Source organism: Brassica napus, chromosome C8 (genome assembly GCF_020379485.1).
Source record: "Brassica napus cultivar Da-Ae chromosome C8, Da-Ae, whole genome shotgun sequence".
In the NCBI taxonomy this organism is placed as follows: domain Eukaryota; kingdom Viridiplantae; phylum Streptophyta; class Magnoliopsida; order Brassicales; family Brassicaceae; genus Brassica; species Brassica napus.
Genome location: NC_063451.1, coordinates 12,993,738 through 13,057,094, shown reverse-complemented (window position 1 = coordinate 13,057,094; position 63,357 = coordinate 12,993,738). Strand labels below are relative to the sequence as shown.

The window sequence follows — 63,357 nt, the reverse complement described above, 5'->3', positions numbered from 1 at the left end:
TATTTGAATGCTTCATTTTAAATCGGATGTTTCAAGCTAAATTTTTATTATTGATGTGTTAACAACAAATTTGTCATAAATATAAAGAGATATTTTATACATAATATTGCTTCAGTTGTTTCGTAACTGATGTAAGTTTCTTTAAAGCTATTTATCCATTTGATTCCAATTTTATAATATCTTTATATTTGATTTTATTTTGTAATGGAAACTGAATGTATTTGTTCGTAATAATCTGAGTCATTTCTTAAAAATGATTTAATATAAACTTGTATCCGATTTTATTTTCTACAGTCAGAAATATTCAAATATATTAAAATTTTCTTTGTGTTTAAAATGATATAATATGGCTCTATGTTTTGAATGCTCAAAAAATGTAAAATGTTTGAACGATTCATTTTAAATCATATATTTCAAGTTAATTTTTATTATTGAATTTTTTTTTTGTCAACAGTTTTATCAAGTAGGTAAATCATCCCCAATACATATTCAGCTCGTCCGATGCCCAACAAGATAAAATTAAAAGGATATAAACACGTGTATTTTTAATAACATAACAATGAAAGCATGGAAGACACGTGCCCTATAACGTGGCCATCGAAATTTCTGGAATCAGAGAGAGCACCGCTGGTTGCTCGTCGGAAACCTACCGGACTATGAATTTTCAGCCTCCTTCTTCGACTGATTTAGCCCACTTGACCGTTTCTTCTTTCCTTGCCCGCCGCCAATCTTGAAAGCTTCTTCGTCTACATGCTAGAGATGAAATCCAGTGAAAAGTTTCAAGGAAAGAGACACGGAAAACTCGCCAGAACGCTCCCAAGATGAAAGCTCCGGCTAATCTGAAACTCTGCATCAACTCTCCACCACTTAATCAACCATCTCGATTTCATACCTTTAAGAATACTTCGCCTTTTATCTGAAGCGAAGATTGATTTCTTATTAGAGTAAGAAATTAAGCGTAACTAACAAGGAGACTAGAAACCTCCAAAATCAAGTGGAATTATCAGTTTATAAAGGAAAGCAGAGAACGGATTTTGATTTCACACAACAAAAAACGCCTAGCACAAAGAGACAATCCGATAAGTAGAAGATATAAAATCGCCTAGTGAAAGGGAATATCCGCAAACCGGAACAGAGAGATTCGATCATCAGATCGAAGTATTTACAGACCAAAAAACAAAAGGAGAAGGGTGGTAACCGGCGGCTAAGCCACCGGCCACCGAGCGTTGATTTTATTTAAGAGACTTCTAGAGAGAGGTTGGAGCAACTAGAGAGAAGATTTGCTGCATTATTATTGAATTTGTTCTGACAACAAATCTGTCATGAAGTTAAAGATATATTTTTATCTATAATATTGTTTCAATTATTTGACAAATGATGTCAATTGATTTATTGTTATTTACCTTGTAAATAAAATTAGAACAATCGATCTTTTTATCTTTGAGATTTTTGACAAATGTTTTTAAAATGATGACTAAGTGAAAATAATATTTAACAATTTATTCTAATTTTATAACATCTTATAATGTAATATATAAATTAACTTGAAAATTTGTTTCAAATATAACTCTTACAATTAATTTCACATAATTTTAGAATAATTATAAATAGTATCATACTCCCTCCGTTCCAATTTAATTATCGTTGTAGAGTAAAATTTTCGTTTCAAAATAAATATTATTTTACAATTTCAATGCAAAATTTATTAATAATATCCTCTAATATATTTTTTAGTTGGTTAAATCTTGTAAGTGCGCCAAAGCTCTTGAAGTAGAACCCTCTATACATGCTTCCAACCTTTCCTCAAAAGTCGCATGTGTGTTATTGATCACTGTACTTGGTTATCATTTGCACTTAGGGACAATCAAAGAATAAATGTTCATCGGTTATCATTAGTGATGTGTCACCTTTTGAGATTTCTCCCTGAAGCCAAATATTTTGAAATTAATCTTCGCAGAAAATGTTTTATTTTTGGTGGGGTCTTCATTTTCCAAATCTTATGCTTGGTTTATTCGTTACCATAGTGATATTACTCAAATTATTCTAATGAGTGATTTTTACTCTATCAAATAAGAGGTCAACTTGTAATACTTACGGATCGAATACACAGAGATTTAGGGCACACAAAAAAACTAATAGTTATATGATTAAGCTAGGCTAATAGTTTTAATGTAAATTTTAGTGGTGAGCACGGCAGTTGCTCGGTTGATTGATTGAGCTTTTAAACAGTTATGAAAGGTGTTAGACTTAGGGTTTCTATTCAGATAATCAGGATTATAATAGTATAGAGGTTGAGATTGCAATTTGGATATTCTAGAACTCAAACATAAGCAATAATCTATGAACTTCCGTTTGTTTAGATTATCTATTGTCTAGATCTAATACTTCAACTGTCGTTTGTTGGTCTTGAGAAAGTGTTGATCGATGCCATCAATGGATAGTCGATCGATACACCTTTTAGTCCATCGATCGATACAACTATCGAATTGTCGATCGACGTTTCTTCTAGCAAGCTTTAGCGAGCTGGTTTGAATGTGTTCGCTAGGGTTACTAAATCAACTTCCGTTTGTTTCTAGCAATCCTAGCACAATATGAATCAGTTCAGACAAAGGACCATGCTTCCGTTGGCGTCCAATTACCTAAGATCAGGGTTCTAGTTAGCTACTCTAGGACACAAACAGTAAGTTCTATTCAATTGATGGATATCAAGACAACTCAGGAGTTCTACATTTTGGGCTAATTCATCATGACTATCTAAACCCTAAATCTAACAAGGTGAATCTATTCAAGAATGATAGTTGTCAAAAAAATCATAGAAAGAATAAATGAAATAGCAACAGATATAAAAACCAAAGGAGTTCCAGGAGGACTCTGAAGGAGTTCCAGGAGGACTATGAACGAGTTCCAGGAGAACTCTGAAGGAGTTCCTCCCTTCTCTCCTAACCTAAGAGAAACAATAGAATAAAGCTTAGTCGTCAACAATTGTTTAGAAAACACATAAATAAGGTTTCAAGTCGTCCATGGGTATTCTAGTAATTTTTTGTATCTTCTGGGCTTAAGTCGGTCTTGAAATATACTTGGCCCAAATTCTGGCATCACCGTAGATCGACACCAAGGCTGTGTCATCGATCGACGTTCCTTCATCTCCTCGACAGCTCTCTCTCTCTCGCGAGACAGCATTACCACTCTTCAGTAAACGGGCATAACTTATGATCTAACCGTTGGATGGACCTCAAACCGGTGGCATTGAAAATCTAGTTCAAAGCTCTATCTTGGGTAAAAATATCAGCTCAATCTCACCGTGAGAAGTTCTCCATACATATCTAAACATCTGACACGTCTGTACAGTTCTGGACTCAAAAGGTTCCAAAAGGCCCTAAAACCATCAAAGTTCTCCAAAACATACCTGAACCTGAAAATATGTTAAAAAGACTCCAAAAAATAATAAATATATCCTAAAACACATATATACCATGGCTAAAAGTGGGTAAAATCTATGGTATATCACACCCCCAAACTTACCCTTTTGCTTGTCCTCAAGCAAAACAAAGAGTAGTCTTTGCAAAAGAGATTTGAAAACAGCAGAGACTCACACAATTTAACAACTCACTATCATCACCTCTACAATGTTACAAGCCACATCAAATCAATTCTAACTTTAGAGGTATATTATATACCATATCCTAGCTTAGCAACCAAATTCATCTAACCAGCAACATAACCAATACTGTCTGACTCGCCCCTCTACTGATCTCATTTAGTACATATATAAAAAGTGTAGGCTTTATCTTGGGAGTATCGATCAAAAGACACATGGACTCTTACTCAAGCAAGTTTCTGAATACACATGTAGTCTTATCTGATCTCTTTCTTCCATGTTTCTCTCTTCTCTGAATCTCAATTCCAATGAACAATGATGCTGATACAATCCATCTGTATTCATTTTCTTTTCGATTTTATCTTTTATTTTTCTCTCTCCCTATTTTTTTATTTTTATTTTTCTTGACAAAGTGTAGGCGAATAATGGGGTCTTAGGAGACACTCCTACCACCTCGCTTCAAACGATGTGTGATCATTCTATTAGAGTAAAATAATGGGGTCGCATGAGACACTGCCTCTAAACCGCATAAAATCATTTCAATCTTTTATACATATAGATGCTGAAGAGAGAGAGAGAGAGAGAGAGAGAGAGAGAGAGAGAGAGAGAGAGAATGGAATCAGAAATACACATACTTTTACCTTCCAAACTTGCAGGAAGAATCCGATCTAATGTATTCCAAGCCCCAAGACAAGCAGATTAAGCTCACTTAGGTTGGAGATCAGCTTTGGTTCCTTCAAATATTCTCAGCAAGTGTGGATAATTGGCAGGTGATCCACTTTAGTATCTCTAATACACTCTACAGTCAACAAGTCTAAGAGTGGCGCTAGAGAGTGGTTAGATAATAAGTGAAATTGTAAAGTTCATTATCCCCTTCTTGACTCAATAAATGTTTTGAATTTTTTTTTTTTAAACTCATACAATAAACTAGATATCAGTAAACCTCCCCCCAGACTTAAATAACGATGTCCCAAGTGTTTATCTAGTCGAAGTTTGGTGAGAACATAAATCATAAGTACACAATTTAACAAAGAAGAACGATATACATGCCTGCTGACGTCTGTGTCGATCGCCACAATAAAGTGGCAATCGATCTTTTCTGGTGTCGTACTGTCTATCGATATCGACCAGGTCTCATCGGTTGATTCTTAGAGTAATCATCTCCTGGGATCTTTTTATTTAACTCAAAGTAAAACTTAATTTTAGTAGAACCTCCCCCGGACTTAAACAACATTGTTCCCAGTGTTTTACAGTCTAAGATTTGTGGGAAAATAAACCATAAGGATGAAATTAACAACGAAAAACGGTATACCTGATTTTGAAATGAGCATCGATCAACACAGTTAGGTGGCGATCAATACTCTTGATGCTCTGTCGATCGATGCTAGCTAGTCATCGTCGATTCTTGTGCAAACTCGTCTTCCTCGGGTCTTTTTTTTATACCTAAAATTAATAAAACACAAAAAGTCAACAATAAATGAAAGTAAAACCAAATTAAAAATTATCTTTTTATTTTCTTTTCGACGAACAACATAGTGCTATAGTATCGCAGCTACAGTAACACTTGATTTTTTGCTACAGTGTCGGTCGGTGTTCTTGCTATAGTGTCGCTCGCGCTGCTGCTACAGTGTCGCTCGCGCTGCTGCTACAGTGTCGTCTGCACTGTTTATCTTTTTTTACCTGCAATAAATAAAAACAAAAATCAGTAATAGATGAAATTAAAACCAAATTTAAAACAAAACAGTGGGTTGCCTTATACTCAGCGCTTATTTTTAGTCATTAGTTTGACTTCTGGAGATCTGATTTAGCCCAAATCAAAATGAGAACTTTTTCCAAACCAAGTCTCAATGTCTATTCTCTGAAACTTCATCCTTTTTTGGGAAAGCCTCCATAGACTCTTCTCCTTTGTCTATCATCTCAGCAATAAGGAGTGCTCGAAGCTTTGCAAACTGCTGTGAGAAATATCTGATGCGCACTCTGGATTTTCTGACACCATCTGAGAACTGAGGAATCAGTGATAACTAAGAACTACCCTTAGTCCTTTTCTGTTTTTCCGATTCATCATCTTCTTTCCCCCACACTTGTCTGATCTCGTGGTGGTGCCCCCTTCAAAATGATTTCCACACACATCGAACCCATTCTGCTCTGATCGGGTGTCGATCGATGGTATCTGGTCGGTGTCGATCGATGCTGCTTTTGCTGGGCCCTTATCGGCTTTACCTCTACATCTCAACCCTCTTCTCTGAGAAGCTACTGCATACATATGATCATCAAATACCCCATTGTAGGAACCAAGTTGTGCACTTCTATCAGGTGGGATAGGAAACTCTTATTTCAAATACATCGCATGGGACAATAATCTTCACAGCGTCATGTATCCTCTTCACTCTTTTGTAAAACCAAGCAACTTCTTATGCGAAGATATGTGGTCTCAGATGTTAATGGACAGCAGCATGTGAGACCTCGGACTTGTGAATTCTATCCTCAGCTGGTTCCAACTCAACTGTGTATCCTGGTATCTCGTCCAACGAGTCAAGCCATTCCTCCAGCTCTAAAAAGTCTTCCATAGTGATCTCTTTATCAGTATCCATATATTCAAGTTTTTCCCCATCTTCCAGCTCCAAGAATTCTTCTAACTCCAAGAAATCTTACATGGTGATTTCTTTGTCTACATATGAGGCAAGATAACAACTTGATTCATTTGTGCTCTCCAATGTCGAGTATGCAATATCCTGAGGATAACTCGAACTTCCAGGGATTTCAATAGGTGTCGATCGACGACATGAGTTCGTGTCGATCGATTCTGAGGTCGCAATGTCAATCGATGTTGAGGTAGTGGTGGTGATCGATGCTGAGGTCGGATTACTAGTCTCAGCTTCTTCTTCTCTGCTCAGCTCTTCAGATCCATGTTGTTTATCACTCTCTACCATGATGTAGTCGACCAACTGTCTCGGTATCTGATCTTTCCTCTTTATATGTCAACTTTCAACTTATCATTCTTCTCCTTTTCTCGGGTTGCTTTAGCATCATCAAGAAATTTGTAAAGGAAGACTCTTTCAATGTCCTCCCAGCTGGTTAGAGATCCTGGCTGTAATTGACTGAACCAGCTAAATGCATCTCCAGAGATAGAATAAGGAAAGATCTTGCAGAGCATGTGGTATTCAGACACATCATTCTGCTCGCTTCGATGTGGTTTCTGGGAACTTCATGAGGAAGACCTTGGAAGGGGTCTTGACCTACCCAATCATACCACTCTCGGCCCAGATCAAAGTCATTCACCTCAGCAACATCAATCACATCAGGGATCACAACACCCTAAGCATTAATCAATTGTTTTGCGCTGTTGCGAGTGTCACCTTCTTCGTCTCTTAAAATCAACTTTATCTATGCCACTTCGACCCTCTCTGTCTCCACGCAAGTAGTGTCGGGATGAACATTGCCCAGATGAACAGTGTTGGGATGAACAGTAATGCACTGAACAGTGTCATGGTGAACAATGTCACGATGAATAGTGTCGCGATGAACAGTGTCGCGATGAACAGTGTTCCTCGACGCGGACTGAATAGTGTTGATCGATGCAAGATGAACAGTGTCAATCAACGCGGGATGAACCGTATCGTACGACGGAGGATGAACAGTGTCGTTCGACGGAGGATGAACAGTACCATGATGAACATCACCGAGGTGAACAGCGCTGTGATGAACAGTATCACGATGAACAATATCGTTCGATGATATCTTGCATATTTACATTGTTTTAATCATCCATTCTTGTACATTTTGATCATGTAGATTAGCATTTAGACATGTTTAGGTCGCATTCCATTGCATATGTCTTTATCTGGTGATTGAGATACCATTTAGAAGAATTGGAGCAATTGGGGTTGATTATGAAGTAAAAGAGTGATTTTGTTCGAGAAACGAGTTTGTAGACAAAGTGTTGCAGCAGCCTGATGCTCGCAGCGGCCTGGAAACCATACCACCAAGCCGCTCTGAAGCCAAGACGACATCATCAGTTATACGTGTTCTCACTCGGGATGGTGCAGCGGTCTGCGAGGCTGCTACGTTGTAATCATCAAATCGTCTATAGTTGAAGTGTTGGTGCAGCCTAGGGGACAGCGGCATAAAGACGCGAACAAGGCTGCTGCGAGACATGAAGTCAACATTTTTAGTCTGGCCAGACATGTTTTTACCATTTTGCCCTTTATGTTTTAAGATACTATAAATACATTGTAGACCTAATTTTAACGGGGATCTTGTTATCTATCAAATCAAAAACCACTTTTGGGTGAAATATCTAATTTTTATCTATATCATTTTGTGTTTGCTTGATTGCTTTAATCACTAATCATGTTTAGTCTTAAATCAACCAATGATATAATGTCTATCGTGATAATGAGTGAGTAGTCATCTTTGGATTCATGGGTTATGATGATTAGGATGATTAAGTGATGATCTAGAGTGTTTAGAGTTAGATTAATCTATTTCTTTTCTTGATTGAGTGATCTTAATGCTAGTATAGAGTTGGCCTCTTTAGATTAGAACTCTAGACATTTCATTGCCCGGAAGGGGTTCGATGAAATGTCTGAGACAACTCAAACTTGTTATTTGCTAGCTTAACCAAAGACATTTGATGTTAGGAGAGCTTAGATAGTTGATAGACCCACTCTTAATGATTACTTGAATGACACAAACCAAAGACATTTGATGTTTTATCAATGAGAATAAATGAGCATTTATCTTGACAAAGAACTTGTTTAGTCTTGTTGTCTAGACTTAAGGGAATATGTTGATTAATACCTTACCATTCTAGATTGGAATTTAATCATCTGAAGTCAAATTTGTATACCCATGACTCCTTCTTTATCCTATTGCTTGAAAGTTTGTTAATTTATTGCCTTAGAGTCTTGTTAGTTAAATCAAATCACTTCATCACACTGATTGCACTTAGATTAAGTATGAACGTGTATTCTCTTTGCGTTGAAACCACTTAGAATTGGATTGACTCTTAAATACTACATTGATTTGACATAGGACATTAAAAAATCCTTATCATCTGACACATGGTGAACAGTGTCGTTCGACATCGGATGAACATTGTTGTTCGGTGCTTGGTTAAGGCTGTCGATCGCTACTGCTTTGAGGGTGTCGATCGGTACTTCCCTCGTAGACTTACATACCGTGCGTGAATCAGCAGGCTTCTTCTTTAAAGAACCCAAAAATCATCTCTTCATTGTTGTTACTGGTACTGAGATGTATGTACCTGAAATAGAAGAAATTTTTTTTATGATTTTTCTTGAACAGTAGAAAAACCTAGAATAAATCTAACTAGATAAAATCTAATGGCGATCAAAGCTCCCCGGCAATGGCGCCAAATTTGATATCACTCAAATTATACTAAGGAATGATTTTTACTCTCTCAGATAAGAGGTCGAGTTGTAGCACTTAGGATCCAATCCACAGAGAGTTAAGGCTCACAAAAGATCTAATAGTTATACGATTAAGATAGGCTAATATTTTTAATGTAAATTGCAGTTGTGAGCAAGGCAGTTGCTCGGTTGATTGATTGAGAATCTGAACAGTTATGAAAGGCGTTAGACTTAGGGTTTCTATTCAAACAATCAGGATTATAATAGTATAGGGACTGAGAATGCAATTTGGATATTCTAGAAATCAAACATAAGCAATAATCTATCAATTTCCGTTTGTTTAGATTATCTATTGTCTAGATCTAAGACCTCAACTATCGTTTGTGGGTCTTGAGAAAGTGTCGATCGATGCTATCAATGGATAGTCGATCGATACACCCTTTAGTCTGTCGGTTGGTACAACTATCGTGTTGTCGATCGACGTTCCTTCTAGCAAGCTTTAGCGAGAAGGGTTCCTAAATCAACTTCTGTTTGTTTCTACCAATCCTAGCACAATATGAATCAGTTCATACAAATGACCATGCTTCTGCTTGCACCCAATTACCTAAGATCAGTGTTATAGTTAGCTACTCTAGAACACAAACAGTAAATTTATGGATGTCCAGACAACCCAGCAGTTCTATATTTTGGGCTAATCTCTCATGACTATCTGAACCTTAAATCTAACAAGGTGAATCTATTCAAGCATGATAGTTGTCACAGAAAATCATAGAAAGAATAGATGAAATAACACTAGATATAAAAACCAAAAGAGTTCCAGGACTCTGAAGAAGTTCCTCCCTTCTCTCCTAACCTAAGAGAAACAATAGAATAAAGTTTAGCCGTCAACAATGGCTTAGAAAGCATATAAATAGGGTTTCAAGTCGTCAATGGGTATTCTAGTAATTGTGGTATCTTCTGGGCCTAAGTCCGTCTTGAAATATACTCGGCCCGAATTCTGGCATCAGCGTCGATCGACGTTCCTTCATCTCCTTGACAGCTCTCTCTCTCTCTCTCTCAAGACAGACTGACCACTCTTCAGTAAAACGGACATAACTTCTGATCTAACCGGTTGATTGACCTCAAACTGGTGGCATTGGAAATCTAACTCAAAGCTGTATCTTGTGTCAGACTATCAGCTCAATCACACCGTGAAAAGGCGTCCTTCCATATCTAAACACCTGACCCGTCTGTCCAGTTCTGCACCCAAAAAGCCCCAAAATCACCAAAGTTCTCCAAAACGTATGTGAACCTGAAAACATGCTAAAAAGACTCCAAAACATAATAAATATGTCCTAAAACGCCTATATACCATGGCTAAAAGTGGGTAAAATCCATGGAATATCACATAGATTGGTTGAATATCTTCATTATTTTGTAAATGTGTAGATAACTAGTAGCCTCATTTAACACTATAGGTCCCATTCGCATTATAACTCCATCCCAACAGATCGTTCCTTGCCTTAAATGTTATCTTCAGAGACAAAATCTTTTAAACATCTTCTGTAACAACATGATTTCTGTTCATTCCAAGAGCTACCATCCTCACTGAAATATTCTCTAACCTTTCCTTCTAGGACATGACCAGCAACTGAACGTGGTGGTCTTGACGGATGATCAATAATCCATGGATCAATCCACATATTAACTAAATTTCCATCTCCAATAACAAATCTCATACCTCTTTTAAGAAGGTTTCTTCCATATATGATCGATTTCCACGCATATGAAGATTTTTTCTTAACTGTGGCCGTCAGAATATTGTCATCAGGAAAATATCGTGCCTTCATAGTTCTTGACATGAGACAATCAGGATTTCATAAGATTCTCCAAGCTTGTTTTGCAAGCAACGCTTGATTGGAACATTCAAGGTCTCAAAAGGCTAACCCCCCCCCCCTAAACCCTAAACCCTAAACCCCCCCCCCCCCCCCCCCCTCTCTTTTTGGCCTACTTAACCTCTTCTATGAAAACCAATGAAAATCTTTTTTTCATTTTATTTGCTGCTTTTTCATAATGCAACTTAACTCCCAACAAAGATTGATCCTCCATAGTTATGTTCATCAAATGAGATAGAGTCTTCGCACAAAGAATGAAAAGATATGGTGATAATGGATCACCTTGTCTTATTCCTCTTGATGGTATGATATTGCCTTCAGAAGAGCCATTAATCAATACTGAATAACTCACCAAACTGATACAAGTCATGATTCAGTGTATCCATTTGACATCAAATCCCATTTGCTTCATTACCTCTTCCAAAAAACTCCACTCTAATCGATCATAAGCCTTCGTTATTTCAGTCTTTACCGCCATATAATATTTGGATTGCCTCTTTCTGATCTTTAAGGAATGAAGTATCTCATGCGCCACTATAATATTATATGTAATAATCCGGCCAGGGATGAATGCTTGCTGATTTTCAGAGATGATAGAACTTAGATGCTTCTTCAATCTGTTAACCAGTATTTTTGAGATGAATTTATAGGACACATTACAAAGAGCAATTGGTCTAAACTCAGCCATTCCTGTTGGAGGGTAGATATTCGGTATGAGGCATAAATTTGTATGATTGTGTTGTTTATTAAACTCGCCTCTGTCAAAGAAGTCTAATATCTCTTTCATGATCTCTCGTTTCAGAACCTCACAAAACCGTTGATCAAACTTAGCAGTAAAACCATCTGGTCCTGGTGCACGATGGGGGCATATCAAATACCGCATCTTGAAATTCCTCTTCAGTTATAGGTTTAGTGAGGCTGCAGATTTAGTGCGTGATTGGCAAATCGGAGCAGGGAGGAGCAGCTGAAGCAGGAGCGGAGAGCTGTGAGTTGTGGCCGTGAGCTGTGAGCTGTTAACTTGAGCTGTGAACGAGAGCTCAAAAATAAAATATATTTTTAATTTTATTAAAATAAAGTATTTACTCTAATTTAGTTATAATATAAATATTACAAGATATGAACTAGCATTAAAATTATTAAAAAAAAATAAAAAATTTATTAAAAAAATAAAAAAACTTTACTATAAAAAATAGATTTCCGTATAAAGTTATGTAATGCCATTGTCGGTCGCAACAACAATCTTACATTGTGTTTGAAGATTATAGCGCGCTGGATTTCTTATAATAGCAAACTTTCCTTTCCACACCCCCGAAAGTTCGCTCAATCACAGACCGTAACGAAGAATGATGTTTGTTAAACATTTCATTCTCATTTGTAGGTTGTCCTCCTCGCCATTGATGCGGATGATATTGAGTTCGACGGTACAGAGCAGGATATCCTCTCCTATTAGGGTATCCTGAATCAGCGAGAAAAATATTTTCCTTCAGGGTGAGTTGGAAAAAAAATCTCGTTATGTGCACAATATGTCAATATCTTCGAATCATGTGCTCTCCCTGGTGTCCCCACATATGTATATATAAACTCCATTCTGAAGTTACATATCGCAAGCACATTCATGGTAGGATGTTGCTTCCGTAAATTCTAATACTTTTCTTTTATGTCAGATCCAACGCGCACTGACACATGTGTACCATCAAGAGCTCCTATGCAACCGCTGAAGAAAGGATAGTACCTTGTATCAGAAGAGAGGGTGGTGTTTACTTGCCGAAGTTTATTTTCTCCAGGCTTTATAATATCTTGAGACATTCGAACGAGTGCATCCAAAACTTCATGAAACTTCCTATTCACTGTCTCTTGATTGCGTTGATAATGTGTTGCGATTGTTCGTTGGACTTCATCATGCGCAACAGTTTCAAGAAACATTGCAACAACATCTTCTAGACCACATTCTCGAGATTCTCGTAGTCCATAGTCAAAAAGTTTATTGATGCATTCGTCGAGTTTCATAGCATTCTTGATCATGTCCATTTATCAATTGCATTGTATGGCGCCATTGTCGACCTCGATCAATTCTCATTAGTACTCTGTCACGGTATGGATCCAAATATTCACTCTCAAGCAATAACATAAATACTTTAAAGAGATTCTTGTTGTAACAAATAACTAGTTCCTACAAAAAAAAAACAGAAACATAATTAATATTTATTTAAAGAGGAGTGAATATTTATGTAGTTTAAATAAGTTTTTAAACATGTGATACAAAAAAGTTTTAATAATGATAGTATTTCCATTACTTTTGGAAAAACATAAAATTTTTAAAACATAAAAAATAAACATCAGACACGGAGTTTATAATCTTTTATATATATATATATATATATATATATATATATTAGGCTTATGCTCTACGCACGGCCTTCCACGTCACCAAAGAGAATGGGGCGTTTTAAGCCACGTGGCAAGTCAAAAAGTCTTCGACGAACAACTTTTTTCGTTTCAAAAAACTTTCAGAATACCATTATGGGCTCTGTTACCGTTTATACCAAGACTTTTAATTGGGGTTATGCTGTATTGTTGGCCCACCAACGAAACCCTTTTGTCACTTCGTCTCTTTTGTCAAACTTTACTTGTGCGCAACTAATGGAGTTAATCACTTAATCTTAGTAACCTCCACTCCTCATCGATTAATTGTAAGAGATTAATGATGGCATTTATTCGCATCAATCCGCAGCTTTTTCATCCTTCCAGCTTCCTTCACTTTTTAACTATTTTCGTCCACTATATATATGGAGTTCAAGCAACGGCCCTGTGCATCAAATCGTCTCCCTGTCCTTTATTATACCTAAGAATCTGCAAGCTATACACTCATGGCGAATCTGAACTCTTTTTCTGAGTTGAAGGATGGTCTGTATAAGGAAACTGTATCGATCCGTCTCCTCCTTTTCGGGAAGCAAGGAAGTTCTTAAAAGAAAGGTTGAGAGCTTATGGGGATTGATATGGTTTTGGTAGATAAGCAGGTATGTTATGTTCACTGAATCTGTTTTTTTCAAAAGGTCATTATTCCAAAATAGATGCTAATGTGCGATTGTGTTTTATGGAATGCAATCTACTCTGATCCAGAGCTCTATTAGCGTCCACCGCCTGAACATCTTCCAAAACCTCCTCAAGAGAGGGAGGGATGTATGAGCTGAGTGGATTCGATGTGACAAGGACTAATTGATTCACTCAACATACCAACATGGTGGAGATTACAGAAACCATTCATCCCAACAGAGGCTTTCATGTTCCGCAATTATGATGAGATGATGTTACTAGCGAACACAAACACATACTTATCAGGCCAGTTTGTGAACTTGATTAAATGCATTGGCTCGACCAAAGGACCGTTTCTCTAGCACAAAATATATAATGTTAATTGTCTGTTTACTTTCTAAATAAATAGGTAAAATTAGCTTTAAAAGGTGACTGAACAAGTGAGGCTACTTGCGAAAGATGAAGACGAGAATCCCACTGAGCCTAGCGCTTATGATGTAATCCGTCCCTATGATCAAGCAAAGGCCCTTGGGAAGTCAAACATTGACGTTGGCCGGATTGCTGCTGGATTACCTTGTGGTAGTGAAGGATTACTTTTGATGTGTCCGGTGGCGAAAACTCGAAAAGGAACTCTACAACGAAAGAAAAGAGTAAGTGTCAATGCTTGTCAAGTTTTCATCCTTATTTTCTGCATCAGTTTTTTATGGCACTGATAGTTGGAATTAAATGCTATGTTCTGAATATCGTGCAACGTTTTGTCAATGCCAGGTACGACCTGTTACATAATTCTTATCTCAACTTGAAAGGACTACACGAACTCTTCAAAGTTGTTCATGTATGAACTGAATACAAAAACTGAAGTCTCTCTTCCATTTTCTGAAACTTCAATGGTACATGTACATCTCTGTTTTGCATTTTGATCATGAACTATGTTGATTAGCCAGTTATGTGGTGTGGTTGCAGTTACTTGCAGATGGTGTAATCCCAAATTAGTATGGGATCAATCCACAACAAAAGCCCCAAAATCGGTTCAAAGGTGAGATCCTCAACGTTGCATTCTAGCTCCCACAAAGGTTTGTAATGTTTTACGAATTCATGCTTTCATATTAGATATTTTTGGTGAAGTAATGATGTTCAAAACCACCTACAGTAATGAAACACGGACTATTCAGCGTATTATGGCCAACATGCGGTTAGAACGGTATGTTAAAGCTTCTGTGCTTGGAAAATTATGTTATAAGTAGTGGATCTCATGGTTGTTTTATGTATACTAAAATAACAACATTGAACCAATGTTCAGAGGCCCTACTGTTTGCATAAGTGTGTTCTACGGGATCGCAACTCTACTTTCCGAGATATTGGTGGTGTCCATGGAATACTCATTCTTTTACGGTGGCTTCAACGTAAACACCAAGCAGAGTTGCTATAGACCTACTTAGAAACAACCTTTTCAGGTGCATATAAGTTTACATTTGGATTATATATATATATATATATATATGCGGATCTGGATGGCTTTAAGCTTATGAAAAGAAAAAACATAAAAGTGGAATTTTGTTGTAGAAGCCTAATACAACTTTGGCATTACGTTGGAGTTTTGTCTGTAATCATCTGAAACAGTAGAGGCACACAGCAAACCAACACACACCTCATAAAGAATCACCCTTAGCTTGAGCTATCTTCTAATATCTAGCTAGAGTCTATGTAGGTATTCCACCAATATGTATAGGTCCAACACAAACGTCTTCCAAAATGTTTTTATAGATCAAATTCAACTAATTCTGACATGTTCTTACTTAACTGGTATCTATTCCTCAACATTACTTTTTCTAATAAGAATATATTTCTCAACATTACGAATTATCATCCATACAATTAGTATAAAAGAATTTCTGACAAATTGTTCATAAATAGATTAATGAAACTGAAATGGTTCAAGAGCAGCTGGCCGGGTGTCAAAGCTTGATGGTCAACGACTCCCCCTCAAAAGTCACATAATTGCAAACAGGATAGACGATAACATCAACAATAGATTCAACAAAAGTAGGAAACTCTACATCAAAAATAACACTCATAAAAGAATTACCAACATTACACTACTAACAATATTGTAAAAAAAATTAAAACTTAATATTCGATAAATTACCAACATAAAAAAATTAATAATTTTTTTTTGTTTATAAAATAACACTAATAAAAGAACTACCAACATTACACTACTAACAATATTGTAAAAACATTAAAACTTAATATTCGATAAATTACCAACATAAAAAAAATTAATTTTTTTTTTGGTTTAGAATTAGATCAGGGTAAAATATGACTAAATTCAGTAAAATAAATATATTTTTCGAAAAAAACTCTTATAAATATATGTTCACAATATAAACATAAATTAATAAATAATGTATACAAAATTTACATAAATATAAACAAAATATTTGATTATTTGTTTTCACAAAGTAGTTCATTTTTCGTTTTACTAAAAACCTCAACATATTTTGATGTTATTTTTTTACTTTCCATGTAAAACTGCATCTGCATTTAAGCTACATAATTTCAATACATCAAATGGTCGAATAAAATAACATGAAATTTGAATTTGTAAAATTTAATTAATAAACATACTTTTAAAAACTCTTTTTGCATAAAAATATAATTCAAAACATATAAAATCTATAAAATTCTAAAACTGATTTTTTATAAACTAATAGATATTATAATTTACTAGGGTAAACCCGCCCTACGGACGGGCGAATAAATAAATTAATAGTATAAAATTGTTTTAATGTTTAATTTATTATAATTATTTATTTTACTATATTTTTAAAAAAAATATAATTATAACTATAACAATAGGTGAATAGATTTTCATAAAATTATAATATTGGAATTAGTAGAATAAAATTATTTCCGCTCTCCATTATATATTTGTTTCATGATTATTTTTTTTCTTTCTTAAAACTAATGATATACATGACATAAAATAAATAACTTATTCGTTATAACTGTAAATATTTTGAAATAGATATATAGATACTATGAAACTATCATTTCTATTTATACATATACATATACATATACATATACATATCTGTAAACAATATGGGCTTGGAACATCATCATCTCGACAAAAAAAAAATAAGAAAAGGTTAATGTGTTTAATTGCATATAAACGGTTGGAGTTGTCCTTTGGTTAGGTGAGACTAAATTCAAAAAGAAACAAAAGAAAAAGGACCAAACTACAAATAGATGTAACTTAAGTTATTTATCAGATCGAGGGTCTTCTACACCTATATCGGCCGATCTCAAACTCTGGGATTAGGCTCGTCGCCTGTTGATGGCGGTTTGAGATCCTCTGCAATTCTAGGTGACATCGACGACTGTGCGAGCTGAGATGGCTGTTGGATGTGAGATTAGAAGGTCGCGGCGGTGAAAAGAGGAACACGACTCACGCCGCGGAGAAGCTTAAACACGACCATGGAGGGATGCAATCGCGGTTGGACCACCGGAGATCAATCTGACCTGCGATATAGATGACAGGAGAAGTCGTGGGGTGGCATGGCAAGGAGGTTGCTGAGACTAATAAGGTAAGAGAAGAACTTTGATATTAGCCATTTCTCTTAGAGCAAGTTTATTTCGTAAATCAAATTGAAAATATGATTTTGAGAAGAGGATGTCTAACTTTCTTTTATAGTTGCAGGTACACCATCTCACATAAGAGAAGTTCACATTAAATAAGATCGTAGTGGCTCGATTAAGAAGGGGTTTAAGGCTATGCGTCTCTTACCGTGAACGTTTCGATCAGTGAGGAAGAAGATCAAACGACGTGAGACAACTACCAACAGATTCATCACGTCAATGTCGGCGGCTCAATCTCTCGAGAATGTGGTGAATGCTAGAATCAAAATCGACGTTTAGGGATTCTCACTATCGAGATGGGTCCTTAGAGTAAACGTAAAGCCCACATAAAACCGTAACCCATTTTTTTTAAAATGAAACGCATCGTATAGTATAAATGGACAGGTGTCACGCTGAGAAGATCTGAATTAGTGAGTTGGAATCCTATGTGGATACCCCAGTAGTGAAGCAAACATATTTATGTGGACACTCTCAGATATGGAAACAACCCTTATCATATAGTTTACCACCTAACATATACCCCACACATTAAGTTATTTATCATTTTTATATGATAAGGAAAAATTATAATATATTAAAATAATAGAGATATTAAAATATATTTCTAAAATTGTAAGTGTTATTTATTTAAGAGAGATAAATTTGACGATTAAACATTATTATTCCAAATATATAGTAAAATAGTATTTTAACCCAACAAAAAAATATACAATAAACATTCCGCCGAGAGAGTTCTCAACCGGTAGAACCGCCGGTCAGTGATCCAGAGCTACTACTTGAAACGCAACTTCAAACTCATCGCAATGGACAACTTGACAGTCAGGGGCGGCTGCCTCAGAGTAACTTCGGGAACACCGGTTAGATCCGTGCATGGAAGCCGGAGATAGTTCACTGACGCTAAGAGCAATGCTAGACCATGATTAAGAATTGACTTACTAGATTTAATATCATTTTGATGACAAATTATTTAACTTATACGTCCACAATAAAACCCCTAACAGATGCTACATCCATGACATGGACAAAACACGCGAGGATTGTTAGTACTTTAATAGGATAAAAGAATTTTTTATTTTGTTCGAAAAAGATAATCACAAAACAAACATATGAATTTTACGTGTTTCTTTTTGGAACATCGACTTTATTTTATGTTTTAAGTTTAACTATATTTACTTTGGTGAAAATATCATCTATTTATTCTAATTTTATTACATTAGTCTATGAAAACCATTTCTATTATTCATCTTTGACTTAAACAACTTCAAAACAAGTAACACTACTCTCACGTACCCTTATCAAATGGATCAAAAAAAATAATCGTTAACTCATTAGAGAATAAAACATATGAATCCGGCGCGTAGAGCCGGAATACTACTAGATATTGGAATTCCTTAAAAAAATCCAAAGTGACCATAAAAATAATCATGCTATCTCTACACACGCAAAATGAAATATCAAACAAGGAAGAAAAAATGGTTTTGTAAAAAAAAAAAAGAAACTACATGAACGTTAAAGAGAAAAGTCAGATATGAGAATCACCTAAAAATGCAAAGTGACCATAAAAATAATCATCATGCTAATAATACAATAAAATATGGAATACTTGAGATGAAAATTAAACAATAGGGAAGAAAACTACGTTTTGTAAAAACAATAACATGTATGAACGATAAAAATTAAAGAAAAAAAGAGAATCACCTGAACAGTTGGTGTTTGCAAAGGAGTTCTTGTTTGATCAGCCATGATGTCTCGACATAAAATTATTTAATATATAGTAACATTAGTTTTGTATATGAATGAATGTATGTACGATTAATTATGTAGACTACTTTTACCTTTTTTTGTTTCAAGCTTTGGTGAATGGTTGTGTTCGAGACATGTTAGTATTTATAGAGTTTTCTTTCCATTATTAATGATTTTAATATAGATATTAGGGATAAAATAACGGGGTTTGTTAACAAAAGCTTATAAAATTCTGTTAGTTTCATTTTTAAAAGTTAATTTAAATATAAATCTTAGAATATTCGAAGAATATAAAAGATTATATTGTTCGTTTAGAAGACGCAGGAGATTGACGCTGACGCCGATGCAGGAAACAGATTTTTGGGTTATACGTTTGATAGACGTTGCGACCATTTTTATTTCTTCATATTTTATTTTAAATTTTTTGTAAAATTGTATTTTAAATAAAAAAATGTAATTTAAATATATTTACATCCATTAAAATATTATGTTTACTTGGTATATAAATTTTTGGTCAAATATACGAATATAAAAATATTTTTTTTATCATTATCATTAATTATAAGCTAAGTTAAAACAAAAATAATACTTCAAAATATTTATCACTAAACAAAAGCTAAATAATACATTAAGTTGATTATAAAAGAAAAAACATTAAGTCTTAAATAAATATCACATATAAATGATCATCAAAAAGTTATAAGCAAAAAAAAAAACATTTAAAACGGTAAACGACCTCTACCATATTCATTTGTGATGTTATCATGCAAAGCTTCCATCGCTCTATCACCGGCTGGCTCATATACAATATGTCCACCACCACCACCATCATCATCATCTTCTTCTTCTTCTTCTTCATCACCGTCACTATCAGCTTCTTCTCCTTCTCCACCATCACCACTTTGCCACTGTACAAAATCATGATCTTCCCGATGTGAATCACCTATGAAGTTGTGTAGCGCCATCGTCGCTGTCACCAGCTTAATCCACTTGACCAGACCATACTTTGGATGCTTACGATCCAAAATTCTCCATTTTGCTTTCCATACTCCAAATGTCCTCTCAATCACTGCCTCTGTATGCTTCTGCATTTTGACTTGGAGGGCGAACTGGGACATGCGTTCCATCAAGTGCTCCGATACAATCTCTGAAATGAGGCCAATACCGATCACATTCCTCAAAACAGGACTTACTCTTCCAAACTCGCCTTCCTGTGGTCTTAATGTATCCACTGCAAACTTGAGAATAGCACTCAAGACATCATCAAGCTTCCTTTGCACTGTATCCACTGACCTTTGATACCTTGCAGCAATATCCCGCTTCGTCTTATCTTGACCAACAGTCTCGAGAAACATCGCCACAGATTCTTCAAGGTAGACATGGTGAGTCTCTTTCAATCCATATCGCTCAGCTAGCATCTTGCACAAAGCTTCAAATGTCCTTTGATTCATGCGGAGAATGTCATAACATTGCTGATCAGATTCAAACATAAGTTGTTGAACATGACGCCATCCTGCTCCTCGATCTGTTCTATGACTCAATCTCTCAGTAATAGGCGCATCAAACAAACCAAGTTCATCATCATAATCTCCATCTTCATCTTTCAATATCCATCTTTCAAGCATCTACAAAACAATGTATAAGATTATTATCAGCACCAAAACAATATGTAGAGATCAATGAAAGCAATACAAGACACAACCTAATATAAATGACACAAGTAAATGACCAAGTAACAAGACACAATATAAATGACCAACCTGTTTCGTCAGAAACATGACCTGTAATAAAATCATCCTAAGACCAACCTGTTTTACACATTTATAAATGTGGATACAGCAAGTAAAGAAACATAAAAAGGCCATATATATAAAGCCACAAAAGGCAGAGTTCATACAAGGATCAAACCAACAAGATCACAAAAGACTCATACAAAGATCAGACCAGCAAGATCACAAAAGATGACTAATTCTAAACTCCATAGTAGTTCCAACAAGATCACAAATAAGACTAGTCCTAAGCTCCATACTAGTTCCATCAAGATCACAAAAGAAGACTAATCCTAGATTCCATACTAGTCATCATCGCGTTTTATCTTAGTCCTAAGCTCCAGAAACCTAATCTTAGCTTCATCTGTCTTCATTGTTACAAAGGCTCTTCGGTTCCCTTCATTATCTATGAGAATTTCCATTGCTGCTTCATATAGTGGAGACCACTCTCTCACTTCAGGCAAAGCATACAATATCTCCAACACATTCTCAATACTAAAAGCTTCTTGACGCTCCAACATCAGTTCCGCTATTTTGTTCTTCACCTCAAGAGCTTCAGTCCGTTTCACACAAGCTTCTACAACCATGTCTTTCTCCTTACGCCTTCTTTTTGCTCTTGAACTTCCAAAATGATTCTGAGTCGATGGCTGAGTTTGGCGTGGGGCTTGTGGCTGTGTTTCTGTCTCCAATGCTTGAGTTTCTGCTGCTGGCTGAGAATCAGCTTCATCATCACGATCATCTTCACCCACTCTAGAGTTCAAACTGGCTTCTCCATGTTGAGCGCTCCATCCTTCAGCTCCAGTTACTACTACACCACCAAATTCTGCTTCAAACATCCATGTTACTAATCTCTTTGCATACAGATCTTCTAATCCCTGGACACTCCTATACAGCAAAAAAGAAAGAGTAAGTTAGTGATAGCAATGTCATTAACAGAGAAAAAACATGTAATATAAGCTGCTTATCATCATTATGCTATATAATAAAATGTGAAACTGAAGAGAGAATAATGTGAAACTGACCATTTCGCGTTCACTCCACCAATCATCTGACATGTCAATCCTTCCCATGTCATCAAACCCAAGCCCTGTCCCGTTTTGAGTCAGCGTCTTAATCTTGATGTATTTCTTCCTACTGGTGTCGTACTTGCTCTTGTAGGGCTTCCAATCAGGTAAATTCTTCTTAAACCGTTGTTCAAACGCCTCCATAATGTTTGCTTTCCCCACTTTATTCATTGATATACCAGCCTTATTTCCTTTTCTTCTCTCTTCTGCATAGAGTTCGAAAAAATATCTAGTTTCCTCAGGTTTCCAAGTCTAAAGCAAAACACATACAGCAAGTTCCATTTATAAACTCATAAACTCAAGTTCCATACAACCTAAACACAGTTCTATACACATAAACTCAAGTTCCATACAACCTAAAGACATTTCTAAACACCAACTCAAGTTCCATACAACCTAAAGACATTTCTATACATAAATGCAAACAAGAAAGGGTCTGAGCTTACATCTATTGCCATCGAGAGAGTGAGCTTGCGAGCCTGAGACCTGCAAAAAAAAAGCAGAAAGAATAAGCAATGAACATGAAGTTATCATCTATGCTATCATCTTGTTTATGACTTATCATTTATGATTTAGCTAACTTAGACTGAAACAAAGCAATGGCAAAATAAGTATAGCAACAGCAACAAACCCATCAAAGCAAATTCAAAAACGAGACATATAGCAACAACAACAAACCCAACACTACGATTGATTGGCTGAGACTACAAAACCCATCAAACATCATACCTGAAGACTCGAGAGAGAGGGCTGAGACAAGAGAGATGGAGAGAGCCTGAGATCGATGAGTGAATCAAACTAAGGCTTTGATTGTAAAATCTGCTTCGGTTCTGTCCACTGTCGAGTGGTTTCACTAGGCAATGAAGCAGGCGAGTTGCGTCTATGATTGTTCGTTCACGTTAGCTAGTAGCTACCCTGGTAAACAAGTATCCAGTGACTGATGTTCAAAGACATTGGTTCAAAACGAGACATATAGCAACAGCAACAAACCCATCATGAATTATATCAAAGCCACTTGCGTTGTTGATAACTTACCAGAAACAGAGTGAGCTTGGGAGAGCTTGAGTGAGAGAAGCTTGGTGAATTGGTGATGAAGACTTGAAGCGACACAATAAGTTGATTAACGATGAGAGACGAAGCTTGAGACGAGGCTTACCTAGCAAAACCCAACAAAGGCATAAGCTTTGTGTAAGGGGAACTCAAGAACCCAGACATGAACAAAACCCAACACTACGATTGATTGGCTGAGACTACAAAACCCATCAAACATCATACCTGAAGACTCGAGACAGAGGCTGAGACAAGAGAGATGGAGAGAGCCTGAGATCGATGACGATAGAGAGAGAGCTCGAGTGAGAGAATCTTCGAGCCCGTGATTAGCGTCGTCGGAGAAGAGAGATCTCGAAAACAGGAAAGGGCTTGGGTTAACGATGAGACATAAGCTTACCTAGCAAAACCCAACAAAGACATAAGCTTTGTGTAAGAGGAACTCACGAACCCAGACATGAACAAAACCCAACACTACGATTGATTGGCTGAGACTACAAAACCCATCAAACATCATACCTGAAGACTCGAGACAGAGGCTGAGACAAGAGAGATGGAGAGAGCTTGAGATCGATGACGTTAGAGAGAGAGCTCGAGTGAGAGAATTTTCGAGCCCGTGATTAGCGTCGTCGGAGAAGAAAGATCTCGAGGTCTGCGTCGGAGATGGGGATGAGATGAGAGAGCTCAAAAATTGGAGATGGAGATGAGAGAGCTCCAAAGTCGTCGGAGATGGAGATGAGATGAGAGAGCTCAAAAGTCGTCGGAGATGGAGATGAGAGAGCTCAAAAGTCGTCGGAGATGGAGATGGAGATGAGATGGAGAAACACTGCGTCAATGGAGAAAGCTGCGTCTTTTGGAAAAATTAGGGTTAGGTTTTATTGTAAATAACGAAATATAGTAAGGGCAAATGCGTAAAATAAACATCAGCCGCCGAGTTTTAATCGCAGACGCAGATTTTTTCGGCGATCGACGCGAGGACGCAGCGTTTAGACGCAGACGCAGACGCAGTACCGGCGTCGATGAAACGAACAAGAGTTTATCAAAAAAATTGACGCCGACGCAGCCGTAGGTAGCTGCGTCAACCAAACGAACATCACTTATCTCAGTAACCTAAATACTAAATAGGATAGCATCAATTTAAAATTAACTAGCCATGAGTAAACAGTACACCAAAAATTAGTTTTGACGCGTCACATTGAAACCCAAAAACAAGTAGAGAAATAGCCTATTACAGTCGATGTATAATACAGTTAAAACTTGAAGCACTTGCTTAATTTTTTTCACTAGATGATCAAATGATTTGAGTTGTCCAAGTTCCCTGTAGAAAGTAATAAATAAACTGAAATGGTCAACAAATGAGAACCAAACAGTGATAGGAGCTGGTGGCAGAACACGAGAACAAAAAGACTTGTTAAAAAGTCTTTTGTGTCATAAAATACACATCAGTCAACGTCCTTCAAGTCTTCAACCCAATCAACACGCCACTGTAACAGTTTCCACACCATTTTCCCCCACACTTTTTTTTTTTCCTCAGTGTTCTGTTAATCTTTTCATCAACCTTTTCTATCTTTTTCCCGAAAAAGAATAGGATCACTGGCGTCAAAAAAGATGAAGAAGATACAAGTTCCACCAGAACCAGGCAAGTCCATGTTCTGTCTCTTCTTTTTCATCTTCCTGTCTTGTTTCCATGTATGTTTCCCGGAGCTTTCTTCAACCCAGACAAACACAATGATCGAACTCTCTAGATTCCTTAGTATCCCAGACTGGAATTTTCCTGGTTCTGAAAGGAATCCATGTTCATGGGAAGGTGTTGATTGCAGCCGACCAGACAGTAGCTCTGTGATAAGCTTGTCTCTCTCTGGCTTCGATCTCTCCAATTCTTCATTTCTACCACTTGTTTGCCAAATCCAGACACTGGAGTCTCTTGATGTCTCTAACAACAGCTTGAGCTCAATCCCGGACGGGTTCATGACAAATTGCCGAACACTAGTTGGGTTGAAGCAGCTGAACTTCAGCGGGAACCAAGTTTCTTCTTTTCGTGGTTTCCGCAACTTCTCCAAATTAGAGGTTCTTGATATCTCTCACAATAGGTTGAGTGGGAACATTGAAGACTATGGTTTTGATGCTTTGGTTCAGTTGAAAAATCTGTCCCTCAGCTTCAACAAGCTAGCTGGTTCAGTTCCGACCAATTTGGCCAAAAGTGTGGTGAATCTCGAGGTCTCAGATAATTTATTGAGCGGTAGTATCCCCGAGGGCATCGATGATTATCAAGAGCTAAGGTTGGTTGATCTCAGTGATAATCAGCTTGATGGGTCACTCCCTAGCTCGTTGGGAAACCTCTCCAAGTTAGAAACTTTGCTTCTTTCCAACAACAATCTTAAAGGGGCAATCCCAGAGTCACTTTCAAGAATCCAAACCTTGAGCAGATTCGCAGCCAATCGTAACGGATTCACAGGAGCAATTCCATCAGGGATCACGAAACACCTCGAGAACTTGGACCTGAGTTTCAACCTTCTAAACGGGTCCATTCCAGATGATCTTTTGTCGCAGCAGCCTAAACTCGTCTCTGTGGATTTGTCATCGAATCAGTTAGTTGGATGGTTACCGCAAAGCATTTCGCATAGCCTAGTTAGGCTGAGGCTAGGAAGCAATAAGCTAATAGGGTCAGTGTCTTCAGCTGCATTTGAATCGCTGCAGAACCTGACCTATCTGGAGATGGACAACAACGGATTAACTGGCCACATACCTCCTGCATTTGGAAACCTTGTGAGTTTGAATCTCCTTAACTTGGAAATGAACCAGTTCGTTGGGATCTTACCTCCTTCGCTTGGAAACATCACCTCGCTTCAAGTGTTGAAACTTGAGCAGAACAAGCTTACCGGAGAAATCCCAGATGAGATAGGATCGTTAAGTAAACTCTTGATTCTTGACCTCAGCTGGAATTCTCTGAGTGGATCTATACCGTCCTCTCTTTCGAACCTAACTGAGCTTACCAACATGAAGTTGCAAGGGAATAGTCTAAGTGGTACTATACCTGACAGCATTGGAGATCTGAGTAGTCTCTTAGAACTCCAGCTCGGTCAAAACCAGCTTAGAGGGAGGATTCCAATAATGCCGCCAAAGCTGCAGATTTGCTTAAATCTCAGCACTAACATGTTCCAAGGACCAATCCCTTCTACATTGTCTCAACTCGACCGCTTGGAAGTTCTTGATCTTTCAAATAACAAATTCTCAGGGGAGATCCCTGGTTTTCTGACCAGCTTAATATCCCTTAGACAGCTGGTACTATCCAACAACCAGCTTATTGGAAATATTCCAAAGTTCACCCATAATGTTTCAATCAGTGTCACTGGAAACCCCGAGATCACCACCGTTGACCATGGAGTCGTTATCCCAGGCAGGCCATCAGGGAAGAGCCAACTCGTTCTGATCGTGACCCTTGTCGCCATAGGAGTAACTGCTCTTGTGGCAGTGATTATAATTCTGAAACTTTATAGGCGCTTCAATGGGGTTAACAACATGCAAGTCGACCTCGACGAGGAAGAAGGATCAACTGTTCTTCCCGAGGTCATTCATGGCAAGCTCCTCACTTCAAACTCTCTACACAAATCAAACATCAACTTCGCCAAAGCTGTGGAGGCTGTTGCTCATCCAGAGAATGCTCTGTTCCAGACAATGTTCTGGAGTTACTACAGAGTGGTCATGCCCTCTGGTTCAAGTTACTTCATCAAAAAGCTCAACACAAGAGAAAGGCTTTTCCAGCAAGCCAGCAGCGAGCAACTAGAGCTAGACCTAGAGATGTTGGGCAAGCTGCACCACTCAAACGTAATGGTTCCACTGGCTTATGTCCTTTATTCACAGGGAGTCTTGCTCTTCTACGAATTTGCTCACACTCACTCCCTTTACGATGTTCTGCACAACCATCCCAGCGATGTGGTTGATTGGACGAGCAGGTACAGTATAGCAGTTGGCATAGCTCAGGGAATCTGCTACTTGCATGGATCCAACTCCAACGCGCGTGATCCAATCCTTGTACCAGATCTCTCTAGTAAAAAAATAATGCTCAAGTCGCTCACTGAGCCGCTAGTAGCGGACATTGAACTGTTCAAGGTAATCGACCCTTCCAGAAGCAATAGCAGCCTCTCCACAGTTGCAGGCACCATCGGCTACATTCCACCGGGTGAGCCATATAATTCTACAAAAAGCTTTGTCTGAGAGAAACAAATGAAGCTCTCTTAATCTTTTTTTTAACTTTTTGATCTTCATCATCATCAGAGTATGCTTACACGATGAGGGTGACAATGGCTGGGAATGTCTACAGCTTTGGGGTGATTCTTCTGGAGTTATTAACCGGAAAGCCAGCGGTCAGCGAAGGACGAGAGTTGTCCAAGTGGGTGCAGAGCCAACAAGAGCAGCGCAACAACATTCTTGACCTAAGAGTGAGCAAATCATCACCTGTAGCAACAAAGCAGATGATCCGTGCCCTCAGCATTGCACTTGCCTGCATAAACATCTCTCCTGGGGCAAGGCCAAAGATGAAGACTGTCCTACGGATGCTCACAAGACTCTAAATAAAAGTATTGGCTGACGTGTAAATTTTTGCTTCTTGCTTGCTTTGTATATAAAAGCAGCATAGGAAGGTATTATCTGCATCTCCATATTTGAGATGCTCAGGAAACAAGAAGGATCCAATGCATTCAAATTTTTAGTTTAAAATGAATATCAAATACCAGATGGTTAAATATGAACGAAATTCAAATATGGATACTTTTATGGAAAAGGAAGGCTTTTAATGTTGCAGGAGATATAGCTCAAACAAACAACTGATTCTGTTCAACGTTAACTCTAAAAAGTCGATTCTATCAAGAAGATGATTGGTCCGAGTTGCATAGGGAATTTTTTTACATTTTGTAATCATTTTATTAGTTTTGCTTTTGCTTAAAGGTTTGGTACTGAAGAGATGTGAAATGTGTCAAACAGATTTGATAACTGTTATATATACGCACAAGTTGTATCCTTGGCTACAGTCATATCATAAAAAAAAGAAAAAGAAATGTAATCTTACGCTTACAAGACAAAATCACTATTTAAGCCTATCGCCTATCTAACATGTGTGTGCTGGAACTTGTTTGCTTTGTATTTTAGTTTTATTAATTTGAATCCTAACAATTTTGTAAATTTGATCATCATCGGACAAGCCGTAACCAATCCTCTAGCATCTTTGAACGTGCATGGGATAAAGCAGAAAAGGAAGACTACAGCTCCGAACAGGAAGGTCAATATTATTATCTTTGAAAGTCGAGAGGAGGACATACAAGTAGAAAGCAGCAAAATTTCAAACCTAGTATCATTGAGCAGAACTAGTTACTGGGCCGAGTTAGATCATTAGATATGGCAGATGTTATGTTGTGACGTTTCAAGATAATAGAATCTGCCTTTTTAGCAGATTCATAGTTGAGGACTAAAACCTTGTCATCTTCCAAATCAATGCTCAAATTTTGAGTGCCATTTTCTTCTATGAGCTCAAATAGATGCCTTAGATTCTTTACCTTTACTTTGTTCACTTTCTCCACCTGCAAAAAAAAAAAAAACATTGTTAGATTTTATCAAAAACACTGCACAAGCCTTGAGAATATCAAGAATTGATAACCTGCAAATCTTTGAAACTTTCGTATCCTTGGTTGATGTCATCTTCCAGTATCTAAGTTATGAATAAAAGACATAATGTTTGTTAAAACTCGACATAATGTTTGTTAATAATACTAGTTAGCAAATAATATAACATTATCATTCTTTCTATTAAACTCAAAATTCAAAACAAACCTCAGAGATAATGACATGCTGCTCTTCAGATTCGCTCAAATTATGATTTGGAACAAAAACAAAACCACCGAATATGTAATAACTTGGACGTTTATAATACTGTTGCACTCTAACATGTGGTTTCACCTGCAGTGAAGAAAGTACCTCAAAACAACATGTAAACCAAAGAACCAATTAATAGTTTTAGAAAGAGACTTGTCTTACGGGCTTTAGATTGATGTTGTACTCATGTTCTTTTCCCCTTCGCAAAACTTTGATCATGCTAGTTTCGCCTGGTTTCTTCATCGAAATCAAATAATAAAAACTTATTCGCTCATTTTCCCAAAAAGGAACTGCATCAAACATAAACTCACTTGATAAGTAAACAAACATTAAACAATATATACAAAAAAAAGGAATTTGATATAATGACCTGTCGCATCATTTGCTATTGGAACCCATCTTCGAAACTACGCTAGGCGCTAGTCGGGCGGTGAGTCCGGGCCTAGCGAGTTACCAAAAAATCGGGGATTAAGCGGGATATACGCGGGGATTAGTTTTTTATTATTTTTAATTATAAAAAAAAAATATATATATAAATATATGTGAATTATGCATGTAAAAACATCGTAGTACAGTGGTTCGGTTGGAATTGTTAGGTGCTAGAGGTGATGGGTTTGAATAATATGCAGTGTGTGTTTTTTTTCCATTTAAATTAGCGCGATTTAGGAACAACGTTTTAAAAGATCATTTAACTTGTCCCACATCGGTAATATAGGAGTAGGAGAAGTCTTCAGGTCAGTTATAAATACATGTTAAGGTCTTAGTTTTAATTTGTTAAGTGGGCTTCTAACATGGACCAAACTTTAAAAAGAAAGTCCAAACTTTTCTTTAATAATAATCGGATTTCAAAACCGATTAATCGGATTTTAACCGATTAATTGACCGATTAGTCGGTTTTTGACCGATTAAATGGTAGTCCGATTTACTGCACCGGTTTGGTCATAGCCGGGGCGGTGGGGTTGCGCGGAGCGCCTAGTCGGCCGATTAATCGGCTAGGCGCCCGCATTTTTGAACAAGGATTGGAACACCATCAATGGCAAGAATGATGTCATTCTTTTTCAAAATTCCGTAGGCACCCGACCACAAGCTTATTTTGTTTATAAGACTTCCTGTCATTTCAGAGCTCATTTTAAAATGATTACGGATTTGAGCATTTTTAATAGACTGGTATGATAGACCCAATGAGCAGAAAACAGCCTGTTGATCGCTTTCTTCATCACCAGTCACTACAAGAAAACATAAGTTTAACGACAGCGGTTTTCTTCGTGAGTTCGTCGTAAAAGAAGGTTTACGAGGAATTAGCGAGGAAACGGGTTTCGTCGTTATACGTTCGTCATAACGCATATTTCCTCGCTAATTTATCGTAAAATAGCGAAGAAACCATTTCGTCGTAAAAACGAAGAAAACAAATCGTCGTAAAGACCACGTAGACAGTCCACGTAAGAATGTCGCTACCGTTCCTCGTAAATAAATACGCAAATATTTTATATATAAATAAGTTTTGAATTTATAATACAACCACGAAAAAAAGGAACTAAGAGTCGTGCATCGCCCGGAGGAATTCATCACTCCTGTCTACATCCTCCTCGGCATGTGTGTCGTCGGATGGTCCCTCGCCTGGAAAGGGATTTTGTCGTCGCATGTTCCTCAACATGGTCTCCCATTCCGAATTTGTGGCCGCTATAAAGTCCAAGAAACCCTCGAGTCCACCCACACGAGCTGTGAATGCAGATTTTATCGCGGCCAACTCGTTACGCAGCTCAGTGACTTCATCATTCCGTCGCTGACCAAAAGACGATGTCGCTCTTGGAACATCGTTGATGGAACCAATCCCCAACGTCCGTCTCTTTTTTTTAGGGACAACCTTAAAAACAAAAAATAAATATTGTTAGTAAAAATTTAAAGTTAAATTAAATGAATAATAAAAAAATAAAATTTTAGAAAATTTACCTCCACGTAAATCTTATCCACTTCAAGTGTGGATAAGGTGACGGGTAATCTGTCGGTAGACTGCTGGGTCAGCTGGGTCAGCTGGGTCTGGCGGTCTTCAACCCGAGCAACCACGTCGTTGTAGATTTGCTCGGACTTGCCATCTACAAATACGCCCGCCTTGTTCTTGTGGGTCCTCTCGTAAAGTTCCATAAGAGACGGGAGATGTCCCGTCTCTTTGGCCTAAAACACATTTAAGAAAGTTAGAATAAAAATATATATATTAAAAAAATTATTTAATAAAATATTTAATTACCATTTCCAAACGGACACCGGCGTGGGGTTTTTGGCCCGTAGTGTGAAGCATCGGCCCGTTTCCGTGCTTATCGACCGTGTTACGGGAGTTAGAGTAAAACTGGGCGATTCTAATGGAATCAGGAAGACGCCAATAACAGATGAGGCCATCCCACACATCAGTGGTGAGCTCAGCGGGTTTGCCACGCTCATACTCCTTCACGATCCAGTCACCCTTCCAGTTGGAGACCGTGTCCAACAAGCGAACTTTCGCCTTCGCGTTAAACTTCTTCCTCACCCTCTCAGTTATCCCCAAGGCCCAATTATATTTTTGTTGTTGGAAAAAATAAATTAACAATTAGTTTTTTAGAAAGTATATATCTAAATCATGAAAAAATTAAAGTATATATAATTAATTAATTGAAACTTACAGCGTAAATTTTGAACCATGTCTTTCTGACGTAGTGAGGCGTCTTACTCCAGTTCGGATGTGCCATGGAGAAGTAACCTTTGATCGTGTCGGTTACGTCCGATGGAAGACATCCGTCAACCCCCCACCTGGAAAATACAAATTTAAAACATAAATTATTTTTTAATGTTATAAAAGAATTTTAAACGAATTAAAAATAAATTAATGCAACATACCACAAAGTTCTGTCCGGTCGGTCGGGGTCGATGACTGGTAAACTTTCTCTGCCTGGCAGACGGAGAATGTCCTCTACAGTGTACTGCGAGTAAGGAGCACTCGGAGGCACCAACAAATAGCGAGGAATTACAAAGGCCCGCGTTTTTATATACGAGGTATTAACGAGCCGCGCTTTCCTATAAATAAACCCACAACTCTCCTTCTCAAACCACACACAAACTCCCAAATCACACTCCTCAGCAAAATGCTATTCAAATTATAAATATTTGAAAAAAAAAGGAAGAGAAGAAGATATTAGAATTCATTTGGGCGAGACTTACGTATTATAATTGCTGGAAGTCTTGCCACATGTGAATCTGATATTTTTCTTCTTTTTCTTTTTTTTCTAGTCTTTACATTACGAGGTATTTACGACGATTTCGTCCAACGTGGAATTAACGAGGCATGTGTTATTTATTTATTTTACGAGGTGTTTATGACGATTTCGTCCTACGTGGAATTAACGAGGCCCGTGTTCTTTATTTCTTTTACGAGGTGTTTACAACGATTTCGTCCTACGTGGATTTAACGGGGGTCGCTTTCTTTATTTTTTATTTCATCGTTATTTCCTCGTCTTCTTACAAGTCCTTTACGACAATTCTCTCTTACGTGGAATTAACGAGGCCTGTGTCGTAAGTTCGATGTCGCTTTATGAGGAATTGACGAGTTTTATGTTTAAATCCCTAAAATCCGAAACCCCAAACCCCATATTCCTTATTTTCTACTTCATATATTCAAAACCCCATATTTATTTCCATTCCAAACCACAATTCCCACATTTGCTTATTCATAAAACAAACTCCCACATTACCTTATTCATAAAACAAACTCCCACATCTTATTCATAAAACACCCTACACAAAATCAAATACATCTATCGGATACATCGACATTCTCGTCATCACTAGAAACATCATCATTTTCATTAAACTCGTCTTCAACAGCTTCGTCTGTGGCATCATCGGTAAGATCTTCGTACTCGTGATTATGCGGATCAATGAGAAGGACGTCATCAATTTCTTGTTCAGGTTCCACGACTTCATTTATCTGTTCTTCTTGCAATGGTGGTTCTTCTCCACTGATGATTCGTCCTCGATGTGTAACTTTGATCACTGCTAACCAATTTATACCCGAATCTCTCATCCGAGGGTATGGAAGGAAGCTAACTTGGTCTGCTTGTGAAGCTAAGATGAAAGGCTCGAATTTGTTGTACCTTCGTCCACCGTTGACATCAACTACACCGAATTTGTTAGACCGAACACCTCTGTTGACGACGGGGTTGAACCATTCACATTTGAAGAGGACGCATTTCAGCTTCAGTATCCCTGGAAATTCGACTTCAATAATCTCCGTCAAGATCCCGTAGAAATCTGTTTCCCCTTTCACACATATTCAATAGTTACTGGTCGCCCGCTGTCTACCATACTCATATGTGTGAAAAGTATAGCCTCGTGTGAAATACATAAGTGAAGTGGTGACCTTTACAAGTGGAGATTGAATTACTTCGTGTAACCACTTAGGATAATCTGCATCGTTGTCATAATCAACTTACAAAAATAAAGAGAATGTTGAAATACAGATCATGTATGAAAAAAAAGTTTGAATTAATACCTGATTCAACAACCACTTAATGAAGTGTTGACTTTCCTTTTGTCTACGTCACTTGTGGATATACCAGGAAATGTTTCTTCGACTTGAGAAACAAATAGGCTGTAAAATCACATTTTATAGGAATGAATCTCTCGCAATTATATAATTAATTATACTTATATGTGTTTCGAAGTGTCCATATATGTTACCTTTCAAAATAACGCATCAATGGATCCTCGCAATTGAGTAGAATATAGGTGTGTGCACTATGAGCGTCTTGTTCACTCAACCACCAAACCTCTTTAGACTTCCCACCGAGTCGCCCAATCTGGCTAAAGATGTCTGGAACACCAGCAACTGCATATGTTGGCGCAACACCACCATCATCATATCTTCTTGGAGCTCTTCTCCAGGTACGTACTTTTGACGCAAAGTAGTACGATGTGAAGTGAGAAACTTCTTCCGTCAAACTTCCAGCAATTATAGAACCTTCAACTTTGGCGAGGTTCTTTGCTTTTCCCTTCAAATATTTCATGGCTCGCTCATACTGATACATCCATCCGTAATGTACAGGTCCACGAAGCAATGCCTCATATGGGAGGTGGACAGCTAGATGCTCCATGACGTCAAAAAATCCGGGAGGAAATATCTTCTCCAAGTTGCACAACAAGATGAGAATGTTCTCCTGAAGCTGTTCCACAACTTCTTCTTTAAGAGTGTGTGTGTGCTCAGATCCCTGAAAAATGCTCCAATGCCTTTTATATTTCAAAAACAATTAAACACATTGTTAGTCATATATTATTTCGCAAATTAGACCATTATAAAATTATTATGATATAATACACTACGTATCTGCAAGTGCTTCATGTACGTTTGTTGGAAGTAGCTCCGCAAATGCAAAGGATAGTAGTCGTTGCATAAAGACATGACAATCATGACTCTTCATCCCAGAGAACTTTTGACCATTTTCAACACATCTAGAGAGATTCGAAACATAACCATCGGGGAACTTCACTTCTGATGCCACCCAGTTGAACAACACCGACTTTTTTTCTGAAGACAATCTGAATATCGGAACGGGAACTTGTCCATTGCTTTTAATATGTAACTCGCTTCTTGAGCAAATATCCGGCAAGTCCAACCTCGATTTTATGTTGTCTTTTGTCTTCCCTGGGACATTCAATATTGTATTCATGATGTTCTCAAAGAAATTCTTCTCTATATGCATCACATCGAGGTTGTGGCGCAGAAGAAGATCCTTCCAATATGGCAACGCCCAAATTATACTCTTCTTGTGCCAGTTGTGATGAACACCGTAAGAATCAGGCATATTACGAGGGACATGCCAATTACCACCCCAACGAATTGTTTCCATAGCTCCGTAGTAGTCGATTTGCCCTTCAATTTGTTCTCCAGTTAGATATGGAGGAGGAGTGTCTCTCACAACCCTTTTGTGCCTAAACAAATTCTTGTTTCTTCGGTTAGGATGGCCAATGGGAAGAAATCGACGGTGACAATCAAACCAAATTGTCTTCCTACCATTCTTCAGTTGAAACGCATATGTCGTTCCATTACAATATGGACAAGCTAATCTCTCATGTGTAGTCCATCCAGACAACATCCCATAGGCAGAAAAATCACTTATGGTCCACAAAAGCATCGCTCGCATCGTAAAATTCGTCTTCGTTGAACAGTCATACGTCCTCACCCCTGTTGACCACAAATCCTTCAACTCTTTTATCAGTGGTTGTAGGAAAACATCCAGGGACCTTTTTGGATGGTTCAGACCAGGTATTAATATGGTCAAGAATAGCAACTCCCGTTGCATGCACATCTCCGGTGGCAGGTTGTATGGTGTAAGAAACACTGGCCACAATGAATATTGTCTCCCTGACATTCCGAACTGACTAAATCCATCTGTGCATAGTCCGAGATACACATTCCGGCTATTGCTAGCGAAATCCGGATGTACTTTGTTGAAATGTTTCCAGGCTCTTGCATCTGATGGATGAGTCATCTCACCATCCGTCTGAGTATGCTCGGCATGCCATCTCATCTTTCCAGCAGTCTGCTCTGATTGATACAATCTTTTCAATCTGTCTGTAATTGGTAGGTACCACATCCTTTGGTACGGTACCCTATTACGTCCCCGTCCTTGCGGCTTGAATCGTGGCTTCTTACAGAATCGACATTCTTCTAGCTTCTCATCATCTCCCCAATAGATCATGCAGTTGTCGATGCAAACATTTATCATCTCCGAAGGCAACCCAAGACTATAAACCAGTTTCTGAATCTCATAATAAGAATCAGCAGACACATTGTCTTCCGGCAAATACTCTTTAAACAAGTCCGCCCATTCGTTCATGCAACTTTCAGGTAGGTTGTGATCAGTTTTAATATTCATCATTCTAGCAGCTAACGACAATTTAGAGAGACCTTCTCTACAACCACTGTAAAGTGGTTGATTCGCCGCGTTTAACATTTCGTAAAACTTTTTTGCATCCATATTAGGTTCTTCATCTTCATCATGAGCTATGAATGCATCAACTACCATATCATGAACCCTATCATAATCTACCATCTCCTCCTGATGGTAACCATGTTCATTATGCAAATGATGATCAACCGGTTCTTTTTCCTGAAAATTGCTATTACTACTACTAGCTTCATTCTGATCATAATTAAAACATTTTCCATGTTGAAACCAGATATAGTAACTTGGCGTGAAACCTCTATTTATTAAATGCTTCCAAACATTTTCACGGTTTGCCAGTTTCGAATTGTTGCATTTCCGACAAGGACAGAACATCTTACCACTTTCTTGGGCGAGCGGTGTTGAATCTGCTTGATGCATAAATGTCTCCAGACCCGCAAGGTATTCTTTCGTCACTCTCCCGTTAGCATCTCTATGCATATACATCCACTTCCGCAACTCGTAAATAGTCCCGGAGCCAGCCATTTTTTTTCTTTCACGTTTTTTGTTGTTGGTGTGTTTAAAATGATGTTCAAACATCCATATTTATAGGAAATTTCGAATCTGGTAGTTGTAATTTTTCTATGAATTTACGACGAAAATTAATTAGGTGGCAAAAAAAAACGTGTAACACCTACAAAGTTGGTGGATTCAAAATTTTCTCGCTAAATACACGTAAATTATTTCCTCGTAAATAACACGCGAAGTTTACGTCGTATTTACGAGGAAATAGTATTTCCTCGTAAAAGACACGTCAAATTACATCGACTTTACGACGAAACGCTTTTGTCGTTACTTTACGAGGAAATAACGATGACATTATTTTTCTACGTAAGTTTCTCGTAAAATCTACGTAAATTTACGAGAATTGTTTTTCCTCGTTAACTTTCCTCGTTAAGCATGTGTTTTCTTGCATTGAGTTATGAAACGCTTAACAATTGGCGTTGGGATAAGAGAACTGCACATCGAAACCGTCATTGTAACAATAAATCAAAAGTTATAGGTCCATTAAACATCATAACATTGTCTAGTTTAACGTACCTTTGTATCTGTGAACCTTCATATGCTACACCAACGACTTTATTCTCCAAGATTACTGGGCCACCACTGTTTCCATTTTTTATGGTTGCATCTATTTGTATTCTCAGTAGTTCGGTGTCACTATGAAGGTACTTTTTGGTTTCAAAGCTACTTACAAGACCTTTTGTAATCCAAATTCTGTTACCTGCATTTGAGCAAATAGTATTTAGTTTGTAACCCAAGCATAATAACTAATTAGTAAATGTGAATATGATGTTATTGAATAGTATGAAACTTGTCAAGAAAGGAATCCCACCAGAATAACTAGGCCTGGGCAAAATAACCGGAACCGAAGAACCGAACCGGAACCGAACCGAAATACCCGAAACCGGAACCGGACCAATACCCTCAAATACCCGAACGGTTCCTATATTTTTATATCCGAAATAACCGAACCGAACCGGAACCGAACCGAGAACCGAACGGGTACCCGAATATATAAAAATATTAATTATATATACATATAACATCACTAAATATATATTTTTAATTTAAAATTCTATTAAAAGTATTTGAAAATAGTTGAGGATAACTAAATTATTATAAAGTATCCAAACTAACCGAAAGTATCCGAAACTATCCGGATAGTTTTATCCGAAATATCCAAAGTAATCCGAAATATCCAATTTTTTTATCTAAATCATCCTAATTATTTGATATTTTACCTTAAATAACCAATATTTTGTCCAAATTATCCGAAGTTCCCGAACTATCCGAACCCGAACCGGATCCAAATGAGAACCGAACTTTTTCCGGATATTTTCCGGTTCCTACATTTACTATCCGAACCGAACCGAACCCGAAACTATCCGAACCGAACCGAACCGAAAATAAGTCAAGTACTAAATGGATCTTCTAGCTACTATCCGAACTACCCGAAACCCGAAATACCCGAACCGAACCGAACCGATACCCGAAATGCCCAGGCCTAAGAATAACCAAGAACGAAAACAGCTTTCTTAAGAGGCGGTATGCCTCCGAGCTCCAAAGGATTCATACCCTTCCAGAACTCTTGACTATCGATCTCCAAGATGGCCAAATCACATTCATGTGCAATCTTTTGAACTTTTGCTTTATATTTGATTGTAGAACCACGCTTTTTGACATGCACAGATGTGTGTTCATTCAGTACTTCCACCACATGAGCGTTTGTAAGAATTCTTTTTCCCGAGATTGCAAATCCTACATAAAGTAAACCTATAAGAAAAAGATAATAATCTTGATGATGAATAGAGTTTCCAAGTAAATATATATATAGACATACCACTGCCGGAGCATCGTTCGGTATGAGTCTCCCAAGGTCGAGTTCTGCTATAGTCTCTAGAGGCAAAGAAGACCTTCACTACCGAGTTCTTCAACAAACCAACCGGACAAGTTTCTTTTGTTTTCATTCTTCCGTTTTGTTTTTTCTTCACCGTGCTCCTATCATTGTTCCCAACATTCAAGATAGCAGACAAGTTTCTGACAACTCGGCCGGCCATTGTTACCGGATTGCTTCGGACATTATAGGAATGTGGAGAAGAGAGGAAACCGCGGGGAACAAGAGCTCTCAAGTTACGGACCAGCATATTGAGCTTAGTTAGTTTGAACTTACGACTTTCTTTCTTTTTTTTGTAGTTTTTATTGGTTTATGTTCCATGAGACACTTTTCTGTTTTTAAGTAGGACAAAACTTAAGGATGTATTTACATTTTTCAGTTTTCTTTTTCCATTCTTATGTGATTTCTATTTCTACCTACGTTGCACGGAAGCTTCATCGGACGTCCGCTTCCCACTTCGGAACTGGAATCGGAATCGGAACCTTGTGGAAGCTTACGGAATCTCGCTTCCAGAACGCTTCCAAAATATTCTTTTTAAAAACACGTTGGAAGCTTATGATTCCGTTTTGAAATCACGCTTCCGTTCTTTAAAAAAAATACAAGGTTGAATATCAATAAAAATATAATCGTAGTTATTAATTTCTGTAAAATCAAAATTTTAATAGTAATGAATAGAGAGGATATAAATATATAAATATTAAAATTAATACTATAAATTATCTTTATGTATTGAGGTTTTTACTAAACATATATCATATATTCAAATATATTGTGTCAATTATTTATGAAGCATTAACAATAATTAATATAATAATTTCTTTTAAACTTAATTTATGTCTATTTTCATAGTTTTAATATGAAATCATTACAAAATTATTACAAATGAATAAATAATTTATTTAAATTTATAACTTATAATTTTTAGTCCTAATTTTTTTAAAGAAAATCTTATATTTTAATATATATATATATATATACATATATATACATACATATGGATATACGCTTCCAATACGTATCCGCTTCCTAATTTTTTTTAAAATCTCGTTTCTGCGCTTCCATACGCTTCCGCGTACCCGCTTCCGCGTACCCGCTTCCGCGTACCCGCTTCCGTTTCCATGTAACATAGATTTCTACACACGACTGCCTTTTACCTAACAAGATATCGAAATGTAAGCATTCTTTATTATTTTCCCTGCTTCCTCTTATTTTTTATTAACTTTCCAGTTATAAAATAACTCATATTTCATGTAACAGAAAATTCACTTAAAACTTTAATTAGTCGTTTAATTAATACGTCTCTCCATCGATAAATAATATGGATATTTTCAAATATGAAATATCAGCATATCTAGTTGCCAAAAAGAAAAAAAAAATATCAGCATAAAATCTAATCAATGTATTTTTGTAAAGGGACCCTCCTCGAGAATGATGATAGTGACACAGACAAAAACAAAGCAATGAATTGAATTAAAATCGAGGACCCTCGAGAATCTTAATCAAAGCCTCTTCTTCTTTCCAAGTACTCACTCTTCTACATCTCTACAAATCACATCACACTGTTTTGGTATACCTCCTCTGGTTCTTGCCACAAGCAACAGACTCGATCCAACTTAACCAGTTTTAGAGTCATCGGAGCAAGGAGCTTTTCAAAACGAAACTGTAAAAGAGCATTTCTCCAAGTGACACTGTGAATATAGCAGTAGAGAGTAACCCCAACAAGTAATATATTAAAACGATAAAAAAAAGAAGCTCAGGTCATCTATTGTTGTAGTGCTGATTGTATAAGGTTTCGCTTCTCCTCTGATCTGTGACGGAACAATTTTGCAATCTTTCTTCTCTCGCAGTCCTGAAATCCAGATAAATAAAACAAAACAAAACACATATGAAAAACTTAGAAATCTAGTTCTGTATACTCTTTACTACTTAAAACTTATGATATAAGACACCTAATCCCCAATAGCTGATAGCATTTCAGTTAACATATCATGCAAGAGCACTTTCAACTTTACAACCCTATACACATGGAGTCAAGGGAACCAATTATTTTTTAAATGAGCATCAAACAGCTTATTGTTAGGCCAAGACAGAATTATAATCATAGACTTTTCAAACCGAAATCTTTACCTTGAACATGTGAAGATTAAATGGTTTGTCAGGATTCATCCTTCTTAGTTTTTGATAAGTATAAGCAAAGCTCAGCTGGTCACGGGGAGTAAAGCGTTCCACTTCGTTGAACCAAAGACATGAGAATAGGTTCGACATCGGAGTATGTGCCCGTACTATGAAAGACCCCTCTGGAACATCTGCGAACAAGAGAGACTGTAATTTATTGTTTTTCACATGACCAATGCAAACGCTCCCCAAGAACGGTTTTAATCTGGGTTTGTATCAGTTGTCTAGCAAAATCTTACTGCTAGGAAGAAGCTTGAACGGATCTGAAGCGTTGAATCTGGTCAGCCCATCAGCCTTGTAAAATTCAAACTGTTGATCAATAACAGTATGGTTGTACTTGTTCAGCTTCTTGTTTTGTGCAACCTCTTCCCATAAGCAATGGCGGTCATAGTGATTGGATATAGCATACTCGTGACCTTTACGCCATAGGAAGTACTCCAGAATGAGTAAGGGATCCAACTGAAGTCGTAACTTGCTGTCCAACCAGATTGAGTACCTGAAAAAATAAACAGTAGATGAGTTTAATTGGTTGTTTGTTGAGAAGCTGTTCGGTGGGTACTGCATATCGAATTCAGATGCATGTGTCCAGAGAAACCACTTTCATACTTAATCTGTTTTTTACTGCACGTGCTGGAAAATTATGTGCTAGTTAGACCAATAAAAGGGAAAGTTATCGCTATCACATAAGACTCACCTTGCTGATGGGAAAAGTCGGTGTGGCAACAGTTTTGGTATTTTGCCTACCCTCCTCATATCTGCGTAAGGCAGATTCGTTACCACAACCAACTTCCACAAACCAATGAATCCTGCTCTGTCTGGGGCATTGCCTTCCGCAGAAAGTGTTTGCATGGTAATCTCGTCCACGAACACAATGAAGCAAACATTTTTTCTTGACAACCGACTTATCTAAATGAAAATTGAAAAAAAAAAAAGAAACTCAGGTTAGTACAAGTAACCAAATAACATAACCAAATAAAGCAAAAGGAAATTACGAACAGAAAAGAGGAAACGTGTCTTTTGAGAATATTGGGGAAACATGAGGTTGCCTGTCAACTCTTATTCCACTACGATGAAGCTAGATATTTACGCAAGAGGACCTACTCACAGCTCCCCGTAAACTCTAGTAAGGCCTTAAGCAGAGTTCATACTAGATATCTATTTCAGATGCCAGCTATTCAAGCATTCATGACACCATTTGTGCACGTAACTTAAACCTACTAGTCACATGTTCCAAACAGTATAAATATACATCAATGATCATTACCATTTTATTGGCAGGAGGCCTCAAGCGATCAGAATTGCCAAATATGCATGAGATCACAGCGATGTGGCATCTACTGATATAATTAGTATCATCTTCTGTGAGATCAAACCCAGTGGTTGGAGATCCTTTGGGAGCTTTGACAAAACCACAATGAATTTTCTTGTCTGCAGCCAAGAAGGAATCTTCTCGCTCTTGTAAACTCTGATGACCTGCAAACCTAGGATCCCACAGTTGTTCTCCATCAGGTTTTTCCTCATTCTCTACGTAGTGCAAGGAGAATCTAGCAGATTTTCGAGTATTCAAGGGCTCCACTATTGGTTGACTAGAATTCAATAGCTTCATCTGACAAGCTCCACCTGAAAGTTTGAACAACAAAAAGAAAGATGAGGATCAAATACCGAGGTCCTCAACCCATATAATTACAAGTCATCACCTGAAGATCTGCGACCACGAGCTCTTCGTTTTGTAGCAGATCGTGATGTTTTCCCGGACTTACCAACCTTGGTAACAAGAGAAGACTCCCCAAGTGACCTCTTTGAAGTATCTCCATCATCATGTTCCTTACTCATGGAAAGAAGAAGCTCTGTAGGCTTCTCCTTGCGCGGCTCTTCGTTGTCATTGTCATCCTCATCATGGCCAACGTATTCATCATCCGCTTGACTATCATGAGAATCAATAGCATCATCATCATCAGGGTCCATATGAACCGCCTCGTGATCCCCAGGACCACGTTTGAAAAGGGAAGCTTGATACTCTGCTTCATACTTGTTTAACTCGTTCCGTCCAGCTTCATTGTACAAACCAATCCCCTTCAAATCTAAACCCTTCTTCACTTGAATTACATCAACAGGTTTATGCTCTACTTCATCCTCATTATAATCATCATCCCGTCGTCTATCATCCTTATCCCAATACCTCGAGTCTCGTCCGTGAACCACTGAGCCCTGACCAAACTCAAGCACCTTCCCAGGGTCAATTCTCGTCACATTCGTCAGAAAATCACCGTCGAAAGAATCCAATCCTACGAAAGTGCAACTTAACAATCTAAAAGATCTAAATCTATACAAGTAAGTAGTAAGCTAAGCAAAAGGAAGGAACCTTTATCATCGTAGCCATTATTAGCAAAACCAGAGATATAGTAGTACGCTACAACAGTGACAACGAGCACAAGGCAGAGAACGAAAACAACAGAGCCGACTCCAACGCGACGAATCCTCTCAGGTCGAACGGATCGCTTCCAACGGTTAGCCTTCCCGTGTCCTCCGGCGCCGTTTCGGATCCCGATCGCTACGTGATCAGACGCTGAGCCTCCTCCTCCGCGAACGCTGAATCTATCGTTTCCGGATTGTCTGTATTGAGGCATTCTAGCATTGTACAGAGAGAGAAGGGGAAAAAGATATAGTACACAAATGGCAGAGAGTTGTTGACAAGTACGGATGAAGCAAAGCTGCTGGTTTGAGTTACTTCGCGGACGACCAAAGATCCATTTTCACCATTAAAATCATCAATCTTTGATTTAGGTGAGAAAGAAAAGATAGGCAGGTTACATATGATTGCGCGTGATCGGCTACGCGCTTCCGGCCAGTTTCTTATATACGCTGCCTGCTTTACATCTGTATACAACCAGCTAGATCCGATCCGACCCGGTTTAAGGAGCCCACTATATACGCATCTTTTTACCACTTGCCTAGGAAAATCGAACTCAACTTTACCAATACGCCAAGAGCACTTGATTAATAATATCCACTGCTCTTGACCTTTTTATTTATGAATTTAGTTACACTAGATTTTTTTAACCGCGCTACGCGCGGATAAGATATTATATGTATTTTTTAATTCTAAAAAACTAATGTATAATATTGTATTACATTATTTAACGAATATAAAATAAGACTACATAACATAAATATATATTTAAAATTTTCTTTGTGGAAATCATTATGTTGTTTGATTTTTTTACTTGATTCACATATTTGCATAGTTATTTGTGATAGATGAATAACTATATTATAACTATCAGTAAATAATATATATTTATTATATCATATAAAAAAATATAAAATTATTTAATTTTAAAACAAACTTGTCTCATGTTGGGGACTCGGTTATAGACATATCATATTCGAAGAAGACATTTTTACAGTTATCAATCTTCTTAACAGTCAAGAAACAAATCTGAATATCAAAACAATATGTCATACGATCTCTTTTTGGAATAACTACTCTGAAAAATTGAATTTAGGCATCAAAAAGGACTGGAAATGATGTGCAGATGTGTTATCTAAGTCAGCTTTACAAAGTACTATTATTCATAGTTCATATATCATTTAAATCCATCCTTTCTTAACCATCTTTAAATAACTGATACTAATTAATAATACACTTTTGGCTGAAAAAAAATCAAATTTGTTTAATTATTGCTTAAATATTTTATTAATATTGTCTAAGAAGCTTTCAATTGATATCATAGTTTAATTTTTATTAGTTTTTTTTTTGTTAATTTTAGAGTCTTTTGTATTTAAGATTTTTTTCCATATTAAGCTTATATTTCTTTCACATAATATATATATGTCATAAAAATTACCATCAAATCAGTTTTACTTATTTATTATTTTGTTTTTAATGAAAATACACTTTTTAAATAATTTAATTTAAAATAAAATTATATATTAATTTGTTGTATTCTAACAATTTGATTGATTTAATTAATTTGCTTTGGTGGATAACTTAAAAAGTTTTCATATGAATCGGGGAAAGCAAGCTTATGTTGTTATATTATATTTATTTGTGTATATGGAATCTATATATAATGCTAGTGTATAAAGAAATAACATTATTTTTTTTTGTAACTTCAAAAAGATACATTATTACAATTTGAAATTATTCAAAATTGAATAAAATGGTAATTAAATAAATATAATTGTTTTTTATCTTGTTTAGTTTGATTCTCATGAAAAGAAATCGATAGGTTAAACAAATGTTTCAAAATATTTTGTGTTATTGTTTTGTCTATAAATTACAAAATTTATTAAATTGATATATTTAATTATTGCACCCTTAAATAATATTTTATTAAAACATTAGAGAACTGTGTTTTGAGTTGTTTTGTCAAAATTGTACAAAAATCTATGCTTTTTCATATTTGTCACGAAAATTTATATGTTAAACTTTCTTTTACAAAATTCTTAACTTTGTCACGGAAACAAAAATCTATGTTTTTCATATTTGTCAATGTTCTCACACTTTTAAATAATATATTAGCTTAGTCACTTACTTATTTTTTTGTACAAAACAAAGTATCGGAGTCTTGAAAGTTGAATCCATATTATTGTAAATGTACATAAGAGTTTGTGATTACATATTTAGTGATTCTTGTATATGTATCCAAGAAAGTTGCAATGGCTTAGTGGTGTATGTCATATATTTATGTCATATTAACCCGAGTTCGATTCTTTCCTTTGCATTGTTTTTTTTATTTTTTACGAAAAAATGAATGAGATGACATGGCAATTTCGGACTATCTGATTGGACGATTTTTTATGCCTACGTGGACACTCTAAGAGGAGGTTATATCTCCCTTTTAGTATAGTATAGATGTTAAAAATTTGAACATTTGTATTGGTTCTCATTGATAAGGAGCGGCGGAATGGCGTTTAAAAATGCAATTCTGCAAAAAATTTACCAATCAAGAAAATTTGCGGAATACAACTTAAAAAGCAAAATTGAAGATTTTGTTTTTTGCTGACAAAAATACAAAAGAATGTTCATTTAGATGAAAAAGTGAACTTTAAGTAAATTATTTGTAGAATCGATTTTTCATATTGTTTAATTATATGGAAATAGTCTTTTAAAATATTAACTAAATATTATTTAATATAAATAATTATGGAATCAATAATATTAATTTACAACTTCATTCAAGTATATATGTTAATGTATTTAAATAAGATAAATAATTAATTGAATTTTTTTTTTGATTAAATTTAATTGGAAAATAAAATATTTAGTTATTCATAGTTATTAATTTTCATTAGATTAAATAATGTATTAAATTTAAATTTTGGTTTAAATAATTAATATCCCGCCAATCTGTTAAGTTTATCCAATTGTTTAGAAAACTATTCCTCAATTTTTGTTCAATAGATTTCAAAAGTTTCAGCAACTTAATTAATTATTTTGGCAGCTTAATTCATTGTTTTCAGAATCGCGATAAATCAATGTTACCCATCGAAGATGATATGTGCCCAGGCGCATGTCTTGATAGAAATTACTAATATCAAGTCGTAGAAGCATGGGTTTCAAGCCTTCAAAATATATATTATTTTGGCCTATTACATTGTATATTTCTTTAGTTTTATGGTTTTATAAGCGAATTTAGAATTTTTAACTTAATCGCGTTCGGTCTTTGAATAATTGATTGTCAACCGTTTATTTCATCGGCTGCTCAGGGTGTTAGATACGTCTGCTCTTGACTTACATTAGTTGAAATTTTTAGCCCTCTTGCTCTTGCACGAAGCTCCTCTCTTTTCGAATCCGGATCTTGAAGGACCTAGACAACAAGAACCATACAAAAGGTTAACAAAATAAAGAAATTGAACCAAGATTGGCATATAGGAAACATGAGGATTTGTTTAAGGTTGGACAAACCAACTGACAAACATGGAAAAATGTAGCTTCGATATTTGCAACATTGAGCTTCCATAGAGAATCAACCATCACTCTTTTATAGGACTGAATGTATTTCTCAAGCTCCTCCTCTGTATAATTTACTTCACCATTTAGCTGCTTTTTCATATCCTCCTGCAGCTGGAACAAAGCGAATGCACCTAGAATGACAGTAAACAACCAAGAAAACAAAACATAAAGTCACATGTCTTGAATCACTTCCAAAGAGAGAAGACCAGATTCTAAAGATCCAACATAAGCATGAATTTGATGAAGCGACATTTGTTTTCTAAGCCACTAACCTATTGCAGCAGAGAGTTGGGATTTGATGTAGTGAACTTTGTTCCTAACTCAGTCAGCAACAAATGGAACTCTGAGAAGGAGAGCTTTTTCCAGAGCTTTTTGATGTTTATCTTACATATATATACCCAAATGTATTCAACATCTCCACACCATAAGCCGAAGAAGATCAAAACAGAGGAGAGTGAGGTGAGGTGAGGCGAGGCTCATTTTATCAGCGAGAGATGGAATTGATTTTGAGACCTCTCTTCACGACTCTTTCTTTCTCGAAGGCAAAAAGAGAGATTTTGGTTTAGTTTCTCAAGTGTCTGGTTTCTTCACCGACGACGTGAGAAGGCCTTTATTTCATGTGTGTGTTATGTTCCTCTCTCACCTCTGCACTTAATGCATGCTCTTTTTCCTATCTCTTTTGGTTTCCAGTGGTGTAGTAGATATGAGGCGACTCTCTTGTACCGGTTGTCCGAGAGTCGATCTAAAGGCTTTTTGGCTTTGCATTGCAGATCTATGAGGAATGGTTGCTTCTGTTTCCTTTGGTCTTCTTTGCGAAGGTTTCTTTGGATGAGCGGTGTAGTGGTGGAGTCTCCGATTGGAGGACGATACATAGGGGGGTCTGTTTTGCTGAGATACGGGGACAGATACGGGTACGGGTACGGAAGCGGGGACGGAAACGGCAAAACTAAAAAATTAGGGGTATGGGTACGGCAAATATATATATCAATAAAAATATTATATATGTATATTTATATAGTGAAAAATACATATAGTGAAAAATAAAAAAATATCACTGTAAATTTTATCTAATGAAAATTTATAAACTAAAAAAATTAGAAAGAAGGTTATAAATTCAAAATCTAGTATAAACTTATATTTTTATCTTTTGTTTGAAAGAAAAATAAGTGAATAATAAGAAAGGATAATAACAAAGCAAATCTGGTCTGAAAAATTCCATAATTAACGGTTAAGTGTCTCCGTGCCGTCCCCAAAGTGTTCCCGTCCCCGAAACGTCTCCGGTACGGATACGTCAATCAATCTGACGTCCCCGTGCATCATACACTCCTCTCCTCCTTCTTTGTTTTGAGAGCGGCAGGTGGAGGTTTAAGGCGGTGCTTACTGGAGACGATGGAGGCTAGTTGCTCGTGGGGTGTGGTTTTGGCCTATCGACACGTCGATTTTCAACCAGCAAAACCAATCAGTTCTAAATCTCTCCTAAGCATGCGCTTCTCCTTTTTTGGTTCTCACTGGTTATTCTCTCTGTTATGCATAGGTGGCGGTAGTGTAGTGGTTGGTGTTCTCTGCGTTTTCTCTTCCCCTTGACTTCTAGTTTGATGTCATCTTCTCTAGTGGAAGCTATAAGCTTAGTTCAGTTCATGCTCTTCAGATCTTTATCAGTGGTGACTGGTGAGCTTAGCTGACATCACGGCTATTCTGGTGGTAAAGTTTAGTTGGTGTTCTCATTTGCTTAGAGCACCATTAACCCTCGCACCCCAGCAACCCAAATGGGTTGCTTAGTTTTTTTTTTTTTTTTTTGGTTTTTCTTCTGATTTAAAAAAAAAAAAATTAAAAACGAACCAATCGCGGACTTTCACGTATCAGTGAGGTCCGCGAAACAGTGCTAACACCGGTGCTTAATTAAGCAGAATAAGCACAAATGCTTAGTTTTTGTGTGGATCTCATCCGCTATTATATTAATTTTTTGGTAAGCACCTCCCTCTAAGCACTCCCATTAACAATGCTCTTAGAAATCTATTTTATATATGGACTTTTAAAGTTAGTGGTTTCCTATTTGTTGAGATTTTGCGTTTTTCTTTAATTTAGTTTATTATTTTTCTTTTTTCTCTACATTTATAAGTTAAAAAAAATTTGCCAACAAATTAATTTAACAACCCTTTTTCAAAGAAAAAACAAAGAAATCTACCAACATTAGTAAAATCTTCACTTTGAAAGTTTGAATGAGTGCTATAATGAAAGGCAAAGCGATCCGAATCTCAGCAATATGTTTCTTCATCGTCCTAATCAATAATTTAGTTGTTGGTTCGGTATTTTGGCTTCTTTCAATAACAACTGGCCCAGTTCTGATTATAATGAAACCAGACGCTTATATTTCTTCTTGTTGAGTTCAATTTCAGTGCAAGTGTAACTGTGAGATTATGGGCAAATTAAACTCAATTTGGGCTGCTAATCGCAGTGTAAGCCAATGTTTATTGCAGTCAAATTTGTTCTTTTGATATTAATAAAAGTTTTAATTCAAATATAAAACAGATCGGGAACAAGCATCCTCCATGCTTCCGCTTGGCAATAACTTCAGGTAACAAGACTCCTCTATGCATCCTCAATCTTAGGATACTGGTCAGGAAGAGTAAGACCCTTTTCCTCCACTCTTATCTTCGTCTATGTGTCCTCCAATCTAACTTTAATCTTAGGAGAATTGTCAAGAAGAGAGCTCAGCTCAGTAACATAGCTTCCCAAGTCATTTGTGGCTGAAACAGAGCGAGAACCTGAAACACAGCCAGAACCAGAACAAAGACTAGAGCAAGGCACTTTTTCTCCACTCTTCTCTTCTCCTTGCTTTGTAGTCAAAGCTCCATAAAACAGTTTCAAAGCGGCTTCAGTTGAGAGATCATGCACAGAACCGTGTAATTTTCGGAACTTGTCTCTAGTTTCTTGTTCATCGATCAGTTTTTCTCTTAGGTCATCTGGGAGAAAAGCCAGCGCACTTCAAAACAGAATATGCATTAGACTACTATGTGTAACACAACACATGAGCGTAACAGGGCCAAGCTAATCTAGTAATAACCTGGAAACACCTCTAACAATACCAAACTTGTAGCCAGCAAGAACTGATTCCTTATAGCCGACGTTATAACCTTCTTGCGCAGCAGCTTCTTGTCCAGCAGAAATCCCATCACGGTATCCAAGCTACGATATCGATTTAGCAGAAAAGCCAATCAATCAATATTATATAAGGTTTATGGAAACTGTAAAATAACAATTTACAAAGAATTACCATGTGGAATTTTTCACGCATGTTCTCAGTATCCTTGTTCATCGAGTAAGCTTCACTTGGTTCTTCATCTGAACTTCCATAAAAGGATCCATCTTCATTCTCAAGATTACTTAAACCAAGCGATGATTCTGTTCATGAAGACGAGGAATGCCAATATTACCAATGCATTTTTTTTTTTAAGGTTAATGCTGCTCTAATCAAAGATAACTATTATCCACTGGAATAGTGTGATGGACCATGAAACCTCCCTTCGGAGACAACAGGGGGGGCAGAGCACCATTCTTACAATATGTACTATATATAGCGGATAGCAGGAATTTAGAAACACACAGATTCTATTCTATCACCTCATTAACTGTCCAGTCTCAGACAGTTGAAAACTGAAATCTTAGTAAACTTTTTTTTTTTTTCATAAGCCTTATCAGGTACAGAGCAAGAGACGGAACTTAAAGGTACTTGAAGTGCATATAACATATGATACTACGATTCTCACCAGGTTTTGAAAGCTGCAAACTTTCGCCGTACAGCTCTTTGGCGAAATTAGACTTCCCATCTGGATAGTCGTAAAGAATTTACAAACAAAAAACATTGTTTTTAGTCAAATTCATTCGGGGTAGCAAAACAGTATCGGTATTAACTCAGAAACTGAAAGCTTGCAGTGATTCCCCTCAACAAGATTATACCATCGAATTCACAAGATTATTACTTTAGATGGAAAAAAATATGGTAAAGATTGGCTCTTTAGCTTAGCTAAAGACGTAACACGATAGAACAAAAAATCAGAAATCATAAATTTGGGTATCATTTAAAATAATAACCTCCAGCTGGCTCCATCACTTCTTCGGCGACGATATAACAGGGGACTCAAAAGATGTAAGAGGACGGGGAGAGACTTCGACAGCCACTAGATCTAAGAAGAGCTAGATTATGAACAAAACTTACCTTTAAATTAACCTCTAGTTCCACACGACCAATCAAAACGTAGATAATTAATTAAAAAATATTAAATTTATATAAAAATAACTTAAAAATAATAAAGCCAATTTTAACGATGATGACGCAGCTAGCTAAACCGTAAACTCTAAATCTTAAATTCTAAACCCTAAACCTTAAATTCTAAACCAAAACCCTAAACTATGTACCCTAAACCCAAATCCTAGACTATAAACCTAAATTGTATACACTAAACCTAAATAGTAACCCAAACCATAAACCCTAAACCCAAATCATATACCCTAAACCTAAATCGTAGACCCTAAATCCAAACCTTATAGCATCAAAGTTTAAGGTTTGGGTTTTAAGTCTACGATTTAGGTTTAAGGTATACAATTTGGGTTTAGGGTCTAGGATTTGGTTTAGGGCATAGGGTTTTGATTTAAGGTTTATAGTTTGGGTTAGGATCTACGATTTGGGTTTAGAATATACGGTTTGAGTTTAGGGTCTACGATTTGAATTCAGGGTATATGATTTGGATTTAAGATTTACAGCTTAGGGTTGAGAATTTAAGATTTTGAGTTACGGTTTATCTGGCGGCGTAAAATTAACATTATTCTTTTTTTTTAGTTATTTTTAAATAAATTTAATATTTTTTAATTAATTATCTATGTGACAATTTGATTGGTCCTAGAGAAGAAATGTGAATTTAAAGATTTACTTTAGAAGATGAACCTGAGTTTTGTTCTTCTTTCTTTTTCTTCAAAGATGTAAGTAGATTTTTTTTTGGAGGTTTTGACAAAATGTAAAAAAACAAACATTTCATCTCAGATGATTAATCTCAATTTTTTTTCCAAAATAAAGTGCTTAATTTAGTTTTGCTATAGTAGTTATCTTTATTTTCCTAGAATATTTCAATTATATTCTATTATTAGTACTTATAATTAATTAAATAATACATTTTAAAATTTGCAAACTTGATCTAACTACAATTTTATTTTAACTAAATTTTATTATTTACATAAATTTTATTTGTAACAGATTAGACAATTATTTATATGAACTTATAATTGTATTAATAAAAATATTAATAATTTTATTAAAATATAAAGCACAAATGTTTAATATTTTTAAATATATAAAACTATATAAATTTTAATTTATAAATAAAATTTTAATAGTAAAAATAAAGATGTGAACAGTATTCTCTCCAGTTTGAGAGATTATTTTTCAAAATGATGGTCTTACCCCTTTCTCTCAATTTTGCTAAACAATTTTTAAAATCTAAAAGCAAAATACTAAAAACACTGGTCAAAATCTGTATGCAAATTTTGGATAAAACAAGTATCTAATCTATTTAAAAGGTTAAAGCCTAACCATTCTTTCATGTATAATTTACATAATATATCACTAGAAATAAAATAAAATTTAACATGTTTTATATAGCAAAACACCGTTTACATTTACCGGCTCGGCCTCTTCTATTTTTTTGTTTGAGTTTCAAAAATCCCTTGATCAGTGAGATTATTGACATATTTCTCCACACTTGAAGTTGTATCAGGCAAAAATTGAAACACAACCTCTTCTTAATCTCCATTATCGATGTAACGCTCTCATAGATCACTGGTGATTTCTTTTGGTAGATAGTCACCACTGTTACCAATAGGATTTTCTGATTGATTATCAACATTGATTGGTGTCACATTCGTATGGTCTATGATGTCTTTTTAAGTTTGAACACTTGTTAGTTCGAAAATCTATTATTTCATCAATTTATATAGTATAGTTTAATATTATAAAATATTATATACTATCTTCAGTTAAAATATTATTTAAAATATTATAAGTATATATTATATTTTATATTAGGATTTAGGGTTTTGTGATTATAGTTTAATATTTAGATGACGGAATGGAGTTAGCGGTAGGATTTACAGTTATATTATACATAGAGTCTCTATACTATTTATCTATCAATTCACTATCAGTTCTATACTACAAGTTCATGGTGAGAAAAACTGATACAGAGGCCTCTTGTCACTCTTTTGAGCGATGAGATCGGAGGTTGGTTTTGGACCGTAGATCTTCGAGGGGTTCCAGAGATCTTTGAGTGTGCCTATGTCCTCTGAGAGGGTGTGTCATCAAAATTTGGAAACTGGATCCAAGAAAAGTTGTGCTCCCGCCTTTGGGGGTTGAGAAGTTATCGTCTCACAGAGGCCTAGATGGAAGACAAAATGAGCACATATAATCTTCCGACTTCATTCCTGAAATAGAAAGATAAGGCCAAACTAGGCCTTGACGTTTTTACCTCAACCCGAAATACCTACTTAAATCCGAACCAGAAAAACCAAAATCGGATCCGAATTGTTATACAAAAACATCTAAACGGGACTTATGAGCTTAGTACTTTGGGGTTTGGTTATAACCCCAACCGAACCGAAATCCAAAATAGGATCCGAAAATATCCAAAATTAGTTAAATGTTAATGTTTTATATATGTTAAGGTGATTTAGATATTTTAGAGTATTCCAAATATTTTTGTAGTTTGTTTATTTTTTATTTTGAATATTTTTAGTTAATTTAGATAGTTTAACTAATTTTTAATAAAATTTGTGAATAATTTCTATATTAAAAAAACGATTTGTCAATTTTTGAGGTTTAAAAAATATTTTTTTGGACGATTTCAAACATTGGTTACAATCCGATCTGAAACGAACCCGGAAGGAACCAAACCGAATCCGACTCAGTAATTAGTAAAACCCAAACGAGACTTATGAGAATAACACCGAGAATCTGAAAATCCGAATCAACCGAACCAAAACCTACGGCCCCCGAACGCCCAGGCCTAGGCCAAACTGTTGGGGCGATTAATCCAGAAAGACATTGATTATTGCGTTTAAGCACACACCAATTAACCTAATGTGCCAACAATACCACAATCGAATGGTATATCGATGGAACACTTTAGGATCAAATCCACAAGGAACTAAGGATCTATAACACTAAGAATTCACAAACTTTCCTAATCTAACCAAATAAGAAGATGGATGATTTGTAACAAGTCAATATCCTAGAAATATAAACAAGGTGATCTCAAATCCAATCAAGAAATAAGTGCAAGAATTCAATCAAATGCTAAGGATGGATCCATGGGTAAGGATAATTGATATAAGGTGATCAAGGTTCAATCTAGGATGTTCAAACAAAACAATCAACAAGTCTATAGATCTAGATCTCATTCAAATAGATTAATCCACTGTTGTGATAATAATCCCTATGCTAATCATGAATTAAACATCAACTGTCGTTGGCCTAACGCAATCAAGCATGTATGACTCACAAGTCTACTTACCACTAAACATCTCGGACATCAAATGTCATTGGCCAAATATGTAAATGACAATACTAAGTTCTTTCAAGAATTTTAACAAACACCTTTCGGGCGTAAATTAGCTTAAGGTCTAGATGGAAGTGATCAAGTCTAATCTAGCATTAAGAACACTTAGCAAGTATAGAACAATGTTAATCAAGCAAGAAACATCCTAAATATTCACCTAATCACCCTAATCTATCTAACCCATGAATCACAAGTAGTCTACTCACTAATCTCCATGAGAAACCTGAAACCCATATGAGATTCAAGGCTATTCATGTTAATGAACAAGAGAAACACAATATAAGATGAAGTACTTCCTTAAATGATCAAAAAAATTCAAGCTTTTACAAGTTTAGACAAAGTCTTGAGAGAAAATGAGATAAAAACTAAGATTTTTAGGTCTAAATCCATTTATAGAGATGCCAAATTCGAGCTGGTTTGATTATATTAAACCGGGTCAAACCGGATTAAACCGGTCAATAATTTGTAATCGGGTCCACATCGGCCTTCGCATCCCGCGGGCTCAAACCGTTGGCTCGTCTTCTTCGATTCACGACCTTGATCTTCCGTGGTGGCTCTCCGCGAAACCTCCTGGTCATGTGCTCGTATTCAAGCCGCGGGTCCGGTTCAGGCACAGTGATTAACCCGCGAAATCAGTCAAGTCCATCGCGGCCAAGCACACATCGCGACCCTAAGCCGCAAACTCCAATTCTCCGCTGTTGCACGCCGTGGTTCATCTTCTACCCTCAACCATGGGTTCTCTCGTCCAGGCCGTCTCATCTCTCTGTCGTGCTCTCAACCATCACCATCGTCGGAATCAGCCCACACCGCTGCGAAGCTTAACCGCGACCAAGCTTCCTCCATGGCGTCAAGTCTCCATCTCCGCCGCTCTGCTCCACCACGGATTCTCAAGTCAGGCCTTCTCAGCTCTCTGTCGTGCTCAGCCTCATCGTCAATTCACTCCTCGCCGAGCTCTATTGTAATGCCCCCCCAAATCCCACTCTTGTGCCCTAACTTGAACAACAAGAAACACATGCATACACTGAAAGGGAAAAGAGGGAAAGGGGTGAATAACATACAGTCATTCAGTGAAAATGGTCATGTCTGCCCACATGACTCATAACACTACTAAACAACCTGTATGCGAAAATACTAGTCCTAAAACACTCATCACCCAGCATATTAACAATCAACAAATATATCACATCAATCATATCAATACACAAATTTATTAATCATATCACATTTCTCATCTCATTACCATTTCCAATATTATTAATAACATAACACTTAGGCTGGCCATCACCTCGAAAAGTCGTACGCCACCTTGGGCCCGTCACCCGGTTTACGGGCTTTGACGGGATCATCATGTCTTCGTCCTCAGTCCGACTTCACACATTTTATATATACTTAACACTTTCATCACTTATCACTTTAACCAATATTAATATTATCATCACAAATAATCATCTCACATTAATCACAATCAAACACAACAAACTCCTAGACCTAGCATTTAAGAATACAACTTGACTTATAATATTAAGAATCCACAGATCGCACCCTCACCTTTGCCTTAAGGTTGAAAGTGGATTCTGAAACTAGCGGGTTGACACTCTATTCTGGTGATCTGAAACTGCATTTGTGTTCGAACCGAATTAGGGTTTCTGGTTTTGACAGATTAAGATGATTCTTGTCCACGAAGCAACGCGAATAAGTATTTGCTCTTACCTCTAAACAAGATAACGTCAACAGATATAGATTCCGTGCAGCTAGATCTTTCCAGAGACACCTTACTCGCGTCCAAACTCTCTCTGGCTCATCGGGAAACCTTCTCACAAAACCCCTATGTGAAACTGGAAAAACAGGTTTCAGACTTGGAATTTCTGGATTCAGAAAACAGTGATTTTTCTCCAAATTGAAGATCGAATAACTTCCAGAGTTTACCTCTTAACTGAGTGTTCTCGGTGTCTGTAGAAATTTGGGAACGTCAGCTTTCTAACAATAACAATAACGTCACGTAACTCCTGTATCAACGGGAAATCGCTCTGTGAAACATAAAACCCAGATCTGAAAAGATTGTAGAATAGAATGGTTTTTGCCCCAACTTGTAGGTTGAAAAACTAACTGAGATTAGCTCGTAATTGAGATCTGAAAGTTGTTGTGTCTTCCTTGCAACGAGATCTATCAATCCAACTTGAGTTCTTTGCCTAACTCTTTCGTATCTGGTCGCAAACTTCTCTCCAACTTGGCATTGATATCTCAGAGTAACTGCAGGCTGTGTTTTCGGTTATTTTGGCAGAGCTTCGCCGTAAAAATTGTCTCTCTCTCTCTCCTCTATGCCGTACCCTCAATATATATGTAGAAGAGCTGAGGGTTCAGATCATTCAAAATTACTAAAATACCCTTCTTTAGGGTTTTGGCTTAAAACGTGGGCTTTACGTTTAAGGTTTAAAATTTGTTGGGTTTGGGCTGTGACATCCATCGCCACGGCCATCTTCAGATCGTGAAGTTCGTGAGCTCCAATGGTGAGCTCTTGGTTATTTGCAAAACAGGTCTCCAGAGTCTTTATTATTCACGCATTCGCCCCAAATTCATAAATTTGCATAAAGGACCTCTTGAATTGGTCCCAAATATTTTGATTGTGCAAAATAACCCAATGTAATATCAGAATGGTCCCTCATCTTCTGATCTGTTCTCAATCTGGCCTATAACTTTCGAAATTGCAACAATAACCTCACGGTTTGACCCCAAACTTCTCAAGTATGCACTTTAGACCATGTTCATGCAATTATGCATATAAATGCAGTACTAAGACCTAAATGCAACCTAGAATGATTAAAATTAGCTAAATGAGATGGTTAATTCAATGAAACACACAAGATATCAGACAATCATCCTGCTTAAGAACAGGGCACCAGACTTTTTCTCCTGCCCAGATGATTTCCGGCTTCCGGACCGGATTTTTATCCTGCCTCTGGGTAAAATAGAAAACTTCTACTAAAGGGAGATCTTTTCATATTTCAGGATATGTAAAAATCTAATAAAAAAACTAACATAATTTTCGACTAACGACAACCTATAAAAGAGAGACCTAAACCCTAGAACAAGAGATCAACTATTCAAAGCTTCAAATATAGATATTAGGCGGTTAAAACTAGAGTTACTTAACCAATGTTTTGTAGTTCCAACTCTCGTGATCATTAAAAACAATATTTGATCCTTGAATCTTGTGTTTTACTGCTTACTTTATATTTTCATAGTATCGTAAAGCATCTGTACAAATTTACTCTAAAAGGTAGGGTAGATTTTAAGCCTAATAAAATTTTCCTTTTGTTGAGCTTTTGTGGACTAGCCTTGCTCATCAAAGTGTCAATCTAGGCTAACATTTTTGTAACAATCAATAGTCAATGTACGAATACTGATATCACTCAAATTACCCTAAGGAGTGATTTTACTCTATCAAATAAGAGGTTCAATTGTAGTACTTAGAGATCGAATCCACAGAGAGCTAGGGCACACAATAGACTAGAAATCAAGATTAAGCTAGGCAAACAATTTATAATGCAGTAAACAAATGAAAGAAAGGTGAACAAAGTATTTGTTCGATTGGTTGATTGAGGTTGTAAAGAGTTAGGAGAAATAGCTAGACCTAGGGATTTATCAATCAAGAGATTCAAAACTACAATTCAAGGATGCTAATGGTTTATAGATTAATTCTAGAACTTGATTTTAATAAGTAAGCAATCCAGCTTTCGCATGCAATTGCTAATCAGATGTCTAAGTCCAGTCTCAGCTGTCGCTTGTTGACTTGGAGCGAGTGTCGATCGATGCTATGGCCTGAGCGTCGATCGATACTTCCTTAGACAAGCATTAATGACCTAATCGATTTAGTTCAACTCGATTCCTAGACCAACTCTCGTATGCGCCTAGGTATCTAATCCAGCAGAGTTCGGGTTCCGTTAATTGATTGCACTTTTGTGCCTCTCAACTATCCTATGATTCTAGGTTCAAACAATTTGTCACACTACCGTGCTATTCTAACGATTCCGGATCCTAGTATTACAAATCACCCTGGTGTAGAGATCTATAGATAATTTAGCAATCCTAATTGATTATCAGTTTGACATTAAGCTCATGAAATCCCTAAACCTAACAAGATGAATTACTCATACATGCAAGCAATAACACAAATCATAGTCTGAATAATATAATAAATAAGAAATCAGTGATAAAACCAATGGAGTTCCAATCAATCTCTGAAGGAGTATTGATCTTCTCTCCAAACCTAAGAGAAAACAATAGAATAGGATAATAGAAAGCGTAGCCGTCAACAGTGGCTTAGAAATAACATAAATAGGGTTTCTGGTCGTCCAAGGATATTCTGGTAATTTGTGGTTGCTTCTGGGTTTCAGTCGGTCATAAAATATGCTCGGACCGCATTCTGGTATCCATATCGATCTATGTCAAGAGTTCTACATCAATCGACATATGTTCCTCTTCTTGACAGCTTCCTCTCGCGAGGCAGACTGACCACTCCTAAGTAAAACGAGCATCACTTCTGCTACAAGATGCTGATTGACCTCAAACCGGTGGAATTGGAAAGATAACTCAAATCTATATCTTGTGTAAAAATATGAGCTCAATCTAACGGTGGTAAGGTCTTCATACATAGCTAGACATCTGACGCGTCTGTGCAGTTCTGCACCTCAAAAGACTCCAAAATCACCATATTTCTCCAGAACGTACATGGACCTGTAAATACTCTAAATAGACTCTATATAGTAGTAAATATATATTAAAACACTTATAAACCATGGCTAAAAGTGGGTAAAATCCATGGTCTATCAACTCCCCCAGACTTACCCTTTTCCTTGTCCTCAAGCAAAATAAACGGACAGTCTCTCTGAAAGAGGTTTAAAAACAGCAGGGACTCACATGATTTAAAACTTAGAATCATCACCTCTACAATATTACAATCCACATCTAAGAAGTCCTAATCACAAAAGTACATTATACCATATCCTATGTTAGCAACCAAATTCACCTAGCCAACAACTTAGCAAATCCTGTCTGACATTCCTCTCTACCAACCTCATTTCTTAACATAAATAAAAGTGCAGGCTTTATCTTGGGAGTATCGATCACATGATGCAAGGATTTCAAACAAGTATCTGGACCTGCAGGTAAAAGTTAGTTCCTATCTTTTCTCTCTACTAATTTCTCTCTTTAGTCAGTCTGCTTCTATTGCAAAATCATTGACCAAGATTGGACAGGCTTCCATGAATCAAAATTTCATGGTGATTGCCACCAAGTCCTGTTCACTTCTTTTTGACATATATCCAAGAATTCATTTGAAACGAACCTTGATGATAGCCGCCACCAAGTCTCGTTCGAATTATTTTTGTTGGAATCCTTATGAAGCAAACTTTAATGGTTGTAGCCACCAAGTCATGTTCGGATTCCACCTAACTAACACCTATTATATATATATATATATTTATATATGTATTTTTCTTTTCTTTTTTTTCTTTTTCGTTGTTTTTTTTTGTAAATAAATATCTCTACCTATAAATCTAGGGTCGAAATAGAGAGAGAAAATGTGATAAATATACACAAGGCTTTACCTTCCAGACTTGTTTGAAGAATCCGATCCCATGTATACCAAGCTCCAAGACAAGCAATTGTGTCAGGTTTAGTGTTGGAGGTCAGCTTTGGTTCTTTCAAACAATCTCAGCAAGTGTAAATAGTTGACAGGTTGATCCACTTTAGTATCTTTAGTACTATCTGCAATCAGTAAATCTAGAATGGTGTTAAAGAGTGGTTAGATAACAAGCAAAAATCTAATAAGTTAATTATCTATTTCTTGACTCAGTAAAACTATTTTCAAAACATTTTGATAAGACTCATTAACACACTAATATCAGTAAACATCCCCCCAGACTTAAACTACATTGTCCCCAGTGTGTATCTAGTCGGAGTTATGGTGATAAATAAATCATAAGTACTCAATTTAACAAGTGAGAACGACATACCTGACCGGATTTAGTGTCGATCGATGGAAAAGAGTTACCCTCGGTCGCTGCAAGTAATATGCTCTCATAGATCGATATGCTGGGTAATCGTCTACTCGGATCTTTTATTTTATTATTTTTTTTTTCTAAATAACTAACTAAGACATAATATTAGTAGAACATCCCCCATACTTAAACAACACTATCTCCAATGTTATACAGTCTAAGATCGATGGTGAAATAAATCATAAGGACAATATTTAACAAGGAAAAACGGTATACCTGACTTTGATGCGAGTGTCGACCAACACAGTTAAGTGCCGATCAATACTCTTGAAGCTCTGTCGATCGACACAGTTAAGTGGTGATCGATCGATGCTAGTGATGATGCTCTGTCGATCGATGATGCGCATCCATCGTCGATCCTCGAGCAAACTCATCTTCCTCGGGTCTTTTCCTTTTACCTAACATAATTTAATCACTAAATGTCAGTAATAGATAACTAATAAAACCCATCCATTTTTTTCTATGAACAGTGTTTTGCTACAATAACAATGCTACAGTAACTCCCGATTTTCGGCAACAGTGTCGGCCGATTTGTTTGCTACAGTGTCGATTGATTTCTATGCTACAGTGTCGATCGATGCTACAGTGTCTCTCCTACAGTACGTCGCTACTGTTCATTTTTTTTTAACCTGCAATAAATACAAACTTTAATCAGTAACAATCTAAACTAAATTGAAAGAAATTACCTAATAGTGGGTTGCCTTCCACTCAACGCTTATTTTTAGTCATTAGCTTGACTTTTGGATATCTGATTTAGTCTGGCTTAGGATGTGAACTTGCTCCAGAACAAGTCTCAGTATCTCTCTTTCTCATCTTGTTGATGCAGTTGATAAAAGCTCTTGCAGAAACTTCTCCTTTCTCTCTCAGCTCTGGATCACATAGCACTCTTACCTTGGTAAAAGATTCAGAACCTTCTCTGCAGCGCACTCTATACTCAAGACTACCCTCTTGACATTCCAAAGGAACTACTGATAGGGAATCTGCATATGTATTCCTTTTCTTTTTCTTCTTTCTATTCTTTTTCCTTCTCCCAGACTTAGACTTTTCAGTCTCGGGCTGTTCTGAAAGTCTGAGGGTATCGACCGATGCTGAAAGCTTCGTGTCGATCGATTCTGAAGACTGAGAGTCGTTCGATTCTGAAGGCTTATTGTCAATCGATTCTGAGGATTGGAAGTCGACCGATGCTGCAACTTTAATGTCGATCGACGCTGATTCTGGTATTGCAGGCTCGCGACATGTATTGGTTGTAAGTGCCGGATCTTCAAACACATCTATGCAGGAAATAAACTTCTCACCTTTCTTCTTCTCCACAGGATCATAGAATACAATTTCATCAACATTAGTCAAGCACATCCTATTCTTCTTAAGATCACAAACTGCTCCCACTGTAGCCATGAAGGCTCTTCCAAAAAGAAGAGAAGATATCTGGCCAGATTTGCTCTTCACGACGTGAAAGTCTACAGGGATACTGCAATCTCCTATCTCTACCTTGACATTCTTGATCATGCCTGCTGAGTTTGCCTTGGAGTTATCCACGAAAGTGAAACTATCCTGAGAAGGCTCCATCTTCAATCCTAATAAATCAGCAGTGTATATAGCCATGATACTTACTGCAGATTCAGTATCATAGAGGGCGTTTGGAAGGTGTGATCATGTATACAACATGGAATCAAGAACTTTCCAGGATCTTGTTCCTTCTTCAGAGTCCTCTTAGGCTTACGCCGGACCTTGTTGAATAACATCTCAATGTCCTTATCCGTCTCTCTGCTCTCTCTGAAGAAATTACCAGGTCTGTACTTATAATATGCATCCTCGAAAGACATATCCTTAGGAACTCTCTTCACCCTCTTGTGAAATCCATCAAGTTCCACTTTGTTAACTTCTCTCCAGAGGTATTTGGGAATAAAGACTTTACTAGATTTGACTCTTTTCTCACTTTGAACTCCTTCTTCTGTTTCCTGCTTTTCCATCGAAGGTTCGTATCCATCCCATTGGCATTGATCGATCGATCTCAACGAGAGAAGTTTCAGCTAGTGTTGATTGCTCTTGCTCTGGTGCTTCTGCAGATTGCTGACTTATCTTCTCTGTTGTCTCTAAGCAAACTAATGTCTGAGATGGATTTCTAGTTGCATTCAAGCGGTGTGTATCAAGATCTGGTAAACGCACTTGATATGGCGTGGATGGATGATCAGTACTCGGCTGCTCTTGTCGATCGATGCAACCATGTTGCTGTCGATCGATTCTTTCTTGTTGTTGTCGATCGATGCGCTCATGTTGTTGTCTATCGACTTCCTTTAATTTAACTCGAGCTCGGGTGGGAGGATGTGGGTGTCGAGCGGTGAAGTCGGAGTGGCTCTGAATTCGAACAATCTTATCTGATCCCAAAAGTGGTGTCGATCGATGTTTGTCTGATGGTGTCGGTCGACGCTCAAGTGATGATGTCGATCGATGCTCAGTCGTTGGTGTCGGTCGACACCAATACGAGCTACCTACAGACATAGAACTTTCGACTAGAAAAGCATCTTCTTCCAGCTTCTCCTACTCAAGTACTTCCCCAAATCCATTATCTAAGATGTCATCAACCCTGTGTCTTTCAACTTCCACTGCATTCTCTTTAATCATAGCTTCTTGCTTCCTAACAGCTTCTGCAGTCTGAGAAGCTTGGGTGTATAGCGTCTTAACACGGGTATCTAAGGTTTCTAATCTTCCATTCAGCTCTTTGCAGAGAAAATCCAAATGCAGATTCATATCCTCAGTCATCTCCAATTGATCTTTCAAGAGCTCCTCCAGCTTAAATTCCATCTCATCTAAATGGCGCTGATCCTTATCCTGGTATATTGCTTGCTCCACCAGTGAGACTTCATGTATAGAACCAGTCTCAGCCTCAACGATCTTACTGTCATACTTCACAGCTGATTTTATCCTGTGCATATCCAGATTTTTGGCACTGTTGCTAGACACCAAGTTCTCAATCAGTCTCTTAGCTTTGGTATCTCATGAACCTCTCCAAAGATCTTTTGAAAGCTTATGTAGGTCCTTGGGAGAATGTCGAAATTTTATCTCTTATCTCTTGAGCTCGTGCTTCACCAAATAATTCATGCAGGAACGCCTTTTGGATGTCAGTCCAAGATGTAAGAGATCCTGGTGGTAGCTGCTTAAGCCAATGCGAAGCTTCTCCAACAAGTCA

General features: G+C 36.9%; 5 protein-coding genes across 5 annotated transcripts; 1 reads left to right on the top strand and 4 right to left on the bottom strand.

Annotated features, from left to right (window-relative positions):
- The first annotated feature begins 24,583 nt into the window (after window positions 1–24,583).
- On the top strand, window positions 24,584–27,887 carry LOC106416125 (leucine-rich repeat receptor-like tyrosine-protein kinase PXC3). Its single transcript, XM_013856960.3, has 2 exons — window positions 24,584–27,319; window positions 27,415–27,887. Exons 1-2 carry the CDS (start codon window positions 24,748–24,750, stop codon window positions 27,708–27,710), a joined length of 2,868 nt encoding a protein of 955 aa, XP_013712414.1. The 5' UTR covers window positions 24,584–24,747; the 3' UTR covers window positions 27,711–27,887.
- An 11,747-nt stretch (window positions 27,888–39,634) lies between these two features.
- Window positions 39,635–43,391, bottom strand: LOC106415295. The gene is made up of 7 exons (XM_013855952.3): window positions 42,911–43,391; window positions 42,246–42,833; window positions 41,813–42,168; window positions 41,243–41,454; window positions 40,788–41,044; window positions 40,501–40,679; window positions 39,635–40,222 (listed from the first exon to the last, which is right to left on the bottom strand). The coding sequence occupies exons 1-7, from the start codon at window positions 43,173–43,175 to the stop codon at window positions 40,136–40,138; spliced, it is 1,944 nt and encodes a 647-aa protein (XP_013711406.1). The 5' UTR covers window positions 43,176–43,391; the 3' UTR covers window positions 39,635–40,135.
- A 2,865-nt stretch (window positions 43,392–46,256) lies between these two features.
- LOC125591861 (chaperone protein dnaJ 10-like) lies at window positions 46,257–47,379 on the bottom strand. Its single transcript, XM_048766745.1, has 3 exons — window positions 47,151–47,379; window positions 46,460–46,638; window positions 46,257–46,361 (listed from the first exon to the last, which is right to left on the bottom strand). The coding sequence occupies exons 1-3, from the start codon at window positions 47,377–47,379 to the stop codon at window positions 46,257–46,259; spliced, it is 513 nt and encodes a 170-aa protein (XP_048622702.1).
- Window positions 47,380–48,933: 1,554 nt separating this feature from the next.
- Window positions 48,934–50,725, bottom strand: LOC106415296 (protein yae1). The gene is made up of 5 exons (XM_013855953.3): window positions 50,600–50,725; window positions 50,275–50,334; window positions 49,782–49,909; window positions 49,572–49,693; window positions 48,934–49,490 (listed from the first exon to the last, which is right to left on the bottom strand). Exons 1-5 carry the CDS (start codon window positions 50,613–50,615, stop codon window positions 49,166–49,168), a joined length of 651 nt encoding a protein of 216 aa, XP_013711407.2. The 5' UTR covers window positions 50,616–50,725; the 3' UTR covers window positions 48,934–49,165.
- Window positions 50,726–60,923: 10,198 nt separating this feature from the next.
- Window positions 60,924–61,772, bottom strand: LOC125591860. Its single transcript, XM_048766744.1, has one exon. The coding sequence runs from the start codon at window positions 61,770–61,772 to the stop codon at window positions 60,924–60,926; it is 849 nt and encodes a 282-aa protein (XP_048622701.1).
- Window positions 61,773–63,357: the final 1,585 nt, after the last annotated feature.

What these genes read in the sequence shown, in the direction of transcription:
- LOC106416125 (XM_013856960.3), top strand. Translation starts at nt 24,748, where the DNA reads ATGAAGAAGATACAAGTTCCACCAGAACCAGGCAAGTCCATGTTCTGT. An exon ending in CATCGGCTACATTCCACCGG is followed by an intron (nt 27,320 to 27,414) that starts GTGAGCCATATA and finishes CATCATCATCAG; the next exon opens with AGTATGCTTACACGATGAGG.
- LOC106415295 (XM_013855952.3), bottom strand. Translation starts at nt 43,175, where the DNA reads ATGCCTCAATACAGACAATCCGGAAACGATAGATTCAGCGTTCGCGGA. An exon ending in TCGTGGTCGCAGATCTTCAG is followed by an intron (nt 42,169 to 42,245) that starts GTGATGACTTGT and finishes TCAAACTTTCAG; the next exon opens with GTGGAGCTTGTCAGATGAAG. An exon ending in CGACTTTTCCCATCAGCAAG is followed by an intron (nt 41,045 to 41,242) that starts GTGAGTCTTATG and finishes TTATTTTTTCAG; the next exon opens with GTACTCAATCTGGTTGGACA.
- LOC125591861 (XM_048766745.1), bottom strand. Translation starts at nt 47,379, where the DNA reads ATGTATCGTCCTCCAATCGGAGACTCCACCACTACACCGCTCATCCAA. An exon ending in AGCATGCATTAAGTGCAGAG is followed by an intron (nt 46,639 to 47,150) that starts GTGAGAGAGGAA and finishes CTGTCATTCTAG; the next exon opens with GTGCATTCGCTTTGTTCCAG. An exon ending in TTTTCCATGTTTGTCAGTTG is followed by an intron (nt 46,362 to 46,459) that starts GTTTGTCCAACC and finishes CTTGTTGTCTAG; the next exon opens with GTCCTTCAAGATCCGGATTC.
- LOC106415296 (XM_013855953.3), bottom strand. An exon ending in TTTGCAGCTTTCAAAACCTG is followed by an intron (nt 49,910 to 50,274) that starts GTGAGAATCGTA and finishes CTTCATGAACAG; the next exon opens with AATCATCGCTTGGTTTAAGT. An exon ending in ATTGTTAGAGGTGTTTCCAG is followed by an intron (nt 49,491 to 49,571) that starts GTTATTACTAGA and finishes TCTGTTTTGAAG; the next exon opens with TGCGCTGGCTTTTCTCCCAG.
- LOC125591860 (XM_048766744.1), bottom strand. Translation starts at nt 61,772, where the DNA reads ATGGCTATATACACTGCTGATTTATTAGGATTGAAGATGGAGCCTTCT.